The following is a 72,089-nucleotide window of genomic DNA, read 5'->3' as shown; positions in this document are numbered from 1 at the left end:
ACTTCGGCATATGCTGAGGTTACAAAATCCACAAGTGGTCTTCTTTATGGAGACGAAGTTAAATAGTAGACAGATGGAGAAAGTTCGACGTAGCTGCGGGTATCATTATGATGTGGAAGTAGATGCGGTTGGTTCGAAAGGAGGATTATATTTAGCATGGCGTGAGACGATTGATATAACGCTCCAAAGTTATTCAATTTGACATGTAGATGTGATAATTGAGAATTTAGATGATGGGAAAAAATAGAGATTTACAGGGTTTTATGGTTCTCCTTATACACATGAAAAGGATGAATCTTGGCACCTTTTGAGACGTTGAAGATATAATGGTGTTTATCCTTGGCTAGTAAGTGGGGATTTCAATGAGATTCTATATGGGTTTGAAAAGAAAGGTGGATTACCTAGAGATGAGAGAAGGATGGAAGCTTTTCAAAAAGTGCTAGAAGAATGTAACCTAATTGATGTAGGGTATTCAGGAAGATGGTTTACTTGGGAGAGGGTAATTTTCCAGAAACGAATATTCAGGAGAGATTAGATCGAGGTGTAGCTATTGAAGAATAGATGTCTTTGTTTCCTGAATCATTAATTCAACACCTTTCTCATTCTTTTTCAGATCATTGTCCTCTACTTATTGCTACCGATAGGGGAGACAGAATGATAAGAGCTTTAAGTTTGAAGCTTGGTGGATTTTAGAAGAAACATTTCTTGAGGAGGTTAGAAGTATTTGGGAAAATTCTACTGGGGACCTTTTATACAAACTGAAAAATATAGGAAAAAATCTAGAGGGATGGGTAAAGCAGATTGGAAGCAGAAGAAAATTTAAAAAGGAGTTGCTGTCCGATAAATTGTCAACCTTATTGGAAGCTGAAAGAAACGATGAAAATTTGGCAGAAATTATAGAAACTAGAGTTCAGTTGAATTTTGAAATTTAGAAGGATGAAAGATATTGGGAATAGAGGGCTCGGATTAATTGGTTGAAACTTGGGGACAGAAATACAACATTTTTTCATAAACAAGCAACTCAAAGGAAAAGGAAAAATCTGATTCAGAAAATGCAATTTGAGGATGGCAGAATAACAAAAGAAGATGAGGAGATTGAGTCAATTGCAAGAGCATTTTTCAGAATTTATTCTCATCAGATATGTCAGGAAATTTAAATCATATTATGTCTGACATCGATTGTTGTGTTTCTAAAGAAGACAATCGAAGGTTGTTATCAGGGTATACGAAGGAGGAGATTTGGGTAGCTGTATCAAAATTAGGGCCCACAAAAGCACCAGGGGAGGATGGATTTCCAACTTTATTTTATCAGAAGTGTTGGCCCATTATTGGCGAGGAGGTTTCAGAATATTGCCTACAGAAATTGAACGGTGATATGGAAGTAGGCATGATCAATAAAACAAACATTGTGCTTTTACCAAAAACTACCAATCCAACAAGTATTACTCAATTTAGACCCATAAGTCTATGCAATGTACTGTATAAAGTGATATCTAAGGTGATTGCTAATCGACTTCGGGGGGTGATTGGAAAATGTATTGATCTAGCTCAGAGTGCTTTTGTTCCAGGGAGGTTGATTTCTGACAATGTACTGCTTTCATACGAAATACTGCACACTCTAAAGAAAAAAAAGTTGGGAAGGGAGGGTCTAATAGCAGTTAAGTTAGATATGAGTAAGGCATATGACAGAGTGGAATGGAAGTTTATGGAAGAGATTATGAAGAAAATGGGATTTGAAGCAGGATGGGTCAAGTCTCTAATGAAATGTGTATCGACAGTTTCATATTCTGTTGTCATAAATGGAAATAAAGGAGAGATTTTTTGTCCCACCCGAGGATTACGACAAAGGGATCCCTTGAGTCCGTTTTTATTTCTATACTGTGGGGAAGGTCTCTCTAGTTTGATGAGGATAGTGAATAAAAGGAAAATTCTCAAAGGAGTGAAAGCTAGTCGAAGTGGGCCCTCTATTTTTCACTTACTATTTGCGGATGATTGTATTTTGTTTACAGAAGCTATAGAAGAAGGGGCGCAAACTCTCAAATTGATTCTAAAAGAATATGAAATAGGCTCAGGTCAATGCGTGAATTATAAAAAGTCAACAGTGTTTTTTAGTTTAAATACACAAGATGGGGTTATAGCATCAGTCATTGGCATACTAGGGGTACGAAGATCAACCGATCCAGAACGATACTTAGGGCTTCCTAATTTGGTGGGTAGGAAGAAAAGAGCGGCTTTTCAAGTGCTAAAAGATAGATTTAAATAGAGGATCGATAACTGGAGCATTAGACATCTTTCGCAAGGGGGTAAGGAAATCTTTATTAAAGCTGTCCTACAGTCTATCCCAACTTACACGATGGCTTGTTTTTTACTTCCAATATCTTTGTGTATCGAGCTAGAGGGAATTATAGCTAAATTCTGGTGGCAAAGAGGTCGAAATAAAAAAGGCATTCATTGGTGCGTATGGAAGGAATTATGTTCGCTTAAAGAAAATGGTGGACTTGGTTTTCGAGATCTTGAAAAGTTTAACATTGCGTTGTTAGCAAAACAAGGTTGGCGTCTTTTTAATTTTCCAGACTCATTATTAGCGCGTGTTCTAAAAGCAAAATATTATCCTCAGTCAGACTTTTTTAAAGCTTGGTTAGGGAATTTACCTTCGCTTACCTGGCGAAGCGTTTGGGCAGCACGAGGTCTTTTGGAGAAAGGTTTATGCTGGAAGGTTGGAACAGGAGATCAAATTTCAGCATTGGGAGATTTGTGGATTTTAGGAGACGAAACAGATCGTTTGCAACATCATGAAAATCAAGAAAATGTCAAGTTAGTAGTAGATTTAATTGAAACTAGTAATCGAAGTTGGAATACAGATGTTGTAATTAATACCTTTCGACCAGAAATTGCTAGGAAAATTTTACAGATTCCACTTGCAGAGTTAGCACATGAGGATTTCCAAGTCTGGAGGGGGGAGATGTCAGGGGAATTCTCGGTAAGGAGTGCCTACAAACTATTACAAGGAACTAACGAAGATCCTAGTGAAATTAATTTACAGACCGAGTCTAAAAATTTTTACAGAAAATTGTGGAAGCTACATATTCCTTCAAAAATCACATTAACAGTCCGGAGAATTTCTTGGAACTTCATTCCGTCATTAGTTAACCTCAAGCAGAAGAAAGTAGTAGTTAACGCCATTTGCACTCGATTCAGACAAAATGAGGAAGATAGCTATCATCTTTTTCAGCAGTGCCCTACGACAAGAGAAGTTTGGGATCATTTAAAGCTTTCATGGATACTAAATAGTCATCATCAGAATATATGGGAATGGCTTACCTGGATCTTTAGCCAAGGAACGACTGAGCAGATTCGGTATTTTTGTTGCGGCCTATGGCTAGTTTGGTTCAACAGAAATAGGTTAATATACAATAAAATACAGGTATCTGGAAAGGATGTTGCGACACAAACTTACAGCTATATTTCTGAGCTAAATGGGATTAAAGAGAAGAGACTTATCGTTCAACCCATTGGAAATGTTGTACAGGAAAGAAGGAAACCAGGAGTCACAATATACTTCGACGCGGCCTACGACCAACAAGCCTTCAGATCGGCATCAGGATTGTTTGTACGGGATGAGGAAGGACAAATTCTTGCATCAAAAACAATTATCCACTCCGAAATTGCAAATCCATTTATAGCAGAAGCGCATGCAGGGTTGCAAGCAGTCAAGTTAGGGTTAGAAATGGGTCTCAACAAACTGGAAATCGTGGATGACTCAAAGACAGTGATTAAAAAATGCCAGAAGATGGAGATAGACAAATCAAACATTAGTGCGATCATCAGAGATATTCAGCAAACGAAAGGCAGTTTTCAAGAGATCAAGTTCCATTTTATACCCAGCAGAGGAAATCTTTACGCTCATACTCTGGCAAAAGAAGCATTAAAGAAAGGAAGTAGCCATTACCTGGTAGGAGGGCTTCCAGATTTCGCTCGTCAAGAATCGGAGGAGAGGAGACCAAGAGAACCAGATTGAAAAATGAAGGAGAAGGTCCGTTTGAATAAGGTAGTAGAAAATCAATTACTTTTGTTGGAAACTGCTACCGAATTAATGCTGGAAAAGACGTGAAATGACAATCCACTGAAGAGCCAGCTGGCGATTTGACTGGAAATGGGACTATTAGGCTTCCTGTTTAGATTTATTTCTGTTATTGTTTTATTTCTGGTTTTGTTTTAATTTTTTAAGATTCATGGATAAGTTGCTTTAAGCAGGTCTTGCTATATACGCAGGCCTGGAATTTTTAATAGGGCTTCTTTTATAGTTTTAGCCCAGTTCTGTTTGATAGTTTTGTTCAGTAATAAAAATCCAGTCAGATATTTTAAGTAAAAAAAAAACTTATAAAAAGTATTCTTTTAGTTTTATCAATTTATTTATATTTTTAGTTATGATAAAGAAGAAATCGAAAGATCGAAGAGGAAGAAGAGAATAATAGAATAAAAGCGCAGTAGAGAGAAAATTGGAGAAGAAGAAAGTGAGAAAATTGTGTTGTAATTCCTTAATGGTCATGCCCTACCCTGATTGGGCAATAAAAAGAGTGGGTAATGACCTTGGGACAACCTGGCATATGAGACACACTACGCACCATTTTTATTTAAACGACTTTTAGCCAAAACGACCTGTTTTAAAGACCCTGACTCAACTCCTTATGATACACATCATTTTATTAAAATACTTAAACCCCAAAATACAACTATTTAAGTTGGACACTAATTACAAGGAAATAACAGAAATATAAAATATAGGTTGATGATCGTTGCTGCAGTTTATTATATGGTAAATTACACCAACAGTCACTCAACTTTGAGGTAGTTAACAAAACAGTCGCCTAAATTTCATTTCAGTCACTCAACTTTTGAAAAATAACAAAACAGTCACTAACATTATAAAAAAGTGACAAAACAGTCACTAATTAACAGTTTCTGTCAGTGTATTAACGGGACTGCTGATGTGGCAAGTTATGTAACGCCCCAATTTTCGGGAATTCTGTGAATGTTGACAAAATTTCATGCTTTGATTTTGTCATTTGTGAGTGAAATTATGAAATAGGACCTATGTGAAAATGTTTGAAAATGCTATAGGCTAAATTGAAGTGGCCAAATAAATAGGAGTGCAAAATAGGAGGATTTGCATGATAAACCTCCCATTTTACATGAAGTGGCCAACCATCATGTTGTTGTAGACAAAATGTACACTTGATATCCATAATTTATGGTACAAATTGATACAAATTGATAATAGGTTAGGTAAATGTTCCATGATAATGGGTTAGGTAAATGTTCCATGATAATGGGTTAGGTAAATGTTCCATGATAATGGGTTAGGTAAATGTTTCATGATAAGAATATCATGTATTTTGTATTAAAGAATTAAATGGATGAAATATGAAGTTTTATAAAAAGAAAATGGGGTGAAAAGAACAAAGTTTTGTCCATATTTGTTCATCATAGCTGAAAGTTAGAGAAGAGAAAGGAGAGGAGAAAGCTCTTGAGTATTCGGTCATTAGGAGGAGGAAAATTGAAGGTAAGTTCTTGGTACCTTGCTTCTATTTTGAGGTTCATGAGTTCTTCTTGATTCTACCTTAACTCTTGAAGTATATTTTGATTTTTAGTTGTGTTGTGAGCATTTAGTCATGAATTAAAATGAAGGAAATGGTTGTTGTTTCATGTTCTTTTGATGAAAAATGGAAGATAGGTGAAGTTGAGCCAAACAAATGAACATGCATGTGCCTTAGATGCTAAAGGAAAAATCGGCTAACATGTTGTGCTTTAAAATGATGAAATGGAGATTATACTTAAGTAAAATCATAGATATGTGATGATTGATTGGTGATATACATGTTTAAATAACATGCATGCAAGTTAGGTGTGAAAGAGTGATTTGGTAATAAATCGTGGGACAGCAGAAGAGTAACGTGACTTTGGAAAATCACCATAAATTGTGAGAGATGAATTAGAAGCTGAATAAATTATGTAATTAAAGCTTATTGAGTCTAGTTTCTAATGAAATAAACAAGAACATATTTTAAATTCTGTACAATGAGAAATTTGATTCGTAATGAAGAGTGGTCAGATTGGTCAAATAGTGAAACATGGGAAACTTTGAGAAAAATCTGGTATTGATTGGATAAACCAAAAATTCTGAAAATTTTATGGATATAAGATATATGAGTGTATTTTCAGGGAAAATTAACTGAACTTGATTTGGAGTTTCGTAGCTCAGTTATAAATGATTTAGTGACTATTGCTCGTGAAGACAGCTTGCAGTGAAATTATGATTATGTGGTAAACATTGACAAAATTTGTTAATGGGTTGCTTATTGATTTCTTATAAGCTTACTATGATCTGTAGGTGTGGTTGGCGAATATTATAAGGGATTAATCGTAGTTCGTATTTGAATAGTTAGAGTAACGTGTTAGTAATCCAATTGTAGGCGGTTCGTGTGTGGATCTCGTCAAGATATCGTCGCAAAGCAGTGTGTAACTAACACCCTCTTTCTTAGTCCGGATCGGCAAAAGTCGAAAAGTCGAAATGCCGAAAAATGTATTTTATAGATTTGCGAGTGTGCGAATGCTCGTGAGGTAAATCGATTAATGTTTTGGTAAACCGCAAAATTTGACCGCAAAGTGCATGATTTACGTGCCTCGATATTTTTGGGCTTAATGGGCCAAAATTGGAATGATGGGCCAACAGCCCAATTTGGTAAGAACCTCGACGTGATTACGTTAGTACGTGAAAAGTAGGAATATGTATGAAAAACCCTAAAATAGATAAATTGCTGAAATACCTTTAAAAGTGAAAAATTTACGCTTTACCCTACTAGATAAATTACCAAATACCCTGGGTTAAATGGACCTAAATGCATGTTTGATGTTGTTATTTATCGCAAGCCATGTTGTTATTATCGATGCATGGGATGGGATATTGACGGAGGAAATCTTGAAAGTGGCTTGTCCACGTCTTGGAGGCCTTGCCTCAATTTATCGTTAATCGAGTGAAAGGTCGCAATCGTGGAGTGTTAAATTTGGGTGGGTTGAGCTATTCCCACATGGAGTGTATGGTTGGTACGGTGGAGTGTAGTGGTTGGTGGGTTGAGTAGTCTCCCCAAATGGGCTTGCATATGTTTACTAATGTTGCATGTATTTTGAAATGGGCCTATGGGCCATACTATTATCTGAATAAGGGCTAAGGCCCGCTTTATTATAATCTGAAAAGGGCTCTTGCCCAATACCACTATACCCAAATGGGCTTGCATATGTTTACCTTGATGTTGCATGTATTTTGAAATGGGCCTATGGGCCATATTATTATCTGAATAAGGGCTAAGGCCCGGTTTATTGTAATCTGAAAAGGGCTCGCCCAAGACCACTATTACTGAATGGGCTTAGGCCCAATAGGCTTGAGTGACTTGGGCTTTGAATGGGTTTTCCTTACACATCGAGTTTCCCCAAACTCACCCTTTTATTTTCATCCACGCAGAAATCCCCAACCATAGTGGGCTTAGAGTCGTGAGGGAATTGAGTGGCCACCCGCTCGAAAGTTTGATTTTCTTCCGTGAACTGGACATCCTTTTAATTACGTTTGAGGTTTTGGGCTTTTAAATGTAATAAGGCCGCTTATTTATTTTTGATGGTTTTAATATGTATTACTAAGATAGGTATTACTTATTTTAACTGTTGAAACCGGATAGCTTTAGGGCAAGTTTTCAAAAACAACAGTTGATTTCAAAATAACACGACAATAAGCAAAGCTTCCGAATGAAAGTATTTTCCAAAATTAATTACTTTTCCTAAAATGACTTAATCAAATCGGTTTCCTAGAAATATCCATGATGTTAAAGTGTGGCAATGGCGGTATGCATGTCTAGGATTGGATCCGAAGGGAGCTTGGTACTTAAGTAGTCCGATAGACTCACCACCTCTTTTCTGGTTTCCTACCTGGTGCACAACTTCCATTCACTTTAACCCTTAATGAATTAATCTTTTGAACATTAAGTACGATTTTCTGGACTTAGAATGGATTTTTTTTTAACGTTTTTGATGTGGCATGCCGGATCCGGCCATAACTTCTGGGCAGGGTTTGGGGTGCTACATTTAGTGGTATCAGAGCCTAGTTACAACAACTCGGCTGTGGAATGGGTTTACAAAATTTAGATCTTCGAAAAAAAATTTATAAAGATTGTGAAAAATGTGATTTTTAAAATTTAGATCTTTAGAAGGTGGCATTCCGAATCTCCGGCTCAAGCCTGTAAGTATTACTCTGAACTCTTCTGAATATTTTTCTAAATTATCTGTCTGTACTGAAACCCTACTAGGACACTCTAGATAGGATGATACTGAAACCATAGGAAAATCGATAAGAGATTGAAATCGTAGCTAGACTTGATTTCGCAAAAACAAACTCTCAACTACTATCGATTCATAAAACATCTGTAATAAACATTGGAATATTAATTGATGCATAAAATTCGTAATCAAGATAATACGATATGAGTACAAGAGGTCGTGGACGTGGCCGAGTAAGTGCTCGAGTGAGATCTTCGTCTTGAGACATATGCTGCGGTGGATGCACCGGTACCACCGATAATAGAGGTAGAGTCTCATGATCGCAGATCGGGATGATGCTCTATCGCAGCAATGCTTCGTGTTCGGAAAGGGTTACGGACAAGTTCGGCAACGAAATTCGAGGATCGATTCGAATGACTCGGCTAACGGAGCGGAGATCATTAGGGCGTGTCGGTATAGCCCGAATGTGGCGGAATATTGGTTGGAGGCCACGAACGGATTATGGACGACTTGGACCGCTCGAGGAGATTCGAATGGGGTATCTGTACTAAGTCCTTTGGGTCACTTTCGGTTAGGGTAGACAAACGTATAGGGATGTACCCTTAGAAACTCAAGGTAAGATTTTCCTGGAGATCGATGGAGTTACCGTTCGGAGAGTTTGATATCATTTTGGGAATGGGTGGCTTGTTAAGCATAAAGCGACTCGGATTGTGCTACTAAACGAATGGTGTTAAGGACCACAAAGGATGAGGAGGTTATGGTGATAGGTGAGCGAAGGGATTATTTGTCCAATGTGGTGTCGGCTTTAAGAGCCGAAAAGTGGATTCAGAAAGGTTGTGAGGCCTATTTGGCATTTGTAAGTCAGTCAGAAGAGGAGGGACTGACAGTGGATAAGGTTAGGATCGTAAAGGAGTTCCAAGATGTTTTTTCTGGAGGAGCTTCTAGGATTGCCTCCGAACCGAGAAGTTGAGTTTGGAATAGATTTGTTGCTTGGAACGGCGCCCGTGTCCATCGCACCGTATAGGATGGCACCGAAGGAGTTAGTAGAGTTAAATGCTCAAATTCAAAAGTTGTTGGATAGGGGCTTTATTAGGCCAAGCGTGTCTCCATGGGGAGCACTAGTGCTATTCGTGAAAAAGAATGATGGTACGATGCAGATGTGCATTGATTATTGCCAGTTGAACAAACTGACGATTAAGAATAAGTATCCACTGCCAAGGATTGATGATCTGTTCAACTAGCTTAGAGGAGCTTCTGTATTTTTCAAGATCGACCTTCGATTTGGATATCATCAGTTAAGGGTCAAGGAGGCAAATATCCAGAAGACGACATTCAGGACTCAGTATGGTCATTACGAGTTTCTGGTTATGCCATTTGGACTGACGAACGCTCCTGCAGCGTTTATGGATCTGATGAATCGTGTGTTCCAACCATTTTTAGATCAGTTCGTAGTCGTCTTTATTGACGATATCCTGGTATATTCTAAAACTGAAACGAAACATGATGAGCATCTCCGTATAGTGCTGTAAGTATTAAGGGAGAAGGAACTCTTTGCGAAGTTCAGCAAGTGTGAATTTTGGTTGAGAGAGGTAACCTTCTTAGGACATGTGGTCTCTGTTGAAGAGATTAAGGTGGACCCTCGGAAAATTGAAGCAATTTTGGAATGAAAGCCGCCTAGGTCAGTGTCGGAAATATGGAGTTTCCTAGGACTGGCAGGATACTATAGAAGGTTTGTAGAAAGTTTTTCGTGATTGCAAAGACCTCGATAAAACTCATAAGGAAAGGAGTACCATTTGTATAAACTAAGAAGCACCAGGAAGCTTTTGAGAAGTTGAATAAAGTTCGATCAAGCACTGTGTTAATTCAAATGAGTCCAGGAAGGATTTTAGTGTACAAGTGATGCATCACACGTGGGTTTGGGCTGCGTGTTAATGCAAGAGGGTAAGGTGGTTGCATATGCATCACGATAGCTTAAGCCTCATGAGGGAAAACTATTTGGCTCATGATTTAGAGTTGGCAGCAGTGATATTTGCACTTAAGATTTGGAGACATTACTTGTACAGAGAAAGGTGTATTATATATACTAACCATAAGAGTCTTAAGTATTTGTTGACTTAGAAGGAGCTGAACCTTAGGCAAAGGAGATGGATTGAGTTGCTTAAGGATTATGACTGTTCGATCGAGTATCACCCAAGCAAGGCTAATGTGGTAGCCGATGCTCTAAGTCGTAGAACAGATTCGATCCGAGAGCAATGTTTGCTCGTATGAGTCTCAGATGATGATGGAAGTCTCATTGGTGAGTTACAAGTGAGGCCAACCTGGTGGATCAGATTAAGGAAAAGCAGTTGGAATATGAGTCTTTGGTCGCTCGTTTTCAATAAGTTAAGGAAGGAAACTTCGAGTTTGGGAGCCGAAGAGACGATGCAACAAAGAATACCCTCATCTGTTTGATTAGGTAAATTTCGAGGACGAAATTTCTTTAAGGAGGGTAGAGTTGTAACGCCCAATTTTCGGAATTCGTGAATGTTGACAAAATTTCATGCTTTGGTTTTGTCATTTGTGAGTGAAATTATGAAATAGGACCTATGTGAAAATGTTTGAAAATGCTATAGGCTAAATTGAAGTGGCTAAATAAATAGGAGTGCAAAATAGGAGGATTTGCATGATAAACCTCCCATTTTACATGAAGTGGCCAACCATCATGTTGTTGTAGACAAAATGTACACTTGATATCCATAATTTATGGTACAAATTGATACAAATTGATAATAGGTTAGGTAAATGTTCCATGATAATGGGTTAGGTAAATGTTTCATGATAATAGGTTAGGTAAATGTTCCATGATAATGGGTTAGGTAAATGTTTCATGATAATGGGTTAGGTAAATGTTTCATGATAAGAATATCATGTATTTTGTATTAAAGAATTAAATGGATGAAATATGAAGTTTTATTAAAAGAAAAGGGTGAAAAGAACAAAGTTTTGTCCATATTTGTTCATCATAGCTGAAAGTTAGAGAAGAGAAAGGAGAGGAGAAAGCTCTTGAGTATTCGGTCATTAGGAGGAGGAAAATTGAAGGTAAGTTCTTGGTACCTTGCTTCTATTTTGAGGTTCATGAGTTCTTCTTGATTCTACCTTAACTCTTGAAGTATATTTTGATTTTTAGTTGTGTTGTGAGCATTTAGTCATGAATTAAAATGAAGGAAATGGTTGTTGTTTCATGTTCTTTTGATGAAAAATGGAAGATAGGTGAAGTTGAGCCAAACAAATGAACATGCATGTGCCTTAGATGCTAAAGGGAAAAATCGGCTAACATGTTGTGCTTTAAAATGATGAAATGGAGATTATACTTAAGTAAAATCATAGATATGTGATGATTGATTGGTGATATACATGTTTAAATAACATGCATGCAAGTTAGGTGTGAAAGAGTGATTTGGTAATAAATCTGCTTGGGACAACAGCAGTAACGTGACTTTGGAAAATCACCATAAATTGTGGGAGATGAATTAGAAGCTGAATAAATTATGTAATTAAAGCTTATTGAGTCTAGTTTCTAATGAAATAAACAAGAACATATTTTAAATTCTGTACAATGAGAAATTTGATTCGTAATGAAGAGTGGTCAGATTAGTCAAATAGTGAAACATGGGAAACTTTGAGAAAAATCTGGTATTGATTGGATAAACCAAAAATTCTGAAAATTTTATGGATATAAGATATATGAGTGTATTTTCAGGGAAAATTAACGGAACTTGATTTGGAGTTTCGTAGCTCCAGTTATAAATGATTTAGTGACTATTGCTCAGGAAGACAACTTGCAGTGAAATTATGATTATGTGGTAAACATTGACGAAAATTTGTTAATGGGTTGCTTATTGATTTCTTATAAGCTTACTATGATCTGTAGGTGTGGTTGGCCGAATATTGTAAGGGATTAATACGTAGTTCGTATTTGAATAGTTAGATTAACGTGTTAGTAATCCAATTGTAGGCGGTTCGTGTGGATCTCATCAAGATATCGTCGCAAATGTGTGTAACTAACACCCTCTTTCTTAGTCGGATCGGCAAAAGTCGAAAAGTCGAAATGCCAAAAACAGATATTTTGTAGATTTTGAGTGTGCGAATGCTCGTGAGGTAAATCGATTAATGTTTTTGGTAAACTGCAAAATTTGGACTGCAAAGTGCATGATTTACGTGCCCTCGATATTTTTGGGCTTAATGGGCCAAAATTGGAATGATGGGCCAACAGCCCAATTTGGTAAGAACCCTCGATGACGTGATTCGTTAGTACGTGAAAAGTAGGAATATGTATGAAAACCCTAAAATAGATAAATTACTGAAATACCTTTAAAAGTGAAAAATTTACGCTTTTACCCCTACTAGATAAATTACCAAATACCCCTAGGTTAAATGGACCTAAATGCATGTTTGATCGTTGTTATTTATGCAAGCCATGTTGTTATTATCGATGCATGGATTTGGGATATTGACGGAGGAAGTCTTGAAAGTGGCTTGTCCACGTCTTCGGAGGCCTTGCCTCAATTTATCGTTAATCGAGCAAAGCAAGGTCGCAATCTGTGGAGTGTTAAATTTGAGTGGGTTGAGCTATTCCCACATGGAGTGTATGGCTGGTACGGTGGAGTGTAGTGGTTGGTGGGTTGAGTAGTCTCCCAAATGGGCTTGCATATGTTTCTTGATGTTGCATGTATTTTGAAATGGGCCTATGGGCCATACTATTATCTGAATAAGGGCTAAGGCCCGGTTATTGTAATCTGAAAAGGGCTCTTGCCCAAGACCACTGTTACCCAAATGGGCTTGCATATGTTTACTGATGTTGCATGTATTTTGAAATGGGCCTATGGGCCATATCATTATCTGAATAAGGGCTAAGGCCCGTTTATTGTAATCTGAAAGGGCTCGCCCAAGACCATCACTATTACTGAATGGGCTTAGCCCAATAGGCTTGAGTGACTTGGGCTTTGAATGGGTTTTCCTTACACACGAGTTTCCCCAAACTCACCCTTTTATTTTCATCCACGCAGAAATCCCCAACCATAGTGGGCTTGGAGTCGTGAGGGAATTTGAGTGGCCACCCGCTCGAAAGTTTGATTTTCTTTCGTGAACTGGACATCCTTTTAATTACGTTTGAGGTTTTCGCTTTTAAATGTAATAAGGCCGCTTATTTATTTTTGATGGTTTTAATATGTATTACTAAGATAGGTATTACTTATTTTAACTGTTGAAACTGGATAGCTTTAGGGCAAGTTTTCAAAAACAACAGTTGATTTCAAAATAACACGACAACAAGCAAAGCTTCCGCAATGAAAGTATTTTCCAAAATTAATTACTTTTCCTAAAAATGACTTAATCAAATCGGTTTCCTAGAAATATCCATGATGTTAAGGTGTGGCAATGGCGGTATGCATGTCTAGGATTGGATCCGAAGGGAGCTTGGTACTTAAGCAGTCCGATAGACTCACCACCTCTTTTCTGGTTTCCTACCTGGTGCACAACTTCCATTCACTTTAACCCTTAATGAATTAATCTTTTGAACATTAAGTACGATTTTCTGGACTTAGAATGGATTTTTTTTAACGTTTTTGATGTGGCATGCCGGATCCGGCCATAACTTCTGGGCCGGGTTTGGGGTGCTACAAGTTAACTGCTAATGTGGCCAGTTAACTTGCCACATTGGATGTCCATAGTGGAAACCCACCAAATTTAAGAAGAAATTGAAAAAAAACCCTAAAAAACCCCCTTAATAACAGAGAAGAAGAAGAAGAAGAAAATGTATCAAGAAATTTTATATTCTGGTGACCATTCCTAAGTTCCAACATGGAGAAAATTTGAAACAAAATGAAAAATACACAACACCATCCTAGAGACTCGATTTTTTCTTCATCACCATTTTTCTGTGAATGGAAATTTGTAGCAAAGGGGAAATTGTCGTTATTTGGAAAAAAAAGCAAAGAATATTGTAGCCAAGAGGATTGACTTTCGAGAAACTATTCTCATATACAACTTTGACTTGTCAAAAACTGTTAGTGATTATTTACATCATGCTGGAAGAATCAAAGAACCAAATATAAAAGAAAAAAAATGAACCCAAAATGAAAATTCAAAAATAAAAGAACCCATTTTCGTCATTGAAACACCACGTCTGTGTAGATGTAAAGTTTTTGTTGGAAAATAATGTCTCAAGAGTTACAGAGTAGGTAAGAAAATTTCATATCTATTTTTTCTCTTCCTCCTCCTTCTCATTCTTTTTCTTTTCTTCTTTTTCTCTTATTAAACCCTAAATTGGTGCTAATATTGCTATTAAATTGGTGGTAACCGGCCAGCTGGAGGGTTTTGGACACCAAGCATGCCTTCATCTGCCATGTCACTTTGCTGTGACGTCTGTGACTGAAAACAACAAAAATGATTGTTTTGTCACTTTTCCAAAGTTGAGTGACTGAAATGAAACCTAAGTGACTGAAATGAAACCTAGGTGACTGTTTTGTCAGTTACCCCAAAGTTGAGTGACTGTTGGTGTAATTTACCCTTTATTATATTATATTATATATGATCAATAGTGATTGAACAATTATACGAGTTGTTCATTAAAAATTTAACAATTCAATTTGTTGAGGCCCAATTTTGAATAAAATAAAATAAACCCAACTAACCTACCCTAACCCAAATTAAAATACCCAAATAATTAAAAACCCTAAGCCCGCTAAGCCAGCCCAAAACCTTAATACACAAAACAAATCAGAAAACCCTAGCCACTGCCTCTGCCATGCCGCCGCCCTATCCTTGTCAGCCACCTGTTCCACCTGCCACCACCAACTCTGCCACCGTTGACCTCATCCACCTGCAACAGAAGTGATAGAAAGATTAAAAAAAAAACAACTTGTAAAAGGATGGTTATAAAAAGACCATTAAAAAATCATGTAGAGGGGTTAGATTTTTTTGAGGAAGCAATAAAACAATAAATCTCATTTTTAGCACATAATAGTCTCAAAAGAACAAAGAAAATTCAACAAGCATTGAAGAGAAAAAAAAAAACAGATTCCAAAGGCCAAGGTCTCATCTCTTTTCTTTTTTTATTTTCGGTATTCGACTATACATACATATATTTTTCCTTTTTTTTCAAAAAAATAGTATATACATATTTATATATAAACATAATAAAAAAATTAAAAAAATTTACCTTTTTTAATTTCGCCATCGTCTTATGTGTGGTAACTGATGTAGTGATCGACCGAGTCTTCACTGGCGTGGGGGTTCTCTGCAGAGGAAAATGAGAGGAGGAGAAAATTTTTTTTTAGAACAGAGGAAGAATGAATTTTTTAAAAGAAATCGGATTTAAATAGCCCCCCAAAACGACGTCGTTTTGGGGTTGGCCATTAAACCCCAAAACGACGTCATTTTGCCTGACCCGACCCTATCCGACCCATTCCACCAAGGATCCGCGTGTTTTTCATTGGAGGGGCTAATTGCACTTTTAGCCCCTCCGCTTTTTTATGGTTTTGCAATTAGATTTATTGTGCTTTTAATTTGGCCCCAAAGTATATAGCGCTTTGCGATTTAGTCCCTCTTGCTGTGTTACGTTTTGAGGGGAGGGATAATTTTTTTTAGTCCTCCTTTGTTTTGCGCGCATCCAAATTAATCCCTTTCCCTTTATTTCTTTTTAAATTGGCCCCAAAACTTCATTTTTGTTTCGAATTTAGTCCTTTTCCGATTTAATTTGTTTATTTTATATTATTTTTACCATTTTTATTTTTAATATTATTTATTATTATATTTACTATTATCATTATTATCATTATTATTAGTATATTTTACTATTATTAGAATTATTTTTAGTTTCAATTAATACTTATATATATTTTATGTATATATTTATAGTTGTTTTTTATATTATTATTATTCCTAATATATATATTATCTATATATATTTAAATACTATATTACACACATATTTTTAATACCACGTTATATATATATATTATTATTGTATCTATTTTTACCCTATTATATTTGTTATTAATATTAGTATATGTTTTATTATATATGTATCTTTAATATATATATGTATATATTTATGTAGTATTATTGATAGTTGTTTTAACATTATTATTATTTCTAATATGTATATATTATGTAAATATTTTAATACTATATTATGTATACATTTTTTTATATTACGTATATATATCTTTTAATATTATATTTTATATATATCATGTATATTTTTAATACTATATTATTTATATATATATATATATTTACATATTATTTTATGTATATATTTTTAATAACTATATTATGTATATATTTTAATACTATGTATATACTTTTTCATACTATTATTATGTTTATAGTTTAATATATACGTATGTATATAGGTAACATTATTAGTGTTTTTAATATCAAGTTTCGTCACTTTACTAACTATTCTTATATGTATATATATATATATTCATTGTTTTTATTTCGGTTTAATCTTTGTTATTACGTTTAGTATCGCATGCATTGTTATTATTTTTAATATTATTGTCATATTTATTATTTGCTTGATGCATTTCTAACTCTTTTATTTTTGTTTCTCACCCATTCTTTATCGGTTTGCTTTTCTTATTATATTATTAGCATATCATTATTCTTATTATTATTTTCTTTGTAAATATTGTTTTTATTATTATCCTAATGCTCTTATATTATATGTTAATATTTTTCATACATTATATCATTGTTTGCACTGCTTATTTATTTATGAAATTTTATTTTAAAAATATTTTTATTCATGTTTTTTAATTTCAATAAATAAGGAAATGTACCAATTTAACATTAAGTCATTGATTTCATCGCTATGTTGAGTGAAATTCGTCGGCTCGTGTTAAAAACGGGACGCCCTTCTAAAAAAAAAAACCAAAAACTAAAAATTCTCATTTTTCAATCGGATCACGATTAAATGTCAAATTGAACTCGTATTTTTGAAAATTAAGACAACACATGTTTAACAATATACCAATTTTGGGCGTCGCGAGGGTGCTAATACCTTCCTCGTGTGTAACCGACTCCCAAACCCTATTTTTTCTCTGGCTTTTAACGTAGACATAAACTCGGCCTTCTTTTTGTTTAAAGAATAAATTTTCTTTTAAAAAAAAGAGGATTTTATTAGGTGTCCGATCACACCTAGGAAAAAGGATCGGTAGCAACTCCCCTTTTTAATAAAATCGCAAGTCGGTTTTCAAATTTTCAAATAATCGCCTCAACTAGCGACCAAAGCAAAATTTTTACGTCGCTACACAATTATTCAAATAAATTTTTTTAAATAATTCAATGAGCATTTTATAACTTTTTGAAGTTAATATCAATGTGTAAACTTATTAACAGTTCAATAATCTTAGGTATAACTTACCCTAAAAATATATCATATCAATTAGCATATCAAGTTGTAAACCATTTGTATTGATAAAAGAAAAGTTGTATACCATTTTTTATGTGTTGTCACCAATCTAAAAAAAAAAATATAATTTTTGCCTTACATTTTTAACTATCTAATTGGTTGTAATTAAATATAAAAGCGAGTCAAGTTGAATTCTTAAATAAAATGAATTGTGTGTTGAATTCTTATATTTTTCATTTAGAACATTTGAATTGAAAACTTTATTTAAAGAGTATTGAATTTTTTACTATCTAACTCATGAAAGATAATAATAATCATTATTGATAAAATAGAATGTCATAAAATTTAAGTAAATAAGGAAAAAGATCGGAGAGTTGTGTGTCCTTCAACTCACTTTAGGCTTAATTTTTTTTAGTATTATGCATGTATGTTATACGGTTCATATTTGAGGTTTATGGCTACTCCTTCCAACAATATTGTCTCCAAGGTTCGAACCTAAGTTGTCCTCATGGGAGTGCAATGTGACTTACCATTGCACCCAACCACTTGTTGATTTACAACTTATCACACAAAAAGGACAAAAAAATATAAATAAAACATTTATGCTCTTATTCAAAGAAAACTTCAATTAAACTTAATTATTGAGTGATCCAAATTTAACTGACTCGATTAGTTCTAATCTTAATCGATGACTTTTTGTCACATCCTAAAAATTGAGTTAGTAGAAATTGAGTTAATGAATCGAGAATGGTCACGTTAGAATTTTTTTAGATGACCTTAGCACATTTGTTAATAAATAAATATCAATTATAGTGATTAAGTAGTGGTGGAGCTGTCATTAATGACCTGTGCTCGAATCCCTTCCCTCTCATTAATTTCTATTTAGTGCAAAATTGTCTCAAACCCTTAATAAATATCATCCCATGTTTTAATTATTTTCTTGTTAAATTTAAATAAGGAAGAAAATGGCTAGGTGGTTAAGTGTTTAATATGTTTCTTAAAGGTCTGAGGTTCAAGTTTTTTTATCTCCACTTTTTTAATTTATTTTTTTTTGTGAATTTTTCTATGTGCTAAATGCCCTTGCCATCCAACCCATAGTTGCCATACTGGGAAGATTCTTCCCTTGTTTACATGGTCAACATTCTCTCAATAGCCCCCTTTTCACTCTCATGATCCCCTTTTTGCTCATTTGTCCCCTCAACATATTATTCCTTTCACTCTTACCTTGTGTAATGTTCATTGATTCTCTTCACTCTTACCTTGTGATGTTCATTGAACCTAGATAAGATGAAGAACACTATTTTCTTTTTCCATTTTTCATTCTTTTCATTTTCATTGCCATTCCCCTCATTGCTCCTCTTTTTTATCTCTATCTCACTCTTACCTCTTGCACCAACTTGAACTACCATTATTTTGATTTTGGCCTCCTTTCCTCCACCGTTAACCACCACCATTCGACCTAAACACCACCATTTCATCATCCATCATCCTCTTCTCATCTTCTTTTTATTTCACTACCGCCCTTAGTGCCACCCTCCACCACCACGACAACCACTGAAACTCTTATCTTTTTCATATTTTTCTCTCTTTTCCTTTCTCTTCTTTTAAGTGAGTGACCGAACCCATATTCTTTTCTTCTCCTCTATTGAACTACTGCCTCTGTTGCTAAACCGTCGCCGCCATAGCACCATCGCCAATGGTTGAGATTCTTCCTCTTTTCTTTTTCAATTTTCAACCTATCTTATTTTTTTAGTCATAATTTTTTTTTGCATTATTTATTTTTAATTAGTTCTTAATCGTAAACTTTTTCATTGGCCTATTTTCAAAAATAGTCCTCCTCTTTAGATCCTTCGTTCCTTTTTAATTCGTGTTCAAGATGATTCGTCAATCCTCCCGTTTCAACCAAGTTAGTGTAAGTGTAAGGGTTGAGTAGAAATCTCCTTACTTTTCTCTTGACTGAATATTTTTAAGGTCATAGTGAATTATTTCTCAAGTATTAACATCTCGTACGTCATGTTTATTGAAGGGCCGATCGACACCAATTTGATAGACCATTAACGTGGGAATCGAATCACTAATCCAAGTGATTATTTCTAAGGGTAAGTGTTACTAGAAATTAATAGTAACTCGTATCAACCTTAATAATGATCGTTATTGTAGGGCCCAATTTTAGCCCGGGGCCCAATAAACAATAGTCCAAATACAGAGTCCATTTACAACAGGCCAAAAAACCTAAACCCTAGCCCAAAATTACAAGCCCAAAAACTTAAATCTTTTTCAGCAAAAAAGAAGGGAAAACCCTAGGTGCCGCCGCTCGTGCTCACGCCCGCACCCCATGCCCCTCGCGCGCCGGACACTGCTACCCCACAATGTGCTCTGCTCCACCGCGCCACGTCAGTGCCCGGGTCCACCACGTACCTGCAAATAGGCAAGAATCGGTTGTAAAAAAAAGGCTATAAAGGCCTTCGAAAAACCATTGTAAGGGGGACTTTTTTTAGATACGAAATAATTCGAAAAAAACAGTAATCTCAGTCACAAATTGAGAATCTAATAGCAGAGCAGAGTGGAAAAGAAAAAACAACCGTGGGTTGCATTTTTAGTTTTTATTTTATTTATTTTTCCCCTTTTATTTTTTTCCTAAATTTATACACATATACAAATACATCAAAACATGGGAAAAATATTACCTTTTGAACGCCGATCGCCGTGCGCGATGGCGTGTACGGTGGTGCGTGCGGCGATGGCTCATCGGTCCAATGGCTAGATACTGGAACCCTTCAGAGAAAAATGGGGAGCCTTTTCTTTTTTTTGAAACTGGGGAGAAGAATGAAATTTTAAAAAAAAAATTCAGCTTTTATGGACTGTTAAAACGGCACCGTTTTGTTCCATAAGCCCAGGCATCAAAACGGCGCCGTTTAGGCACACGACCCGCGTGTGTGACCCGACTCGGAAAGGATCAGCGTGTTTTGTATTAATGGGCTATTTTCCACTTTAGTCCTTCCGCTTTTTATCCATTTGCAATAAAGTTTTTTTATTTGTTAATTTTGGCCCTGTGATTTATTTTTGCTTTCAATTGAGCCCACCTTGGAGCTGCACGTTTTGGAGGGGGGATTATTTCCCGTTTGGTCCCTCTTTGTTATTCGCGCACTCAATTTGGTCCTTTTCTTTTAGTTTATTTTCAGATTCGCCCTAAAATTTATATTTTAAATCCAATTTAGTCCTTTTTCAGTTATTTCACTATTTTATTATCAAAATTAACTAATTATTTATTTTCACTATTAATACTATTATTTTTATTATTTTATTACTATTATTGTTTTTATTATTATTATTTATATTGTTGTTATTATTATTCCCTTATTTTATTATCATTATTTATCCTTAGTATTATTCTTACTAATATTTTTTTTACTATTATCATATTCATTGTTATTATTACTATTTTATTATTATATTATTCGTGATTGTAAGTTATTTTATATTATTCATTCTTTTAATTTTTTTATATATCTTATTTGAATTATTTTATATACATTACTGATTTGGCGTGGCTTTACTTATTTATTAAACTCTTTTATATACTTTTATATATATATATATATATATATATATATATATATTGATCGTTTTATTATCACAAACTTTTATATACTGTTTATTTTTAAACTTTTGTGTACATTATGTTTTCTCTATTTATTTTAAACCTCTTTTATACCTTTTATTTGTTATTTGTGATTCATTATTATAACATTTTATTTATGCATTATTACTTTCGTTGTACATTATTATTTCATTATATTTTATTCGTCTAAAAAGTCGTGTTTTAATATCGTTTAAGTTTTAAAATCATTTTACTCAAAAGTTTCCAAAATAAGGCAATCTCGGTATTTAGCATCGAGAAGATTGTGCCCTAACTTATTGGGTTTCCATTTTCCTCGTTGAATCTAAGTAACCGAGTACCATTTTCAATCAAAACGTGCAAGTTTCAAATAAAAGCTTATTCTCAGGAATTCGAGGTGTTGTGTCCTAACTCACTGGATATGACATTTTGTATCTCGAGATAAGGATTTCTAAAAAATAAAGGCAATCTTCTATGTTTGGAAATCCAAGAAATCGTGCCCTAACGTGTTGGGTTTCGATTTTTTCGTTGGACCAAATAATCGAATATCCTTTTGTAATTTTCAAATGTATGAGTTTTTGGAAATCAAGAATTGATCGTGGTTTCGAAGGTTTAAAGAATCATGTCCTAACGTGCTGGATGTGATATTATATTCCTTCGAAACAAGAGGATTTTAATGTTCAATTTGAGTTATTCAAATGTTTTAAAAGAGATTGTATCTCAAAATATTTTTTTTTTAAATTTTAGACATAAGCACATTGTTTAATCAATTTGATACCAATTCTGGGCATAACGAAGGTGCTAATCCTTCCTCGTATGTAACCGACTCCCGAACCCATTTTCTCAAATTTCATAGGCCAAAATTGATATTTTAATAAAATAAAATGTTTTATTAGGTGACCCGATCACACCTAAACAAAAAGGATTGGTGGCGACTCCATACCTCGTTTTAAAGTCAATCCCCATTTTTCAAAATAAAAATGGTTTCGACAGTTATTAACGTAAGATCACTATTGTTGATTGAATAGGTAATCTAGTTGTTAGATCCACATGTGGGCGTTCTTAGAGAGTTGTTGCACATCAGATCTATGATCAGGTGTGATTTTAACATTAAACAAAAATAAACCTATGTTTTACATTGTTAAAATTATTATTATTTAAATTATGTTTGATGAGGATACTTTATGTATCCATTAAGAGAGATAAAACCCATCGTTATGGACTATGTCAAGTAAGTGATTTGAAACCATTGATTTTGGTGATATGTATGATGTGTGATTTGTTGATTATTAATGATATGAAAATTATGAAAATCTCATCTCATGTTATGTGATCTTATGTCATATGTGATTTTCGCATGATTTATAAAATATGAAATTTTGGTACCATGTGTACATATGTAATTTGCATGTTAAACATGCCTATATGATTTGGGTGATTTTGGCCATATCACATGCTTGGGGTGAGACATGTAAAATGTGAAAGTATGTGGCAGTTTATTTGTATTAATGTGACACTGTTCACGATTTTGATTATGTGGCAGTATATTTACGGTTTTGGTGGCTTGTCCACGATATTGATTTTTGGCAGTTTATCTACAATTTTGGTGACACTGTTCATAATTTGGTGTGTTTGTTCATAATTTGGTGTGTTGGATGGGCAAGTTCTGGGAAACTCGATTTTGGTGTGTAACGGAGATGAGTAGGACCATTTTCATAAAATTTGCATCGCTTTACGAAATATGCATTGACACTATCATGCATAGTATAAGTGAGAAATATAGAGTTATATGAAATTGATATGATTATTATGATTATATATGTATATGTTTATATGTATGTGATTGTGTTTATGTTAATCTCACACTGAGCTTTATAGCTCAGTCTTTTTAGTTTTCTGATTTTACAAATAATCCCGAGGTTAGGATTCGATGACGACAATTGGAGGAGTTTCTCGGAAGTCTTTTTAAATTAAAGTAATTAAGTTTTATTTTGATATTTTAGGTTTGTAATAAGTTTGAGTATGGGCTGTGGCATTGGACTTCATTTTTTGGGGATTTTTCATTCTGATTTGCATAAATTGTTTGCATGACATTAGGTTTTAAAAATTGCATAAATTAGTATTTGATAAGATTTTGCTTGAAACTCGGTTTTTAAAATAGAATCTGTCAATAACATATTTTTTCGCTGCACTTATGAAAATTAGTTTTAATAAAATTAAACTTTGTTTTCAAAATTATTAATGTTTACAAATGAGTTTTCTAAAGACATTTGATTTATGAAGTTAATATGTTTTTTTTGAAATAATGACGAATAACAAAATTATCCAATTTTAAATAAAAAGACAAATGATTTAGAAGTATGATTGAAAATTTGAAATAGTTTTGAATAAATGATTGAATGTTTATAATTGAGATATTATTTATTTCGATTCATGATATTTGCAAGGTTTTTATGAAATTAAAATAAACGTTTTATTTAATTTGTTTTGAATTGATAAACCAATAGTTTTAATTTTTTTTAATTTTTAAAGTTTATTTAAGCTATTTTCATGGGCAAATGATTTTTGAAATGAGATTTAAAATAAAGTTGAATATTCGATTTTACTAGTTTTGAACGAACTGTTCAAATGATTTTAAAAAAGTACGTTTCAAATCAAGAAAGTTTTTTTAAGCCATTCCAATGGCCAATGTAGCTTTCCAAATTCGACCATTATGACTAGGCCAGATTTGGAATGTTTCCACTTTTACTTTTAACTAGTAATGAAAATGAAGCTTATTTTACAAAAATAGACAGCCCAATATGGAGATCACAAGTAGTTTGATGTTTATCTTGAATCTAATTTGACTAATTGATTCACTGTCCACTACCTCTACTTATTGAAGAAACTGGCAAAGGAATGGTCAGGGTGAAGTCCCTTCATCGGCGGTCAAGGGCGTGTTGACTGCTGCATTTGCCATCTTTGATTGATTATTGTACCAGCTCATGAATCTAGCTATAAACTCTGTGTCCAACAATTTCAATAAAAAATTGTGTTAAATAAGAAAACCAAGTAGAGTAGTGCAAAACGTAGTTCATTGGATAAATTGATTATGAATCTAATCGGTCTAAATTAAATAAATTATTGAAAATAAAAAATATTATAAAATTATAAAATGATTAAAACAATTGCCTGTTCAACTAATTATTCAGTTCGATTTTTAATCTATCCGTATTAATTTACAAATCAATTGATTTTTTCTTATTTTCAACCGATATATCAATATGTTTTCAATTTAATCGGTTTGATCAATTGCTCTAATATGAAAATTTTGCTCCCCACTCAACTCTTAAAATACAGAACAAGGGAAAGAAAAATATTTTAACCAACCGGAAAATATATATAAGTACTAAATTGGGACAAAAAAAAATTTCAAGTATCAAATTGAAAAAATTTAAGTACTAAAGTGAACATCGAATTTAAATTTAGATACTAAATTAAACATTTAAGCTAAACTTAGGTACCAAATAATATATTAACCATTGTAGTAAATGCCATTTGTTTAATTAGGTACATACTTACCTTCGATTCTGGAGAAAATCCGACTGTTCTTTTTGACCGGATCAATAACTTTCGTCCCCATTTCATCTTCACTCTCAATCATGTTTTCATCATCCCTCTTAATTAATTTCATAGGACAAAATTAACAGTAATTAACAAAATTTTAAAATGGAAATAATTAAGACAAATTACAAGGAAATATCGATCATGGAGTTCTTACATTGTATTCATCATATAAAGCATCTACTTGAGGATGCAAGTTCTCATGCAAGTGCTTTTTCACTTCTCCAACCAATGACTGCAAATTATTAAGGTTGATTAAATTAAATTAAATTAAATTAATTGAATTACTATAATCAACAACACTAATTCAAAAATATTCAGGGTTATCCAATTAAATATTAGTTTAATTGATATGGGTATTATTATCAATGTAGGAGGATGTGAGTTCAAGTATCTTTGAAGCGTTGTCCTTCTATTTACAAGTTCGGAAGGGATTAAGGGTAGTTCTAAGCTTTATGTCAAAAAAATATATATAATTAGAACCTATAATGAATTTGTTTAAAAAATATTTAAGGCTAATAAAAATTTATTTTAGATAAAAAATTATATCTCTAAACAAATTAATCCAAATTTATATAGTTTAGATCGGTTTTGATAATTTATCGGATTTTGAATTTTTTTATTGAATTTTGTCTTCCATTTCTTTTAGTTTATCACACTAATTTAGAAATAAATAGTAAAATATATATTGAAGGAATAGTAAACTATTTTTTTTGTTATAGTAAACTATATATTTAAACATTTAAGAGTGTATTCGAATGAACAATTTTAAAGTTTTTAATATTTTTAAAATGCTAATATTTTAGAATTCATCAATTCAAAATATTAGGATTTATAATTTTTATTTGAATAAATAATTGATTTAGAAAAAAAATTAGGTTATTGGTATTTTACAAATTATAAAATATGAATAATAATTTCAAAAATAAACAATATAAAAACATTCAATATGGATATAATTATATTTGTAAAAAATATAAATGGTTTTAATAAAATAAAAATTAAAAGTATATATTATAATTAAATAAAAACGTTTTTTGAAGTTTAAGTTTTTTTAATCTAATAGTATGGCCATGTGTATTAAATCAAATAAAATTATAAGAAATTTTGAAAAGCATCTATTTAGATGAAATTTGACAAGGGAATTGAGCTATTGAAATTCCCACTTGAAATTACTCAAAATTTTAAAATTCTCCGATATATTTATCCAAATAAGTAAAATTATTTTAAGATTTTGAAAACCTTGATATAAATGAAATCCCTTCTACAAATTTCTCCTTCAAACACACATTAAAGATTTTGTAATTTTATTTTGATTACCATTTCAACAACTTACTTCTTTGGTACGAGGAATGTATCCTTAATGTTCATTTTACATTTTATGAAGACTAATTCTTTCAGGGCTACTCCTTCTTACAGTGTTATTACGAAGATTTATATGAGTTTTTTATTTAGAAGTGTAATCTGACTTACACATATTACAAATTGAGGGAGAAGATGACAACAATGTTTGAACCTTGATTTTTAGGGTGTCAACTAGGGGTCCTAACCATTGCCTACTTATGGTGGAAATTTTTGTATACAAATAATGGAAAATTTTAACTATACAAATGTGATTGAGATTTTGTCATATATCCTAAAGTTGTATTTAAAAAAATTAAAAAAAATAAATAGGACACGGGAAAAAATCTTAATCCCACATATGGAGTTAAAAATTTTCACCATTAGTATATAAAATAAAAAGTATTATTTTTATTTTAAAATGTCACATCAATGAATTGAATATAAGAATTTTAATTGTGTTAACAATTAGATTTAAATTTTGAAATTTGAGAAATGGAGGGGCCAAATTTCAAATTTATAAAGAGTACAAGAAGTGGGAGCACTTTTTTCAGAATCGAATTGGCCCAATCGAGGTACTAATTCGAAATAAGGAATTGGTCTTGTTCATTTGTGAATCGGGACAAATTGATCAAACCGATTTTCTCTATTTGTAGTATTTTTAAAATTTTTTAAATTATATATTTAATTGAACCAGACAAACCAGTCGAACCAAAGACCAATTGTATCACCGATTTATCCATCATTTCAATTCTGTTTTAACTTTAAATACTCTACATAATTACTTTTAGATCCATGGATACGAAGTAGTTAACTGGTTGGTGTTGGACAGATTATTATATATTATTATTTGGGCGGGGCCAGGGGAGGGGGGTGATCGTTACGTACCATGAATATGAAGTCAGGAGACACATCATGCTCAATGAAAATTTGAAGCTTTCCTCGAATGATATATAGCCTGTAAATTCCACATGAGTAAACCACAAACTACATTTCATTGCTACACCGTCAAAATTTATCCAAATTTAAGCAAACTCAAAGCACTCACTGTTTTGGACTTCGCTCCTCCACCATGTTCTTGGCTATATTTGCAATGTCTTCTTCCCATCCCGTTAATATTATCTGATCTTCCTTGAAAGGATAACTGAAGTTAACCAGCACAAACATTTACATTATTATTCCTTCATCATTATAAACAAACAGTCAAATGATTAAGCTTCCTCACCTTGATTGCCAACAGGCTTCGAATGAACGAATGGCTTGACGCAGATTATTCTTTGAACTATTAGCTATCCTTTCACCAAACTTAGGTGGCAAAACTATACCTTCTTGCTTTGCTATAAATTCCACTACTTCAACAATCTGAACTCACACATCAACAAAAAACAACTTCATCAAAAAAAATATATGTATCTTTTCGTTATTTATGGTCTTTCGAATATATATATTTGTTCACCACCCACCTCTTGTTTTGAAGGTGGAAGTAGCTTAATGACAGTGCAAAGTGATCTAATCGGCTGAAGCTTAGAGATATCGGAGCAGCAGAAGAAAACTTTATTTCCCGCTTTATACCTTAGTAACAGCCATCGAATGTACAGTAATGCATCTGTACTTAGCTTGTCTGCTTCACATAAAACAATTGCTGCAGGAGAAAAAGAATCAGAGAGGCATTAAAAAGTATAGGATTTTGCTGTATATGGAGTGGGGGTTATTGTATTACCTTTATAGTTTTGAGGGTCGTATGAGAAAGGTTTTTTAGGTTGTGTTTCCTTCATTAGTTCCACAATCACATGCTTCTCGTATCCTTTTAGATCCGAAAGATTCACTTCTACATGTTTGGATGATTCCCTTATATTTACATCCATTCTTCTTACTGATTCCCCCTGTTATTTTTGCATTCTTGTTATAAACAAAATTCTCAAAATCACAAATTTAGCCTTTTATATTTATATATTTTGTTAATTTGATTTTTTAAAAATTAAATTTGACTAAAAAAGAGTTGAATTTTTTCTTTTGATAGAAAAACTGAATAAAACATTAAATTTTTAAACATGATAGTCCGCATGGTAATTCATGTAGATCCGACTTTGAGGGTTGTTTGATAGTGCAATTGCCCAAAGTCTAGGACTGGAAAGAGCCCAAAAAATTATTTTTTCAGCTTTTAATGAGAAAAATTCAGAATAAAATGATAAATTAATTGAATGCCTAGTTTATTCAATTTTTACCATAAATGCTTCATCTTCTAGGGCTCCAATAATTTTTAATTTTATTGTATTACATTTTATAATTATTTATTGTTTCGCCTAGAGCCTCAAAAATGTCAAGAAGGAGCATGAATTCATGTATACTTTATGTTTTTTTTTAAAATTTAGATATTTTATAATTTTCAAATTATTTATTAATGAGACATAAAAAAATACAATGTCAACATAATATACACATGAATTACTATGCAAATTTTCACATATAACATTAATGTTTTAATCAATATTTTAGATTTAATTTTTCTTAAAAATTAATGTTGAAATTTAAACATTAACAATATTATACTTAACAATTACGTACCTTCAAATAATATGGCTTGCACTCGTCCGTGGTCTGAAAAAAAAACATGAAAACATTTAGCCAGTTGGCTAGATAATGAAGATAGCTTAGCAACGAATATGCCAACATCACACTGTAAAACTCAGTTCTATGGTATTTATGACTCTCTATTTGCTTGAAACGAAGTTTAAATCTACTTACAATAACAGAATCGTTCCCCAATATTGTTACTGGATTCGATATTATGATACCTGAACTCGATCAGATCCGAAAATTTCACGAATTACAGCTCTTATCATAGTTCTTTTCCCAACACCGGCAGGTCCTTCAAATATAATGTGACTAAATTCTCCGCTTTTCACCTGTGGTAGCGGTTATACAATCCGAATATGATATGAATATTGGAACAGCAAACAAAGACTATATAGGAGATGAACAAGTCTCACCAGATCCTGCACCCGAAGTGCTTCACTTCGATTGCAGATGAAATCTTTCAAAGCTTTGGGTCGGTACTTATCCGCCAATATGAACTTTTGATTCACCTCGGCTTCTTTTTTCTCGACAACGGTTTTGGTTACCGTCGGTGGTGCAGCCGATGGTTCCCGTACTCTCTCCCTCAATGGCTTCTCCTTAAAAACTAATTGAACATCAAGACGATTGTCCTCAGCCTCCTTTATCTCCGGTTTTATATCCTTCATTGAAGTTGTATTAGAACATGGTACTGGTAATGAAGGAATAGTTGCTTTAACGGGTTTGAGAACATCAGGATCCTTGTAATAATCACCAGTTCTTGTACAAGTAAAACAACTAGAACCGAGTTCTTGAACTTTACCGAACAAAATCGAAAGAGAGCTCGAACTCGTACTGAAAACGGTCGTCGTTTGGCTTTCTCGACCAGGACTATCGGCTCCGGACACGTTCTTTTCACGATTAATCCTAAGTGTCGAATCAGTGAGGCCTTTGTAATAAGGGCTGCACTTATTGTACTTTTCATCGACTTCTTCATCACCAATGAAATTATTAAGACGAAACTTATGAGAATATATTCCATGCAACTTGTTATGTTCGTGGAGACTCTCTTCGGTTAAATCGGACTCTTTTTTTCGTCGGTCGATGAAGTCGCCTAGTTTACTGATGTTGCTCCAACTAATCCAGTAAGATGATTTCTTACCACGGCTAACAGACGCCGAGGAACGACTAGACGGAGGTGTAACGATTAAGGTCTTGGGTTTGGACGTTGTGACGGTGAGATCCGGATCCGATGAGGAACGTCGGGGGATTGTAGCTGGACTCGGCATCGCATTTGCCGAGCTGCCTGCCTCGATTTCTTTTCCTTCCCACTTCTCTTGGTTTTTTTGGTAGCTTTTGTGGAGGACGAGAAAGTATGCTGGGGGGCATATCCAAAGAGCTTCGATGAAATCAAGGGAGGTTGAGATAAGCTAAAACGTTGTGAACAATGCTTCATTTTGGCGTATTCAAATTCATGGGTCAAAACACAGTTGGATTTTGTTATACATTGTTGTTGTTATCAACAATTTCATGCTACTTCTTCTTCTTCTTTATTATAAATACAATTAGACAACAAGTTTTGTTTATTTATTAGGAAAAAAAATTTGGTTGATCAACTTGCATTCAGCTTAGATTTCTGGGAATTCTGGTTTCTTCTTAGTTTTCAATTGGAGCTCGGCTTTCGTTTCAACCTTCAATCGTAGGAGTATTAATTCCAGCTAAATGATGTGATTGATTCTGGTTCATAAATAGGACAATGTTAGGATCCATTCGGTGCGGCCGAGTAGAGAGCTCCACCATGGGTACGGTGGGGGTTATTTTTTCACTGGACAAGTCCAGATAAATATGTCCATAAGTAGGGATTTTAATTTTCTTTTTTCAAAGCATCTTATCCAAACCGTCCTTATTTGTTTATTTTCTTTAGATAATCACAAACCATTCTTAGTTTATTTATATTTAAAATTTAATCTTTCGAAAGTTTAATTTTTACTTTTCAAAATTTAAAATATATTGTTAGTATTGTTAAAATTAAAAATTAAAACAAATAATTAAGATAGAAAAACAACAATGAGTCCAAGTCAAAGATTAGAAACAATTAAATAAGAACATAATGAAATAACAAAGAAACAAACAAATACATAGAAAAGATGAAAAATGGTGTGTAGAAGTCCTAAGCAGCCTTGGAAACCAGATGAATCTACAACCTCCTTCAAATAGCTCTAATTTCCCCTCTAAAAGGGAAAAGTTGGAAAGAAAAAGTTTAAAAATGATCCCCATAATCTGAAAATATTGTTAAAACTCTGGAGAAATTCTTAAAAATTAGAAAAACTTAGAGAGTTTTATTAACTCAAAGAGAGGAATTGTTGGATGAATTATGAACTGTGTACAACGAAGAGACCATTATATAGGCTAGTTAAGTAAATCTAAATAAAACTATTAAGTATTTTGAAACTCTAATTAACTTAAATAATATATAGTTTTAAACTAAACTTTATTGTTGACATAAACTTCTAAATAACTTAAAATATTTAAAAAATCTAAAATTTGGAATAAATAAATAATAAAATAATAAGACCTAATAAATATAAAATTGAGCTCAGATATAATAAAAATTAAGCCTAAAATCGGACCCAATATGATTTAAACTTGAATTAAAAGTCCAGAACTTGTAATTTCTGAATTAATCTCATCCAGAATTTTTGCTCGTGCAATCTTCACTAAAGCGGTCATAACTTGAGCTCTCGAATCCAAAATTGAGTGATTTAAAGTGCATTTCGAAGCTAAGAGATAGATATTTGAATACTATGAAAATATCTCAACCCAAGAATGCTTCGATCCATCCAAAGAGTTCTCGCAAGTCGACTCATTTTCTAAACTTGAAAATTGGCAGCTTCAGTGAATGGTATTTAATAAATTTCACCCCATTCGTGCATGTATCATTCCCCTTTCTTCGAAAAGATTCGTCCTCATATATTGTCTTTGGTCGAATAAGAAAGAATCTTTGTTGTAGGTGAAATGAGTTAATTGAGCTCTTATTAAAGGATCAACAAATTCCTGAAAAAATGAAACAAGTCCACTAGACAAATTCAAGTTAAGGTTAGTGAAAATATAATCATTCCTCTCTTTTTCATGGGTATTTTCTTGCTTTTCATTAATTTTCTCATTTGAGAACTCTCCAATTTAAGTCATATGTATTTTCACTAACCAAAAGTGGACCATCAAGTAGACTTTTATCACTCAATGTCTCTTTTCTCTTGGTCTTTTCACATAATTTTTTCTCACTTCCCATATCCCCCTTATAAGTATTATGAATATTTAATTTAGTGCAATACATCTAAGTAGGAGAAAATGACGTTTCTATCTCATCTAACTCTATAGATTCGAGGAAAAAATTCTCACTATTATCTTTTTCGGTTCACAAAGTTCGCCATCACAAATCTCATTTCCAGTAGAGTAAGAAGATTCAACAAAAGTCACAAACTCATACTTACTTTCTTCTCTGGTTTGATATTGAATTGGGCATCGGAAACCCTTATGACCTTTTGAACTACATCAATAAAATTTCACAATAGGTGAGAGAGCAATTGTACTCCACCTTTTGTTTGACCATCTCCTCTTGAATTAACATACTATTTTATACCCAATTTTCTCATCACAATTGTTTTTTTATATATTAGAACAATGAATAAATAAATAAAGTTAATTTCACATTTCACTATTATGTCTTTTGTGTTTTTCTCTTTCATGTTTTGCATGCATAGCAAAATTATGACAAGCAAATATTAGTTCATTGATTTGTTTAAGTTCAAATTGATGATAAGTGGCACTATAAGAACATTTACTGTAACACCCCTAACCCATATTCGTTGCCGAAACAGGGTTATGGAGCATTTCCAGACTTTACTGATTAATTACGAACATTTCATCATCTTTAATACATATATCATAACTCATTCTTAAAACATTCATATGGCCCTTTATATGGGACCTCGAAGCCCAAAATAGGTGTTAGAAGTAAATCGGGACTCAACCGGAGACTTCAAGAAATTTTCGCAAAATGTTAAAAATTTTCTTAAAAACAGAGGACACACGTCCGTGTGGCCAGACCGTGTGGCTCACACGGCCGTGTTCCAGCCTATGTTCTTACCCGTGTAACTCTTTGACTTGGGTCACATGGCCAACTATATGCCCTTGTGATAGGCCATTTGAAAAAAAAATTAGGATTCTATTCTGAAATTTCAAGGTGCAGGGGACACACGGCCAGATCACATACCCATGTGCCAGGCCGTGTATCACACACGGCTGATTCACACACTAGTGTCTCTACCCGTGTAGAAGAAAATAGGCCAACTTAAGGCTACTTTTCTCACCCTTTTTGTTATCCACCTGCACATAACACTCTTATAGACCAATATATCCCAACCAAGAAACCAATACAAACCAAAACATGTTCTCAATATGGCATAACATCATCAACACTTCATTTACTTATACTTTACTTACCCATTTAACTCATTACATAAATTTATCTAGTACTATTACTATCTACTTCATACAAACATTTAAGATTCATAACTATATTTCAATCTATATCATTGTTAGACCAACCTTATACATGCCATATAAACCAAAATTTACATTACAAAACTACCGAATTAATCTGGATAGTGTGGCTTGATGTGTTGATCTGATCCTCGAACCTCACACTAATCTACAAAGAACATTGAACAACACAAGTAAGCTTAATGAAACTTAGTAAGCTTAATGAAACTTAGTAAGTTCATAGGCTTTAAAAATAATGCTTACCAACATACTATGATAAATCATTAAACAAGCATGTCACTATCATTTCCTTCCATTCATAATTTCAAATGATGAATTCACTTGATTGAGCTCAATATCAAAAACTTCTTAAATTCTATCACATTAATTCCATATGAGACTTACCAATCTTTGTCAAATTAGAGAACGTCTTACGGATTTGAGTATATCGTTTTCTTGATGCCATAGTCCAACTATGGTCTTACACATATTGTAATATCCTAAATTAGGGCTTAATCGGAATAGTGGTTTCGTGACCACAAATCCGAGATAGAAATAATTATTTTACAATGATTTTGATGTTTATGATATGATTGCATGATTGTGTGAAAATTTCGTGATGAAATTCTATGCCTAAAGTGCTTAAATTGAAAGTAGGAACTAAATCGAATAAGTTGCAAAACTTGCATTCTAGAAGTTTTTAGTATGAAATTGTTTTGGAATATTAATGAGGAGGTCTTAAATAGCAATTTGACCAATTTTAAGTTCATGGACAAAATTAGGACATGGAAGGAATTTTGGAAAGTTTAGTAGTAAGGGTATTTTGGTCATTTAGTTATTAAAATGAATTAAAAACAAAATTAAAAGCCAATTTTGTCCATCTTCTTCATTAGGCCGAAATTTCAAGGGTTCTCCATAGCTAGGGTTTGTTTCAAGCTTCCAAGCTCCATAGTAAGTGATTCCAAGCCCGCTTTTAATGATTTTTACGTTTTGAGATCCCAAGAACTTGATAAAGCTTATGTTAGCAAAATTTAACCTAGGGTTTATATTTGGAAAAATACCCATAGGTGAAATTTGTGTATTTTGATGTTTTATGATAGAATATGAAGTTTTAAATTATGTTAGACAACTTGTACTACTCGATTTTAAGCAAAAACGAGTAAAAGGGCTTAATCGGTAAAAATACCTAATAGTCACAAGTACATGTTAGAGTGAGAATTTGATGTTGCCATAGAAGAGAAAAGTGATCAGAATGTTGTAAAACATAAGAATAAGGAATAAAGTTTAATCCGAGCCTAGGGGCAAAAATGTAAATATGCAAAAGTTTAGGGTAAAATTGTAATTTTGCCAAAATTTGAGTTAAGGATTAATTTGATAATGTGAGTATTAAATAAGCTAAATGTGTTATTTTAGATCAAGAAAGACGTGGAATCGACCTCAATCGAGGAAAAGAAAAGATTGTGGACTAAATTGCAAAATCTTTGTATTTTGGTACCAAGGTAAGTTCATGTGTAAATAATGTAGCATAATTGTTATTTTAAGTTATTGATATTAATTATGTGTTATGCTGAATTTTATTATGAAATGTATGCTTTGTGGTTAATTTCAAATAATATGTAAATTATGTGAACTACTTGTTAAATATAATTGTTACCGAGTATTGATTTGGCATTCTACGGAAGACGGCAAGGATAAGTGTTCGAGGAAAAGCCCGTTTGAACCTTAGGAATAGATTAGGATACAAGTGACATGTCACTAGGATGGTTGAGCATCCGAACTCGTTGAGTTGAGTCCGAGTTCACTTATGGATGCGAATGTCCGAACTCGTTGAGTTGAGTCCGAGTTCGTGAGATGTAACTAGGCATCCGAACTCGTTGAGTTGAGTCCGAGTTCACTTATGGATGCGAACGCCCGAGCTCGTTGAGTTGAGTCCGAGTTCGCTTATGGGCGGGTTACATGATTGCTTGATTGAATATGTGGCACTTATGTGCAAGTTATCCATGTATCCAATTATATTCGATGTGTTCAACGGGTAAAGTTCTACTCAAATGGAGGAAAATTTCGAGATGTAAAGAGACGTATTGGTAAGTGATATGAAATGGATATTTTGGACAGGTATGTATTTAACCCTCGGGTTGAGTATTGATACAACCACGATAAAGTAATAAGATGATGAAAATGATTAAAATGTGATATGTGTTTTAGTGATGTATGCTAATGTTGACTGGTATAACTGTTTGTTATGTTACTTATTATTTGCATATGAACTTACTAAGCATTTATGCTTACTCCTCCTTCTTACTCATTGTAGTTTTGGACAAGCCATTTCAGAGTCGGGATAGGTTGAAGGCTCACCACACTATCCGGAAGATTTTTGGTAAATGGCTTGTAAATTTAAGTATGGCATGTATAGCAATATACCCATTTTGTGTAAATGATCTTATGGTATGGTTGTGAAATGGTTGAGGAAATGCTTGATAATGATAAATTATGAAAATGGTTAGTTTAGATTATGTTTGATGTTAAGGAAAACTATTAAGATACTTAGTGCATAAAAACTCATAAAAAGGATGAAATTTACCATAAACAGAATACCGCAGCAACACTAACGCGAGTTTGAAAATTTACTAAAAATCATAGAAATTGAATTTGGTGGTGAAATACATATAAAATTGAAGCTTATTATGTCTAGTTTCACATGAAACAAATGAAACAAGTAAAGGAAGTATATGTTAGAAGATATTTGAATTTTAGTGAAACAGAGTCATAGCAGTTTCTGAATCCCCTGTTCCTACTTTAGAAATTCACCATAAATTGTAAAGATATAATTAGGTGGTTTATTTTATATCCTCAGAATCCTTATTGAGTCTAGTTTTAGTATAAACAAACCTAATAGTCATATGAATTTTTTACAGAGAGAAATGTGGTTCGTAGTAAACAGAGGTCAGACCAGTCGAGTCCTAAAATAGGGGTAACTTTAACTAATAAACTGTACTAATTGGCCCAACCAAAAATTCTAGAAAAAAATTAGTAGATAGTTTTATGAGTCTAGATTCAGGGAAAATTTACAGATCTTAATTTCAAGTTTCGTAACTCGAGATATGATTTTTCTTGTGACTGTGACGCAAGTAGCTTAAAAGCTGTGAATGTAGAAACAAATAATTCAAAGTTCTAAAAATGTTAAACTAAGCTTAGTAACACCTCATACTCGACTCCGGCGACGGTCTCGGGTGTGGGGGCGTTACACATATATTGCCATGGCCATGCCATGGTCTTAAACTCGTAGTGTCGTAACCCAGTTATGGCCTTATCTTCAGGATGTCATAGCCTAGCTATGGTCTTACACACTTTTATATATACTGCCATGGTCCAACCATGATCTTACGTTCACAGTGCCACAACCCAGTTATGGTATTTTCACTAAAATGTCATAGCCTAACTATGGTCTTACATTTAAATATTGCCATGGTCAAACCATAGTTTTATCCGTCAATTCATCTTGTATCACGAAACAGTCGTACTCAATCTTGCGCTCTACTTAATTTGAACTTTCAATTCATTTTCTATATTTATGCAATAATCACAATTCAATAACAAAAATATGAAATAATACATTATCACTCCTAAATTAACAATTAATCATGAAAATTCAACCATATGAACTTATCTGGGCCAATTTGTAGAATTTGTTGTAATTCAGGGACTATTCAGCTAATTTCTTTTTTTCACGATTTTCTTCGTGTTCTTGACCTATAATATAAAATTATTCATTCATCAGCATCTAATTCAATTCTAATTCAGTTCACAATTTTATACCCTTTAATTTTCAAAATTACACAATTACCTTAATTTTTACTATTTTTACAATTTAGTCCCTCACCAATAAACCCATCAAATGAGCTAATTTTTCTAAATTAACACTTTATCTAATTATTTTAGGCTATTATACAATCTTTGATATTCAGAATTTCAACACCAAACCCTAATTCTTAACATTTTCATAATTTGATCCTAAAATCAATATCTATCAAAATTACTTAATAAAATCATCATATAGCAAAATTAAAGCTTCAAATCCATGTTAATTCATCATAAATATCCAGCATCCATCAATGGTAACTTTAAAAATTACTCATATAATAAAAAACTAATGAATTAGATAGTTGGACATAGTTGTAAAAGTCTCAAAAACATAAAAATTTCAAGAAATAAAAAAATTAAACTTACATGCAGTAAAAATATGAAAAACAAGCTCTACGGGCTCTTCTATGGCTGTTTTTAGCTGAAGATATGTGAAGAAATTGCTAGAAAATCTTTTATTTGTTATTTTATTTGTTTAATTTACAAAATTTCCAATTTTGTCCTTAGTTCACGTTGTTTTCTTGTTTATTTCTATACCCATGCCGCCCAGCCTATATAATTTAGGCTAAATTGCTCTCTAAGTTCTCCTTATTTACTTTTTGGACTATTTAATCACTATTTTCTTAATTTGCAAGTTTTGCACCTTTTTTAATTTAGTTCTTTTTAATTAATTAACTATCAAAACGTTAAAATTTTCTAAAGAAACTTAAATACTAACTCAATGACACTCCATAAATATTTATAAAAATACTTACGACTCAGTTTATGAAATCGAGGTCTCAATACCTCGTTTTTGAGACTAATAACCTAATAATTCTTTTTAAATCACAAAATTCACTAATTCAAGAATATTTCTAAATTCACACTTGACTCATAATTATTAAATAATGATAAAATTTTCAAACTCACTCGTCGGATTTAGTGATCTCGAATCACTGTTTCCGACATCATTGAAAATTGGGCTGTTACATTTACATTGCGAGAAAGATAACTTACTTCAATAAAGAATCTAAATGAGTTTGTAATCCTGTAAAAGAATCAAAGTGAGCATTTGATTCAAATACTCAAAAGGATTATTATGTCATCTACAATTCCAATTGGGAAAATGACTAGTCTTGGCTATCTATCACATCCCATATTTTTATTTATTATTTTGTCAATTTATTGAACAAGTAAGTATGTGGTCAAGTGGCAAGGAACTTAATTAAATTCCTAGAGATTCTACGTTAAATTCCCATCATTTACATGTTTTTATTTAAATTTTTAACATGTAAAATGGATGGTCAACCCTCTTGCTGTCCACCCCATAGTTGCCTTGCGGGGAAGATTCTTTCCTCTTTTATTGAGTCAACTTTCCCCCAATACCTCCCTTTTTCACTCCATGATCTGCTTTTTGTGTTTATGTTCCCTCTATTGCCATTTCCTTCTCCCTTTCCATATGATGGCCGACCAATGTGCCTAGACACCCTAAAACATCCATTTTTATTTTTATTCACTTTCTCTCATCTTTTTCTTTCTTCTCCTCCTTCCACCACCACTTTTTCTACATTTTACCATCATATCACCATCATACCACAACACCACTAGAACTTCCCCTCTCTTCCACACCTCCTCCTCTCTCACCACAGTTGCATTGTCGTCGCGCCTCCACCGCCGTAAATCATCATTTTCGTCGACTTTTATCTTCTATTTATTTCTTCTGTTAAAATCAAACTTCTAATCCTTCTCCCTTATTTTTCATAGACCATATACGATTCTACTGTCTATTCATTTTATTTTTGAATGGTGATTTCATTAGATAATCTTCCATTATAAACGAAATACTGTGGGATCAAGGATTTATCTATTCCTTAGGATTTTTCATAAGTGATCCTTAAACTCTAATGATAATATTTTCTTTTCCACTTATTAAAGTCGAATCTAATAATGCTTTTACACACTTGTGAAATGTTCTTCTTCGTACGCTTGGATTTGTATTCTTGCCTTACAAAAACGTACTCTCGTTATTGTGTAAGTATTAAAGATCCTCCAATCACAATTAATTCTTTCACTTTTATTCTCGATTAGGACGATTCTAACATTAAGGTTTGTTGTGCATTCTTGAAATGATATTCGTGAATCCCGAATCCATACTCTATTTTTTGTAAGCATGTATTTTGGGCAGCCAATTAAGTAAGTATCTTACTTAATCACTAAAATGTGAGATATTAACCAAAATATCATTATTTTGATATGATACGAAATTTTGTCAAAAACTAAGGTTCAAGGATTGATTTCATCCCTAAGAGTTGGATTCAAAGTCGATATCATCGGATTTTGCAAAATTAGATATGGGGATTTATTCATCTTAAAATGTGTGAAATTATTGTTAATTCAAAAAATTTTATAATATTAAATATTTATTTAAGAAAAAAAGAAACGCGAAATGTGCGAATACATTATATATTCAAATGGAATTACAAATTCGTTAGAAAGGAGGATTTCAAGTAAGTGATTTTGAACTTTCAAATATGTGATAATATAAATGTGTTTGTGCGATTTTCTGTTAAATGTGATGTTATACGATTTCTTGACACTCATGTATTGTGACATATAACGATATTTGATATGCATGAAAAATAAACATGCCACTGTTTCTGTCGATATTCTGATTCACATGTTAAGCATGCCATTACACCGGTTGTGATCTACATGTTAAGTATGCCATTACACAGATTTTGATTTGCATGTAAAGTATGGCTATTGAAAATTTTGTTCTATATGACATATCATATGCATGGGGTTAAGATATGATTGAAAGGAGGAAGATTCTAGTAGTTTAATAATCTACACATTCTAGTGGTTTAACCACGTTATTTAGCAGCTTGACTGCAATATAGTGGCTTGACCACATATACCTGATTTGGCAGTTTAATTGTGTTTTAATAAGCCATCGTTGCCAGGCAACCCGGGGTGGCAAGTCATGGTTGCCAGGCAACCCGGGATGGCTTAATTGATGTGTTTTTGGATAGACGAGTTTTGGGGAACTCATTATGGAGTGTAGCGGAGATGGGTAGGAAATGTTTCCTGAAAATTTGCATTGTTTTTTTGAAAAAGTTTGCATCGACATCATCGATATGCATACTGATAAAAGTGACACTACGATTATATGATTCTGTATATGTGATTTGTTATTCTATTGAGATTCTGTCTTAATTCCTGTTATTATGAAAATTGACCCATACTGGGCTTTAAAAGCCCACCCCTTTTAGTTCTGATTTTTCAAATAATAATAGAGGTTAGGACATGGGCTCAACTTACGGAGGCGCACTTGGATATTTTCGAATAAATTCCACAACAAATGTTGGACCTCAGTAACATCTATAATCAATTCTGTACAAGAGCGCACAAGACCCTATTGGCATGTCAATCACATCTTAACCTTTACTAAGTTCACACGAGCATCTTTTACATACATAAACATAACTTTTCAATTTAGTCCAACTTTAGCCTTTAGAGCCAATTCACAATCAATTAATCCACAATCAAACACATATACACAAATAAAATACATAACAACTTAAATAAATAAATACCATATAAACTTACATGATAAAAACACCAAACAAATTAAATCTTCAGGGACTAATCGATAATTTTAGCTTTTCCTTGATTACCTTCGGTTTGATCCAATTATTGATCTATACAATTATTCCATTCAATCCATCAATACCAAACATTTATACATTATGCCATGACATGAATGAACCAATATAATCTCATTTTTTGATACCCTTAATGTTTTACATGTTATTCAATTTAGTTCCTGAATTCGAAATAACCATATTTTCAATTTTGAGCCTCGATTTAAAAATCGACTTCAGTTACATACATTAGGGACCCTCTATTTCCTATTTGTATTGAAATTTCATAACGATTCCACATTTTATCCACTCTAGTCCTTATGTACAAAACTAACAATTAAACTTTACAATCCAGTCCTTTTCCATGATCTAAGCTTAAACTCTATCACTTTAACATCAATTTCTTTAAGAAATCAACAATAGCAACTTTAAAAAACTTTAACAATTTTGCAAATTGGTACGTGGGCTAGCTAAATCAAACTCTCATGACTTTAAAAGCATAAAAATTACAAGAAAATGACTTAATTGAGCACCTAATATTGGCTGAAAGTTTGAAGCTTCAAAAGGGTTTTTTTTTTCTTTCAAATTTGGTAAGAGGAAGAAGAAGTGTGAAAATATGACAATTTTATGTCAACTAAAAACCTATAACGATAAGACTTTTACTATTTAGTCCCTATGCCTAAATTAACTCTTAATTCAACAAAATCAACGAACCAAACTTTAATATACTTTCATACCAATTCCGTAAATATTCATATTTAATATTTATGGACTCAAAATTTACGGAGATGAAGTTCCAAAACCTCCTTTTTTGGCACCATTAAAAATCAGGTTGTTACATGGCTATAGTCAAAGACAAAATGGTTCTAAAGTACCAAGTTTTTTTTTATCAAAATAATACAAAAAAGTTTAATTATAAAAATGAGATACATTGTAGATTAATTACAAAAATGGGGTGTTTTTTTACAGTAAAATTGGATGCCGCCAATGTGACAGGCGACACCAGCTATAAAAATAATATTTTAATAAAATAAAATAAATAATAATATTTTAATGTAAAAAGGGGTGAAGCCAAATTGTCAGGGAACCCCTTCTTTCCCTCACTTATAGTTCTTTTTTTAATTTAGGGTTGTTTAATTTTGAATTTCATACATATATTTTATGGAAATTAGAAGCTAGTCCTTTTATTATCATTTATCGTAATTTAATCTTTGTATGTTTTCAATTTAAGTTAGTCAAATTATTTAATACTATTAAAATTAATCATTAAATTACTTACTTCAATATCAACTATTAATCATATTCATAAGAGGTTAATAAAATAATCAATTCAATAATTTATATATGAAAAATTAGAAAATTTTGATAACTTTATGTTTTTTGTTTTCTATAATTATACAATGTCTAGTATTTGCTAAGTTTGTTTTAAAGGTTTAATTATGAATTTTTATCTCTTTACTTTATAAAAATTCAGAAATTAGTCCCTTTAATTTGTTAAAATTTAATCATTGCACTTTACTAAAACTAATTCAATTGTCGATAAAAACATATAAAATTGAATAATTGATTCTTTTCTAATTTATCACATATAAATTGTTGAATTGATGATTTTATTAATTATGATAATAAAAGGACTAACTTCTAATTTCCATAAAATAGAGGCATAAATTTCAAAATTATACCACAACCACCCCAAATTAAAAATATATATTATTTTTACATTAAATATTATTTTTAATTTTTATTAAAATATTATTTTTATAGCTAGTACCGCCTAACACATTGACTGTACCCAAATTTTCGTAATTAATCTACAATCTATCTATTTTTGTAATTATTTTTGTATTATTTTAATAATGCAAAAATAAAGGAGAGATCATCACCGTTCACTTTGGCATTAGCAACTAATGTGAAAACTTTAGTGCATATGATCTCTATTATCGAACAATCTCTATTTTCACTAGTAACCTTGCTTTGTAAGCAAGGGAGAAAAATAATGAAGAACGTCACATAAAGAAATCAAACATCACGAATTGCCAGCCAAGAGATGTCGGATTAAATCCGAAACCTGAAACCACTCGAACAGTCAGAGATCAGCCACCAACGACGGCAAGCCCAGATCAACAACTGGATCGGAAGGTTGAAACAAACCAAAACAAGTAGCATTTGTAGGCTTTGGCACCGCCCAACCATCCACCATCCGTAGCCGCAGCGAAACTCTCATCCTGAAGTAGGGTACATCACCAGCAACAAAGCACCACACCCAGCCCTCAGCAAAACCCAGCTCAGAAGAGAGAATAGCCCAAAACGTTCCAAATCGTTAGTTCCGATGCTATCAGCATTGAATCTATCCAAAAGAACCGCCGAAACCACAAATCATAGTGGGGATTATTATTCAAAGAGGAAGGGAGCATGGAAAAGAGAATATAGGACAAGGAGAGGTACAGCCAACCACCGGCGGCTGGTCGTTGGCCGGCAAAGGGAGTGCAAAGGAAGAAAAGGGCTCCAGCGGTGCTTACGGTTTTAGATAAAAGTCAAACGAATTGAAAAACAAGAGTTTTTTTTACCTCGTGTAAAGACAAACAGTTGTACCTACGCATCCGCGTCATCTAATCAAATCACGTCGATTTCTCTTTTTTTTTTTTTGGGGAAGCTGTGGAGGTAACATGCTTACTTGAAGCTTTGAGAATTTATTAAGTCTAGCTTTAAAGAGGAGAAGAATCAAAATTTTGACAAATATAAAAACCTCAGAAAGAGAAGATACTGCAGAAGCAGTTAACTCATATGTGCAACCAACTATACCCGATATATATCAGGTCCAAAATCTTCATATGTGCTGAAATTACACGAGCTGTGTACAAAAAGAAAGACAGCAGTAACCTCTCGGGTCGAGGATGGGCGTTCAGGTGCCTTCCTAAAAATGAGAAACGTAGAAAAGCAATATAGCACAAGACTAGGCATATATCAACAGTGGGAAAACAATACATCAAAGAAAATCTTCCCTCCCCCATCCACATGAAAACTATATATATATCCTATAAAACTAACAATCAAGTCCTACATAAATTCTCTCCAAGCAAGCTTCAACTGTTTCCTCCAATGTATTCTTCTCCAAGTATCTACAATGCCATCACTTGGAAGGATCTCCACATCGACTGATTTGCTACTGTATAACTAGCCTTCTACTAGTTGTATATTTTAACTGGTTTCTCAAATGTGTTACGGTTCTGCAATAGTTGTATGCAACTTACAATTAGACACATCCAATACGGAGAACATAAGTAAAAAAGTACAATACACATAACTCGTAGGGAACTAGAGTCAACAATATTGTAGTACCTGATTAACATAAGTCCTTCTAGGAGAGGTATCAGAATGCTCTAAACCAAGGTATTGCTCCCAAGCCCCATAAACATCTCTTCTCTGAAGTGTATGCACAAATAAATTAAAACACCAGTATCCAAATAAAAATAGAAATTCTATAATATAGGTGATCAACTGTGAAGACAGAAACACAGTGAAGAAACCAAGATATACCTGAAAACGTTTGAACACAATGTCAGAGTCTTGTAGATACTCTGGTTGGCCCAATGACATAAATGCAAACTTCCACTGAACAAAGAGATAGGAAAAACAACAGGAGAGGGGAGTCAAAACCTGATTTCAGGGTCCCATATATACATAATGGCTTGTAAGGGAATGAAAGGCATTGTGAAAATGAGAATAAAAATGGTAAATTTGTAGGTTCACTGGGGGGAAAGTGAAATGAAAGAAGGGAATGGCAAAGATGAGTAAGAAAAGTATGAAAACACCTTGGAGAACTCTTCATCAGAAACTTGCAATTTCTTTTGTATCCGCAATTTAACTTCCGCTAGAGTTTCACCTTCATGAATGACCAAGAAAAAGGGCTCACCAAAATTTTGCACTTGCTGTTAAAAGAAAAAAGAGTATAAATTCTTAGAACATGCAAATAATGTAGAATAGCTGGACATTCCAGCCAATATCTCAAAAGTCAAAACAGATCATGAATATTAATCAATTCATCCATCTTGTATACCATCTGGTTCTGGGCAGTCTCTTTATTAAAATGGTAGACATGAATCAATCGATTATTGGGACCAAGATTCTTTTCTTCTTCTGGGACCTGGGATTTTACATAAATGAAGTTAGATCTGTTAATAGATTATGCAGACATCTCTTAAGAAATGACCAGAGATACTTATTCTATCGTGAACAAACTCGTAAGAAATTTTGCTTAGCACCATAACTACATGAAAATACTCTAAAAACAACATAACCCAAATGTAAACATGAAAAGAAGTTATAATGACACGATACAGATTTTTAGAATACCCTACTCACTATATAATCTACCAGCTTTTGTAACCAGAACTTGTTCCAATATGAATGTTACTTTTCTTCAATAGCCATTCTTGAAAAAATAAGGTACAAACAATAGAATGTTACTTATACTTTCGATGAACCACTAGAAAAGCTATACCCACATAATTTTAAAAAAGAACAGTCCTCATCTATTTACTTCAACAGGATGGAAAAGGGAAAACTTGCCTCTTCTGCACGCAATGTCCAATACTGATCATTTATGTTCTCAATCTTTTCACTGGGTGGAAAGATCTGGAGAAAAGAAAAAACACGAGATGAAACAATGAGTCACATAAGAAACACACATACTTATCTGCCATCCCATTAGGATGCTTCAAATTCAACTGTCTAGAATAACTCTAGATTAAATTTATATACAATCTAAATTGTAACTAGCAATCAGATTTCAACCATTTCTACCTTGTAGATCTTGTGATAGAAGACTTCAAGCAATCTAAGCTCTGCATTAGGATGTGACAACTCCACCTGTTTCATAGTGCAAGAATAGAAAAGCAAAGCTGTAGTCAGTATGAACTTCAAGTTGCATGGGAAGTCTATAAAGATAATACACCTCGAATGGGAGATTATGCATTAACATATGATAGATAGAATCTTCCTTATGATATGAAAATATGCAAAGATTCTGGCCGGTTCTCATATTCAAACAATGGCCAATTTTCCTCTAATAAAAGGAGACTAGAAAATGATTTTCATTGCAAAAACAGAGCTAGAAGAGCCCATCATCTTTAATAACACTATCCATCTTTAGGCTTCAAGTATTTAGAATATAGAACAATAGTATCCAAAACATACCTTAGTCTTAAGTTCATCAATCACATCTCCAACAGTGCTCTGTTTGGGCAATCTAATATTATGAATTACCACCTAAAAATCATGATAAATGTTGTTACACAAAAGGCCCATAAACAATGTAAGATCATAAAAGAAAGAGGTAACCGGGAAGAGTAGATACAAATTCTGTACTTACTTCATCCTTAGTAGCATGATGGAAAGCAACTTTCAGGTTTTTCAGACCTTGCAATTCTGGCAAAGGGATATCCAGAACTTCATAATACAAAATGTCAGAAGTCTGAAAATTAAGAAACACAAGTGATCAGTCAATATAAATTTTGCATAGAAGGAAGAGACATAGCAAGGATTTCAAAACCCATATGTGCTACCTGATTATAGTGGATCAACATTTCTGACAGAGTCTCTACTCCTCGGTATTTAATAGGTTGAGGCTTAGGCTGTTGAGAGTAGCAGTTGTGAGATGTGAGCCTGATTTTGGATGGATCATCCAAGCCAATTTTGTGAGCCACTCTTTCCACAACATCATCATAAGTATGTATCTTTGACCTTGAATGTTAAAGAACAAACCAAGTATAAATATCTGACAACTACGTAATAATTCTTGTACTTTCTGAACAGTAATTTGCATTAGAAGTACTTACAACTCTAGACAGAAATCATCTTCCTTTGGTCTCTCCAGAAAACGAAAATGAACAATCTAAGCAGGCATCAAATCACAAAAACTTAATTGAGGTGCAAGAATCCAAACACAAATTGAAGAATAAAAGTTGTCAAAGGCAATTCTCAGAAACAATCTAAAACCTTTTGCCTATAGAAGCTATGTTGTTAGGTTCAATGCAGTTTCTTCAAAAAGTTAAATAGAAACAGCCATCAATATGTTATTCCTTTTTTTCCTTTTATGATCAACAATTAATTAACATCCTGAAAGAATGAAGGTACCATGTCAATGTAGAGAATATTACTAGAACTGAGTATAAAATATAGGCATCTCCTCTCCTCTCTGGTACTATATCTACATATTGCTTTATAAAACTAATACCAGGGTGCAAATGGTGGACCTCCAATGCCTCACAGGAAGGACAGAGGGTATAATATAAACATTTATCAGCCTCCCAGAACAAATCAGTAAACATAAACCTGAGAAATACCAATAAAATATTCAGCAAGTCTCCACATACTAATGGTACCTGACGATTGTGCACGTACTCCAGAAATGAAGGCACATCTGGATATTGGCATGCTTCTTCACTTGCAATTGGAAGAGACTTCTGAAAGCATATAATATCCCCATCTTCAATCTGCAAGCAAAGATAGTATCACTGGCAATTTACATTGAAAAAAGATATATGTCCCAAAGCAAAATATACCTGACTTAACCGGAATGAACATCTTTTATCAAGATGCTCACACATCACACAAGGCTCAAACTTTATTTCCTAAAAGATACGAAAATCAACAAGTAAGATAATTTGATCAAGAAATTTTAGTTAAGCGTCAATGCATTGCAGACATATTTAAGGAGTAACAAACCTCATAAAGTTCAATTTCTTCATCAGGAGCAAAGCCAGCCATTTGATTTAGCTTGGTTATATTTTCTATTGGCTTGCCAGAAAGTTTTACCAAGAGCCTACCAACATAACTGCAATGGAACAACGTGCAATGTCAGAAAGTATGAGAAACATGAAATAAAGAAGATAAATAGGAAAGTGTAAATACCGTAATTCTCCTTTCTCAGCGTCATAAAGCTTGAAGAAAAGCATAATATCTTCCCTAGTTTTGTCAGGTGGAGGAACAGGCCGTAAATCCTGAAGTTATCCACAAAATGAGACAAAAACAAGGTACCATCTGAAAACTTAAAACAATGATCAACAAAACAACATTACCGGTCCACGCCCAACTTCCAAGAACAGTTTTAGTTCTGCATTATGAGCCTTATTTGACATATCCCTCAACTGTCCAACCTAAAACAACCAAATAGAAGCTGCTTAAATAATAGGTATAATAATCCAAAAAAACTAGGACAAACAGTGCTCCTCATCAACTACTGCATCCATAAAATTGGTTCACCTTTGTTCAAATGAATGCATCTCGGAAAAATTCCTATCATAAACTTCTCCAAAGAATAAAAAATTGCTAACAGAACCGTTTAAATTAACATAATTCTATAAATTTAGCCAAAGCTTTTGAATCAACATCTATTATTCCCACTCCCATGTAAATCACCAGCACTGGTCCCCTTCTATTAGATACCTCAGCATTGAGAAGCAAAGTTAAGGAAATATAAACAGGAAGACAAGAAAGTATAACTACTTACAGGCTGAGCCTCCTCCTGAGGGGTTAAAGGTCGATTCGGACGATATGTATGGTTCTGCCTCTTAGCCCAAATCCAGTAACGTTGATATTGCACTGGTATGCCAAACTCTTTTGCAAGTTCCTCCTGGAAACCAGCCGAATTAAACATTTAAAGGAAAATGATAACATCATAAACCCATAACAACAAATTGCAAAGACAGAAAGAAAGTCGTTTGCTCATTAGGACAGTAGGAAAAAGTAAGAAGGATGCTAAGACATATGTATAGCACATAATATATAAATTTATGGAATGTCAACACAAATGCCATCTGCTCATCCACATGACAAATATTGAAACACCAAGCTCCCCAAAAATTACCCTCTAGCACCACTATCCCCAAAAGATCTATCAAAATAACTCAAGTCCATATTCTCAGATTTCAATAAATATTTCAGAAATGTGCTGTTTGACAATCAGAATTATGATGTTGAACTTTGAGTCCAAAGAATAGATAGCAAGGTCATCACTCAACAACCACAATAATCAGATGAGATATTTTGTTTCAATTGCATATTATAAGTTATAAGTGGTACCTTAAATTCATTGAAAGGTGTCTGCTTCTGAATACGGAAACTCCTAACTTTGTCATGATCCACAAGATCAAAATATATGTCCTTTCCAATCTGTTCTAGAAGATCTTCGTCTCTTGCAACCTAAATGCATTAATGGTATTCACTAATGCGAAGATGAAAAGCAAAAATAGCTAAAGATGCCAAAACCTTAATTGCAATATATAACCTTTATAATAGTATAAAGGTGAGCCTGTGCTTTATATCTCCTTTTATCGTCCTCCTCTTCCTGTTCTTTCTTTAACCTTATCTGAGAAATTAGAAATTAAATCATTACTCCAGATCTACAACATCTATGTTAGTAGAAGCATAAAGACAAAAGTTAGAGCTTTCATATCAGTTGCAAGTAAATGGAGATATTACCTTCAAATGTTCAGCAATGTCCTTCTCATCAACATCGCAAACTATTTTGTCCTTATCACTTTCACGTATATAAACAAGCATGTATGCATTTGAGTATTTTGTAAATTTGAAAGGTGTGTTATTGAAGCCAGGATTTGTCTGTGGCAACTGTTGAATCAACAGATAAAGGCAAAAATTCAAATAAATTGACATACTGTACACAAATAGACAGGGTTTTTAAAGTGGAATATAGAAACATTACCTCTTCCTCACCACCATACTGCTCTTCCAATGCCCTCTTCATATCTTCTTTCGTTACCCGTTCGTCATCAAATTTATACCTGACAAAACAGAGGTCGATTAAAGGGTTCCCCCATCTTAAAGTAAAAAATTAATTAAAACCAATATTAAATGGAAAAGTACTTGAAAGGCCAAAATATTTTTGGATGTGATGACATATAATACACTGAGATCAACGATGAAAACCAAAACTAAACTCCAAACAAAGCATTGCTAGAAGACAGTACTAATTTGAACAACTGAGAAATGCCTGAGCTAAACACAAGTCATTCATATATTAAGTGCAAGTCTCAAAACCACACCAACTTCTGGAATAACTATAGAGTATGATAATGTTAATATTTCAATGTAGAAAAAGGAGCATTGAAATTTCATGCTAAACAGTATCATTAAATACTAAAACTAATCACAGATAACATATTTTAAGCCAATCACACCATTCTCTAAGAATCGTTTTTCAATTCAAGAAAAATAGGAACCCATAGAAGCACGTGAGATTGTGATCATATTAGTCAACTATCAATGCAAAAATGCTGCTCACCATTGGTCAGAAAGGGTCGGCCTGATAAAAGCATAATAATGTCCACCATGTACTCCTCCACTATGAACTAAGACACTGTAAAACAAAACAGTACATTGAAAAGATTTGCAGGGAAGCAAGGTAGTAAAGCAGGGAAACAACTTGTACAAAGTATTACCAACTTGCCTCAGTTAGGAACAGATTAGAAGTACTAGTGGAGTGAATTATATAAAAAATCCCTAGACAATAATACCTGTGGAGAGTGTAAAGGTTGCGAACACTCGTATCAGCATCAGGTGATAGATACTTCCGATCTTCTCTATCAAGGTCAAGCTGAAGAGGAAATTCATAGCGGTCGTTTATCTAGAAAATGGCAGCAACTGTTAATCCAAATAGCCCATGCTATCATGCATAGTATCTAAATTCACATGAAAAACACAACACCCACTTAAAGAAACAGTTCCATTCCCACAGTTAAAAGGACATGATCACTGGGAATCAGTTTCCAAACAGTGATTGGCAAATTTTTAAACAAGATCAGACAGTAATAGTAATTCCAGTCATGAAAAGCAAAACATACTAAGTAAAGATAAAGCAACAACATAAAAGTTTTAAGAAAATATATCTATTTATATACTTTCACTCATGAACAGGAGCAATATGATCGCGGCATGTTATGATTTCAAATATAAAGAAGATTTTATCAATGTTTTCCAAAATACCTCACAACATGATTAATCAATATTGAAGAAAGGGGATCTGAAGACTTAACAGGGGGAAAAAAAGAAAAGTTCTATTAAACATAGAGATTAGAATTTGAGTACATAGATTGGATTTGGCGCAGCAGGGCAAGGAACCAGTAGAATTATTTTTCTAGCATATCACATTACATAGACCAAAGCCTTGAAATATTTTATAAATAAATACTAAAATATGAGTAACAAAAGCACCCCAACTATCTAACATCTTCAGAAGTAAACTGATTTCCAACACTGACCTTTACCATTGTATCCCGCATAAAATCATACTCAAAACGCTTTAGCTGAAGCTGAAGAACAGGGGGAAAGTCAATAAATAAGACACCTTTCTTCGCATCCTGAAATGAGCAACAGATTTTGGCACACAATTACAATATGTCATTTGAACTTAAATTAATCTGATTACCCAAGTTTGTGCCAGTAGAATATGGCCTGGCTTAAAGTAACTTGATGAGTTAAACCTTCAATCCATATTTCAAACCCCCAGGAAAGAAATTTCATCACAGATAAAGTTCAACCATAGAACAAATTGCCAAAACTTTCTTTATGCAATATTCTGACAATAAATGGGTCATTTATAAAAAAAATTCTAGCCCAGTTCTCACCACCTCAAGTGGAAAAAAATGTAACTGACCTGTAAGCCATGTTCTTCAGCATGATATTTATTGTCACCCTCAAGGCGCTCAACTTCCACATACTTATCAAAAGAAGCATAAACATCCCGACATCCTTTGACGTCAAGCTGAAGGTCTGGAACAAATATACACACTCACTATTTGCTTTTATGGGATACATTCAGCATTCCAAATTAATATTGTTATAAACATCAGTAACAAATAAATACCATAAAATGATTCCTTTCTTGTAGACTTGTAATCCACATTGATGCATTCAATATAATTCATATGGTGACCCTCAAACAACTTCTGTATTGTCCCCTCTACAACAGTTCCCTGAAAAAATAAAAGGGGAACAATCAATAACATGATTTTATATGCGTATAACGGGGAATATTAAAAAAAAGAATTCAAAGTGAGTACCTTCATTTTATCTTCAAGCTTTTCACACAAGACTCTGTTGAGTTCTTGTACATCATGTTGCATGAAGGAATCATATGTATCCCATCCAAAAGATTTGGTCAACTCCTTTGTTGCAACACTAGTGTCATTATATTGAAGCTTGTAAAATAAACTCTGCAGAGCCAAAGGAATGCTTCCTATAGGCATGTCATTTTCAGTTGTTGGCATGTGGTACACAGCCTGAATTAAAACATTGAAAATACATGTTTCACTCCAATTAAAGTAAGAACACAAGAACAATCCAAATTGAATGGAAAAACAAGAGACACACCTTTCTGAAGTATGGTATATGGTATAGGGTCTGCAGAAGCGAGTTCATGTAACAAGTTGCTCCTTGGTTCTTAAGTCCAACAAAACCAGTCTCTTTCTTTGAGTCATATGACCAATAATCCAATATCTTACGGACAACAACCTCAGCTTCAACAACAACAGTATCATTCACAATATACCCTTTACTAGGGTCATAAAGATCACTGAGAGGCATAAATGGTGTGAAACCCCAATCACTCTCTCTTGCATTGAACTGGTGTTGAGTGTCTGCAAATGAAAGCCAAAAGCAAGACACTAGATAAGTTTAGATGAACTTCACTATTGAATTAGGAATGACAAGAGGAATCTTCAATATCACAGAGGTTTCTTCCTTCCAGCAATATATCAAATACATACACTAAACACCCAACTGCTTGCAATAAACATAACAAAAATGATCTGACAAATAAAGGGCATCATCTAATCACCCTATCGTGAAAAAAAAATCAATTTCAGATAACATTGGAAATTAATCCTTTCATACTGATTCTGCTCATCAAAATTATCCATGGACATATTTCTTTTTCAATTCTACAATATTACTTGATTTCAATAAAATAGGAATGACAAAAATCTGTTGGCCGTTCAAGAAACAGATGGAGCATAAGATGAATCATGTCAACATTTAATAAAGCATAATGATGTGGACCATGTTGATCTAAAATAAAACAAAAAAGGAAGTGGATCATGTCAACGTAAAATAAAACAAAAAAGATGTGGCCAAAACTAGAATATGAGCAAAAACAAGCAAAACATATATTAGAATTGTCACTAAAAACACAACTCCCAGTTAAATCACCTTGAAAATAGAATGCATAAAAATATAGAATAAGGAAATATTACAAAAAAATCCTGTTCACTCTATTTGGACCAGAGTGCTTGTGGGAGAAATTAATATTGAAAAAGGGTATAAATAAATAATGTTATATCCTGTTCGTAACTAACTAGCTGTCTGAAAATCTAAAATTAAATCAATATAAGGTTGTAATATATAGACAGAATATCAAAAAATAATATATTGAGAAAAAAATGTTTTGAGAACCGCTAAAATAGTCATTATCATCAAAAAGAATATCCTAACATCCAGAGCACTAAATCAGTTTTGATTACCACAAACTTCTAATTTTGATCAAAACCTCCCTAATTTTGAAATTTTATATATGTTACAACAGATTCTCGTAAACATCATATTTCCTTTCAAACCAAGTCTTCCCAAAATCCAAGTGCGATAGATAATTGGATGAACCAAATCATGAATCTCCTATTTTCATTCCTTAGCCCAGCTACAAAAAAGCATGGTTGTAACTATGTCCACAATCTGAACCATCACCTACCGTGAAAAAGCTAATGAATGAACACTACATAAGAAACACAATTGAGCATTGACTACCGGCACAAGAAACAATTTCTTTCCAGGCAATGCAAGATTGCATTAAAGTGAAACCTCCATGTATAGGAATGAAAAGTGTAGGAAATGCAATAAAGGCTGCTGTTATAAATTACTAACGAAAAACACCAAACCTAATAACAGTAAGAATATACCCTTTCTTATTGAATACTTGTGATGGACTTGATTAACCACCGCCAAGCTAAATTGAGCATATCTACTCCAACCATATGGCAATGCAGAAGAATCCGCAACATCTAGGTACATTGACAAGTGGTCCACATTGTTTCCCTTTGGAAAAATTAGTATCCGCCTGCAGAGAAGAATCAGCACAACATCCAAAAAATCAATAACATGAGAGATTGCACCTGACCAACCAAACATATTCCAATAACAACAAAGAAATTCCCACTTTACCATTTATAACCACCAACAACAAATATATCTGAATAGTGCTTCTTGGTGTTCAGCCTAGAAAAATTCTCAATTGTCCAAGTGAATTTCATTGATTGAGGTTCCTCCACTTGCTGATTCTCATTTGTGTTAGCAGGCTCGACTTGAGAAACTAAAATTAAGCAAAATCATGAAATCAACAAAAAAAGAAATAAACTTAAAACCCTAACAACCTAACTAATCAATTTATTATTCCATAATCACACCATAATTACAAACAAAACCGAACTCTGGATCAACTTAAGATTGTCAGAAAAATAATTCGAATTACAGTATACTAAAAGAATTCTAGAAGGAATAAAAACACAAACCTTCCATTGGCTGAGGTCCTTCAACAATATCCGTATGCGGCACGAGCATCTCCTCGTCTTCTTGCTGTTACAAAATCCAAATTTCCAAAATATCAAAGCACTGATCAACCTAAAACTAACCCTAACGCTCTCAACTAAAACCCTAATTATTACACCCTGAATACATTAAGAAAAACACTATCAATCCCACGAAATCCACGTCCAAATTAATCACTTATCAATTGAAAAACATAACAGAAAAAGAGAATTTCAGGAAAAAAATTCTTTAAGCATTTCCACGAAGACAAAAAAATCAAAGAAAAATATCGAAGTGTTTAATCAAAGTGAAGAGAGGGAAGAATGGTGCGTACATCTACCGGCGGAGTAGTCATCAAAGTCATGAGTGCGGACGTGGGCCGTCGATCATAAAACGAAGAAATCAGAAAAAAGAAAAAAAAAAAAAGAAAAATATGAATTAAAGAGCAAGATCAAATTGAAAAAAAAGAAAGAAAGAAAAGGAATTTTTTATGAAAGAAAGAAGGAAGAGAGAAGCAGAGTAAAAGGCATAGAGAACTGAGGTTTCAGTAAACAAAAATTAAAGGAGTCTTTACAGTTTTACTTCAATGGGAGGGTTAATATTGACATTTCATATTCATAGAAAAAGGTGATTTTGGAAAATGCAAAAATGAAGTGGGGTGCAAGGGATGACAACAAACAAATTGGAAAAAGACACGTGGAAAACTAGTTGGAAGTTGCGCGGATTACTGACGTGGCCGAAAAGTTGATGTAAAAGAAAAAGAAAAGTTTGTATATAATTTCAGGTTATAATTATTACTTTTCAAGAAGAGAATAGGAAAATTAGATTTTTGCTATTGATTTTAATTTTCTTTTCTGAAAAATTTTATAATTAATTAAAAATATTAAGAATGACGTGAAATTATAATTATATATAATTTTTCTCATGTAAAATGTATCTAATAATAAAACTCTCTATTATCTAACTGTTTGTATAAAATAAAATACAATAAATAATAATATATATGCTTTCAATCTAATAATAGTATAAATCTAATATATGAAATTAAAATAAAATAAAATAATTTGGATTCTAGCATTATTTGTTTGTATTAATATTTTATAATTTTTATAATTTTATTTTTGTTTAAATTCTTTGAAAAAAATTAATGTTATTTGAAAAAACAAAATTAATTTAAATTAATGTTATTAAATGTGATTTTACTTAAAATATATATTTTAAGTTTAACAATTTATTGTAAAATAATTTTAATATTTTCCGCATTAAAAATTAAATTTTAAAATTTAATATATATTTGTGTTAATTTTATTTATAGTTTTTATTTTCTATAATTTATTTAACTTAATTTATAGATAGAATTATAATTAATTATATTTTTATATTTTTAATGTATATTATATTCATGCATATTTCAATAGATCAACATTTAGAATGAATATTGTTTAAGCTACATATCGCACGAAAAGAGCGATATAAAACAAGTATTTATATATGCATAATCTTCTATTTATATAAAATTTGTTGAATAAATATAAATTCATGATTCGGAAATATAATTATTTATCAAATTATTTATAATTAACTATTGACTATCAATTATGTTTTGATATACATCTAAAAAAAATACGTCAATTGAATCTTAATTCGATTGGCATAGATGTGGGTCCGAGTGAGCTGAAATGCATTATCCTCCTATTTATGGGTTAGGAGCTACTATGGATAATTTTAGACATTGTGTCAAAATGATGTCAGAATCTATAATAAGATTGTTTAAAAAATTATAAAATATTAATTGTAAAATAATTATACTAGTTTATTTAGTTAATTATTATAAATATAAGTTTCCAACCAATAGTTGAGTCCTAACATTAAAAAAGGGTAAACTACAAAATTAGTCACTTTTGTTTGCCTTATATTACATTTTAATCATTTATGTTTAAAATGTTATATTTTAGTTACATACGTTATTGTTTTGTTACGAAGTGGTCATTTTGCCATTAAGCTCCATTACCTCCCTAACGGCAATCCTACGTGGCAGTCCAAATGGGTTTTAAATGCCAACTTGGATGTCCAATTAGGACAAGAATAGATTTTTAATTAAATAAATTTAATTAATTAAAAATTTTAAATTAATTACACCTTAAATTGGAAAAGAAAAATCATTTGTCTCCTTTTTCTTTTAATTTTCTTTTCCATTTTGACTAAAAAAAACTATTCTTATCCCAGTTAAACATTCAAGTTGGAATTTAAAACTCATTAGGATTACCACATAGGATTGCCGTTAGGAAGGTAACGGAACTTAACGGAAGAGTGGCTATTTCGTAACAAAACGATAATGTAAGTGACGAAAACATAACATTTCAAATATAAGTGACTAAAATGTAATCTGAGACAAACAAAAGTGATTATTTTGTAGTTTAACCTTAAAAATGACATGACTTAATTATAATAATAAATTAATAATTTATTATAATTAATCAATATATATAATGTAGAAAAACCAATTTTTTTAATTATGAAGGTATTAAAATTGAATGTTCTTTGAGGAAAAATTGAATTTGATTTATTGCCCCAACAAATCTTATTATTACTATACCAAGTGTGAGGCTCAAAATAGAATTGATTTAACTAAATATTAAACTCTTAAAAAACTAAATATTAAATAGATAAAATAATTAAAAGTTTATGAAAATATTTAAAATAAAATTTACTAAATCTCTCTTTTTAACCTTATAATAACAAAACCAAAACATGTCTTATTAAAAAATAAAAAAATTAGACCCCAATTTTTTTTTTAAAGTTTCCATTAAATTTATGAATTTTTTGAAAGTTTTACTAGGACCCTAAAATTTAGTCCAAATATCTGCCACTACTTCTTAGTTTCAAAGCAAAAACAAAACGAACAAAATTTACGAAGACCTTGATTTACCACCTGTTGGATGATCCCTTTGCTACATTAATAAGCTCATCGGCCAAACATTCGGCAATGGTTTTAATATTCCTGAATGCAGATTCACAAGCACCAGTGGTTATTAGATAGATGGCTTGATTCACACGGCGGAGAGGTGAAATATCAACAGCTTGACACCTAACGACACCAGCTGAGCCGATACGGGTAGCATATTCACGAGGTCCACTATTATAACATGAAAGGTTATAGTGTTAAGTGGTGAAATGAACCATAGTTGAGAAAAGTTTTTAACGTCATTGAGAGTTGACACTTACCTGTTTACAATGGTATCGACAATGACTTGATTTGGGTTCTGATCAGTGAGGAGATAAATGATCTCCATTGCATGTTTTATGATCCTAACTGCTGTGAGTTTTTTCCCATTGTTTTGACCGTGCATCATTAATGAGTTTGCAAGCCTCTCGACAATTGGACATTGAGCTTTTCCGAACCGTTTAACCGAGTACCTACCAGCTGTGTGTGGCACATAGGTTGCATGCGTTGATGCATGAACGCCAATGTAGTCACTCAAAGAGATATCACCTATCTAAAAATCCATAAATCATACATGTTAATTACCAGTGTTTTTAATAGGCAAAATGGCCAAGACTTGTTTGGGACTAAAGCTTTCATCGAGCACTTAGATGACATGGGGTTCAAAACCTATCATTTCCCATTAGCCTCCTCAATATTATAATCATTGAGGAAGCCAAAAAAATTGTTTTAAGAGATAAAAGATTAATCATAAATTTTTGGAGGGGTCAAACTGAAAATTTACCATTATACTAACTTATAATTAAAAAAAAAAATCAAAGAGGCTACAAAGCAAATCAGGGGCAAAGCAAATTGCTTTAAAGGACCAGAGATGAATCATAAATTTTTTGAAGGGTCAACTTGAAATTTTATCATTATACTAACTTATAATTTTTTTTATTAAAGAGGCTACAAAGCAAATCAGTTGCAAAGCAAATTGATTTAAGAGGGTCAAAGATGAATCATAGATTTTTGGAGGGGTTAAATTGCAAATATACCATTATACTAACTTGTATTTTTTAAAAAAATTTAAAGGGCTACAAAGTAAATCAAAGGTGAAGCCAGAAAATTGCTTAAAGGGGTCAAAGATAAATCATAATTTTTTGGAAGGATTAAAAATACAAATTTACCATTATACTAACTTATAATTTTAAAATTTGAAAGAGCTACAAAGGAATTTTACCATTTTTAAAGGCCCCTAATTGTAATGATATAAAAAGGGAAGGGAAAAAAATAGAAGGAAATACCTCGAGGTCTTGAAAGCTCCAACGATTAAAAAGCTTAACTTCAGTGTAAGGTTCAATCTGAGCTTTCTCATTTTCATTTTTAGTGGAGTTCACAATGACTCCCGTTGTTGTGATAGCTGCGAATATATTTTTATATGAATTTTTAATAAATATATTTATCTCATAAATTTCAATTAAGTGAAAAATAAGGAAAAAAAGAAAGCAATTTTCTTACCTTTTGGCAAAGTAACTTCAAATTTTGTATCTTTCAAAATCATCGACATGGTGAAATTTTTCAAGAGTTGAAATCATTCAATCAAAAATACTGTAAAATATCACTAGTTATTATGTTATTAAATATCTATTTATTTCACTTATTTTAAAATTAAATTTTGAGAAAAAATGTTGATATTGCACAAGCAATTATATTTAAATCTTTAATAGAAATCAAGATTTGTGAAAAAGGAAAATAATTTACAAAGATGTGATCCAAAAGTAAATAAATTAAAATTGTTTGATTTTTATTTTTTGAAATTTGTATTTATTAAGTTGATAAAGTAAAATACATCTAGCGTGTGATCAGGCGAAGATGTCCTATATTACTTGGTCAATATTCACTCTATTATATAATATTTATTTTTGAAATTAATGAAATTTTTAAAAAGGTAGTCTTTTTTCAAGGTATTTCTTTTAAAATTTTATATAAATTATTAAAAACATAAATATTTTCCTAATAGTATTTATTAAAAAATAATTGGGTTTTTTGAATGGTTAGTTAGAGGCTTTATTTATAGTATAAAAATATTAATATATTTCTTATACAATGTCTAAAATTAAGAATATTTCTTTCTCCACCATTAAATAAAAAGATAAACGCGTTTCAATACATTCCAACTTACGTTTTCTTATATCGACAATAATGCTAATGATAACCAACCAAAAATTCAATTGACTCTAATTGTTTTCTCTCAAATAATGATGATGAAATATGATAGTAAATTTTCTGTTAAAATAACTCATAACAATATATATATAAATATATATATGAAATTTGTTAAGCATTATTTTTTCCTTCTCTTTGTTTATTCTTCTATTATTTAAAGTATTTTCTTTAGATGATTTATAATTTAAATAATTTCACAACTAAAATCAAATAAAAGAATTATCAATTTTTTATAAGATATTTTTAGTTGTGCTTTGCATGGTTACCTTTTATCCTCAAAAAGTAATTGAATAGTTGATATCCATATTATATCTTTGGAGTTAAGTTAGAGTTTTATCTTAAAAATAATTATTATTTAACTAAATAGAAAAATGTTTTATATTTTAATGTTCAAATTTTGAAAATGATATTGTTGAGAGAAATAATTACGAATCTTGAATATAAATTATAAAATGAACATAGAAAATATAAAAAAAAAATTGTATATTCCAACCTCGCATTCAAAGGTTTAAATTAAACAACTCGTTTATGTAAAACTAGGGGTGCTCATGGGCCGAGTCAGGTCGGGTTCAAGCCGGACTCAACTAAAAATTCAAGCCCATTTACTAAGTTCGGGCTAGGCCTGGCTTGAAAAATGGGCCTCAAATTTTGCCGAAGCTCGACCCAGATAAAAATGCTAAAATCCAAACCCGACCAGGCTTGCCCGTATTAATTTTTATATTATTTTTATATAATTTTTAAATATATATACTACATCAAAAATACTAAAAATATCAAAATAACAAAATTAAAAATAAAATAAGATTTATACAATACTCAAACAATAACAATAAAATAGTAGCAACATAATAGTAAAATGACAGCAAAATAAGGAGAAAATAATAAAAAAATAATATTAAAAAAAATTAAATTTTTTTTGCAAATTTTTTTTGTCTTTTACTGAATTCGGGCCAGACCTGGGCCAAAAATACTTTACCCGAGGCCCGGCCTATTTTTTAAACGGGGATTATTCTTTTATCCAAGCCCATTTTTCGGACCTTTATTTTTACTCAAACCCCCCACATTTCAGGTAAGCCTTCGGGCTGGGCCAAATAACCCGACTAAAACCATCCTCCCTTGAATCCGACAACAAATCTTGCATTGATGCATTGCTTGGTAAAAATGATACACTTTGAGAAGTTGCTGCAATATTCCCTCATTCCTTCTAATTATAGTTGCTCCTTTTCCTTTTCTCTTAGGAAAGGTAATATGAATTGCGATCGGATTACTAAGTAATTGTTGTACTGGACTTATTCAAAGGATTGAATTTTTAACCACTTGTCGGAATTACAAGACTTCTTGTAACTTTTTTTTTTTTTTAATGAAAGTTGATGGGAGAAAAATCTTAGCCTTTGATATGGGAAATTTTAGCATAAATAGACATGGAGTGTTAGATTTATAAGAGAAAAAAGTTAGCTTGTCTCTATAGTTTGATTAATTTTGAAATTTTGTCATTATATTTAAAAAGTTAAAATTAAATTCTTCTATTTTTTATTTAAAATATCAATTTAATCATTAAAATCGTAAGTATTTTTATCAAAATTAATCAATTTAGAATTTTGATTAGAATTTTCTCATATTATTTGCAAAAATAAACATGGTAAATTAATAAGTTTTAACAAAACTATGAACAACGGTAATGATTAAACTAGAATTTTTACATTAAAAAATACGAGAATTGAATATTTAACTTTTAAAGTACAAAGATCAAATCTTAAATTTTATATAAGTACAAGGATTAACAACAAATTTTAATTTTTTAATATAATTTGATGATAAAGAGAAAATGATATTCAAAAATAAAAGTTGTGAATAGCTAAAACTTCAAAAAAATATTAATTTCCTTCTAAATTGCCAAGAGTAATCAAATCTCATTCATGATTTACAAATCCAAATCTCATCTAAGTAGGATTTACAAATCTGTTGATTACAGCTCAAAAAGGAACTTAATTAATTATGTTTTCTAAACTCAATGGTATACACCGAATCTAATACCCCTTTCAATTTATCTTTTCATTTTTCACCACACTAGTGGTGCATGTGAAAAACAACATATAAAAAGAAAGGCTCAAAATTATGTTTTATGCAACTATATATGCATTAGGGTTAATTCTAATTCGGTTTTAATATTTAATTTAGTATTTAAGTTTTTTTTTGTCTCAATTTGATATCTAAGTTTGGTTTCAATATTCATTTTGATATTCAAAGATTTTTTGGTACCAAATTAAATTTTAACGTCGAACTTAAGTACCAAATTGAATCTTAAAAGTTAAATTCAGGAGCTAAATGGTGTGCGGAATTCACAGTTGTGTTTCAAAACTGCCTACGCTTTTGCTTTTCTCTTTTATACCACTTGCTGTAGGGAAAGGTGCAATTGGGCTTCTAAGTGAACTTGTTTTTGTACCCAGTGATGTTGGCGTCAACACAAAACGTGATAGTGTTCGAGGTAATGCATTGGCACTTCTTGGGGACAAGTGTGCTTGCTGTAAAACTCGGGACTGAAGCTCCGATGGGTAATCCCTCATGCAGCTAATCCGCGGCCCGGCCCCTGTAGACCACTTGGTGGATAATTGATGTCCTAATTGATATGACTTCGGTTCTTTATGTGAGGCTATCCTTCTCATTATTTTGTCCTTTGGAATAGGCTTCTTATCTTCCTCATTATCATCATCATCTTCACCAAATAAATTGATTTTAGTGAAGAGAAAATCTTCATCGGATAGATATTCTTCCTCCGTTTCATAGCCACCTTCTGTGGTGGGTTTTGGACGCTCATTGCGGCAACTCAGTGGCAACGTTTCGTTCTTAAAGATATCGAACACATCGTCTTTTGCTGGTATTTTGAGTTTACTTATTTTTGACCATACTGATGATCTTGATGTGGATTTATTGGCATTTTGGACAGCCTTAGAATCTTGGTCATTTGAATCAGTGTTCCCTTGAATTGAGTTTTCATTGTTATTAGTTGTCTCCATTGGCTGCAAGCCTTCATCTTTTGGTTCATTGCTTTCAAGGATACTACTGTTCTTCCAGCTAATGGCTTCATCTTCAGAAGTGCTTTGCTGTTAAAATTTCCATCACAAGAATTGGATTAGTGCCCAAATTTGCATCCTAAGGGTAAAAGTTCCATGGGCTGAATCAAATAGCATTTTATTCTCTTTACTTTAAATTAATCTTTATACGTTAGATTAAAGAGTAAACTGATTTTTTTTATTAAAAATTCCATCCAATTCTACTATTAAAAATTAGTTTCTATATGTCAGAATGAAGTAGACGTGACAGGTCACGTTTGTCAGTCACACTAATTTTTTACAATAAAAATAGATAAAAGTTTTAACAAAAACGAGCATTTACTCTTTAATCCAATCTAGAATGATTGATTTACTTAATTTCCGAATAAAAAAAGTAAAATACAATCTAACTCCTAACATAAGGACGTTGATCTTACTTTTACTTATATTAAGTTAAACAATTAAAAAGAATTTGGTGTTCATTACCTCTACGTTTGTGAGATCAACTTCATGTTCGTGAAGAAATGAAACAAACTCCTGGAAATTCTCTTCAGTTGGGAGATAGTGTCCGCTATGAGGCCAAATCGCCTATCAAGTTAACAATCATTTTAATACTTACTGAATTTTATTAAGATGAACGAAAATATAATAGATTTATAAACTTATTTTAATAAATAATTATTGATAAAGTACTGAAAATTTTCTATATAAATTTATTAGTATTGTGTTAAATTCTCATTTTTAATTTTTGTATTTGAAGATTATATATATAAAAATTTAAAAATAAAATACTTTTATAATAATATTAATTATCCTCTAAAGTGAGGATAATTTAATAATTTCAACTGAATAGGTGTTCAGTTGACTCGTAATATAAACTCGATCAAAATTTAAATAATAGTAACTATAAATAGATACTGAATAATCTGAGTGAAAAATATGTATAATAATACTAAATTGTGCAAGAAAATTTTAAAAAAATGGTTGTAGTGATGATATAATATTTTAAGCATGGTGATGGCATGATAATATAATATAACTTACTTCAATTATGTATGGGTAATTTAATAATTTTAACAGTCGAATTGTTGTACGGTTAACTTGTAACATCAATCAATTAAAGGTTTAAATAAGAGTATAGATATATTTCGTTCTTTACCTTCAAAACACCATCTTCCACTACCAATCTACCGGCCGCCAACGTGGCTCCGCCGGCGAGAAAACTGGAATGCTGAAAAGTTCCTTTGTTCTTCATTCCAACATACAAAGTCTTAAAAGCACTAAGAACAAAAATCCACTTGGCATCAGTTGGTCCTCCTGTGGTATCAAGAACTTCCCCACTCTGCTTGTAATAAAACTTCCCATCCCTTATCTCTACTTCAAATGCATCCCTTTCGGCCTGCAAATCCAACATCATATTACCAAACCTGCTTCAACTTGCTCAAATAAAAAGGGGGAAATTGAACTCACAGGACCCAGATATTTGATGCATTGCTGTTGAAGCTTTGATCGAGGGCATTTTTCAAGATTCACTTCTCTCCCATCTCCAATATCAAGCCTTTATGTTACGAAACACATGTATTGGTCAAGTACCTTCTTTTTAATTTACTTTTAAGGGTTAAATTTTTTTGAGCTTCAGCTTTGTAACTGTTCCTACGTTGAGGTCTAAATTTGACAATTATTGTCACAATAGAATCTGAACTAGGCAATTATTTCTGTATTAGGTCCTAAATGTTTTTTGGTCTAAGTTAATCTCTAAACTTAATAATCGTTCTTATATCAGAGCTTGGACTTTTTAAAAAGGAAATATCAAGTGCTAACTTGGATAATAAAAAAATTTAAATCCCAATGTGAGAACAATAGCCAAATTTAGGGATTAACTTGGTAAAAAAAGTCAAGCCTTAATATAAAATAATTATTAAATTTAGAGACTAACTTGAATAAAATAAAAATTTTAGACCCCAATATAAAAACACTAACCAAATTTAAACCCAAATAATACATTTACCCTTTTCCTCAAAACTGTTTCATAGAAATCTTACCAATAGAAAAAAGGTTGTCTACTGTCACAGTGAAGCCATTGGGCATAATAAAATTGGAGATTATGTCCATAACGATGCCTAGGATCAATCTGTTAGTATCAACAATATAAAACATGATGAAGATGGATAATAAATATGAAAACTGAAAACCTAGTATTTTTTTTTATAATTTAAAATATGCCCGTAACCTTTACAAAATTAGAATTTAGTCTTTATACTTTTATTTATAAATTTAGTTTTTTTAAATTTTAAAATTTAAGTTTAATTATTAACAATATTAATTTTTATTAAATTAAATAGTATGATATTTTGAAATTAAAAAATACTACTTAATAGTAATATAACTAAAAATGATATTATAATAATTTAACAAAATATTTTTAAAAGTGTAAATAGTTGTAAGGTTAAATTAGCGATATGCCGAAACAAATTAATTGGCAAAATAGGCCAACTTTTTCGAAATTTTGAAAAATAGACCGTTTTTAGAGAGAGTGTGTGAAAGCGCGTTCAATTGGACAAGCTTTCCTGCTGACATATTAGGGAAATCGTGCTCAGCTGATGCATTTTCCAATAACTACAAAGAAAGAACGTCCAGCTGGACACACTTTCTCTGACATGTCAGTAAGAAAGCTCGTCCAATCGAACGCACTTTCACACCAACTATGTAAAAAGTACTCTTAATTGGACGTGCTTTCACACTCTTCTAAAAACGACCTATTTTTTTTAAATTTAAAAAGAAAAATTTATTTGGGCAATTAAATTTTGTTTTTTTAATTTAGAAAAAAAAAAAGTTAAAATTTTAAAAAATAGAAGATTAAATTCCTAAAAATAACTTATATAAATGGTAATTACCGCCTCAAGCCAATGCTGCAAAGCAAGCTTTCGAGCTTTTTCATCTTGAGACAATCCTTTTCCTACCTGCAAAAAACACAAGACCAACATTTCATTACTCAACTTTTAACTCAATTAACATCACCTCCTTCTTCATCAACACAAACTTACTTTGGCAGCTCTGGTTCTTGCTCTAGACCATCGTGAAACCGCCGTCTCCGGTTTTTCTATCTCAAAGAACGATATCGAGCTTCGTTTAAGTTCAGCAAAGTCCAACAATTTCCACCATCTTTGCTCAGCAACAACCGCACAATCAGCTAACTGTCTCCTTGTTCGAAAACTCTTGTACACCTTTTGTAACTTCAATGCAGCTTGATATCGTCGGCCACCGTGCTCGGCAAAGCCGGGACCGGACTTTTCTTCAGTGTTTGATCTTTGTGAGATATTGTTACAGCTTTCTGGTTTAACAAACACTGTATTATTTTCCTTAATATGTGAGAGTATTTCCTTTTTGTCAAAGCTTGAAGGTTCTTCAAGTTGCATGCTCCCAGTCCCACAACCATTTGGTTCTAATCCTTTTGGATTTGAAACAAGCCTGTTGAAACTGAATGATTGCATCACTGTCTTCACATTCACATCTTTGAAACTTATTGATTTCGTAAAGAGAGCTTGAACTTGGTTTTCCAAGTTATGGAGACTATTAATAGGACTTGAAAATTTTGCTCCCATGGTATTCAAACTATATCTTCTTCACACAATAAATGGTTTATGAGGTCTCAGTACCTATTAATATAAACAAAAGAGAGTAAAATTATTAGATATAGACTATTTATAAGATTCTGTTTAGTACAAACTCAAAACCCTAATTATAATATTGTTAACTATATTTTATTTCTTTATTAAATGCAATTAGAGCTGTAATTGCGGATTTAATATAAAATTAATGCAAACTGTTTGCAGTAAAAGAGATCAGTTCGAATGTTTCATGCTCTTTGATTATTTGCAGCAATAAATATATATGATAAATGGGAAACCATATCATTTTATCTCTTTATAATAAGAATATGTAACTTTAATATTTTCATCCTAAATTTTAACTATATCGGAAAAGAATACAAATAACATGATATTAAAGTTCCATACAATCTTTTCTCTTTCTATATGAAAAAAACAAACATCTGAAATAGAATAAAAAAAAAAAAATATTTACATTGTTCATAAAAAAATTCCAAAATATAGGGAAAAATCTATCTCACCGTAGCATTTAACTCCAGGGTAAAAATGATGAAAATTGTGGGATGTAACATTTGATGAATCAATGAAAACAACAAAGAAGCAAAAGCTTAAAAATGAAAGAAAACAAGAAAGGAGGCTAAAAAAAAATGGCTACTTTGGGTTAGGTAAGAAAATGTGAGAAAGAGCGAAAAATGTGAGAAGACTGGTGATTGACAAAAGATTGGCCTATTGGCTTTGCTTTGAAAGATCTCTTTTTTGTGCTATTCTTGGAGGAGCTATATTTATAAGAGAAATTGAGAGGCGAATTTTTACAAAACTACTAAGAATGAGAGACACTATCTATTATCCAACCACGTATTATTTTGAGTGAAAAAAAAAACACAAATAATTAATCTTAAATTTGGGAAAATTTTCAATTACCACCACATGTCTAATATCTAATCATTAATCTTAATTTTGACATTCATAGATGTTGAGTTTAGATGATGTCTAATTATTATAAGAGTTAGTACCATGTATGTCAGAGGGTTGTACCGTGAAGTATATGCTTAGTACCTCGAAATCTATGGAAGTCTAGTTCAAGGTTGTGAGGTTTAATCCAGAATTTTTTTTGGTCTTTGGCTAAACCAACCCAATTAGATACAGTAAAAATTGACTCTCATGATTGTTGATATTTACTTTATAAATATTCACACGTCCTGTGAACGAATGGGAAAAATGGCCAAGCACATTACTAACTATGTTGTCAATATGATGAAAACTCCAACTCCAATCTTTTTACTTTTTTGTGAATTTTTTTATTTTCTTTTTGAAATTAATATTATCATTTTCTATTTTTTAATAGTCGAAAGGTCAAGTTCTTTGAATCCAACATAAATTTAAAATTCTCAAAACTTGATCATTGTATCAAAGAATGCTTGAAGAATGTTGGTTTATACGTGCATCTATGATGACAAAGTTCAACATCATTCTAGGGTTGGTTGTTGCCTTGTTGGAAAGATGAAGACCAAATACATTTACAATCCATTTTCTAAGTGAAAAATAACCATTACACTCAAAGATGTCGCTTCAATAATAAACCTTCTAATCAATGAGAGGTAGTAATTGCAACTAGTGACATTGACCCAGAGTTAAAGTGTCATTAATTGATGGGTGTCGTGAAGAGAAATTGAAGAAGGATTTAGATAAGTGTTGGGTGAAGTGCACATGGTTGTACAAGCTTGTTGAACTGATCCTTCCACTACATGCAACTGTGGAAAAGAAGGATCAATATACTAAAGCATGGATACTTTGGAAAAAAAGGATCAATACGTTAAGTAAATTTCATATGAACTTGCTAAGCATTCGTTATATTTACCAGTTATTTTTCATTTTCCTTGTAGATTGTTAATTTGTGGAACCTGTTGATTGGATCAGCTTGAAGACCAGACTATCCTACCATTGACTCGGTAGATTTTTTATCGTTTTAGCTCGGTATGTAGCATGTACATAGGTGTTAGTATGTGTGTTAACTTTGAGTTGGTAGTTGATTAAACTTGGTAAATGCTTGAATTATTGAATGTTAATGTTTAATTGTGTAGTTGTGTGTTTGGTAACTTGTATGATATTATGTATGGTATTTAAGCAGCATAATTGAGCTCAGTATATCATGGTTGTTTTGAATGGTTTAAAAGCATGATGAAATAGGTGAGACGTGAAATGGTTTAATTGGAATGTTTTGATTTGATTTAGTGCCAATTAAGACTTAATAGATGAGTTGATATTGGGATTGGATATATGAAATGTTTTGTATGTATTTTAATTTGTTTTGTGCAGGTATAAGGTGTAAATATGCACCAAATAGGTTAATGATATAATTGGCTTGAAATGGGTACTAATTAAAAAGCCTATTTTGTGCCTAAAATAGAGCCCACGTCGCAATGAGACTTGGATTCCGCGCCACAGCGTGACGAGGAACCCTGGTCATCACAATGAGGAAAGTCAGTATGTTACGTTGCGACAAGGAAACCCCTCAAGTTACAACGTTGTTTCAAAATTTTGGAATTGCTGCAAATTAGTCCTTATTCGATTCTATGTCAATTCTAGAGCATATGTATGCTTGTATAAAACCCGGGAAAGGTTGTATATGGTGATTATGAACTTAAATGGTTATGATTTATGATTTATGTTTAATTTGAATGTTAACTGTCCGTAGTTACTCAAGCAATGAATGTAGTATCTCGTAACTTGGACCTGATGATCGAATTAGGCGAGGGGTGTTGCATGTTTTCTCTCAATTTTTACTTTCATTACAGTTGAAGGAATGATGTTGCCTAGCAACAAGTCCATTGCATGTATTTTTTTTATCTTTTGGAGGATTTTAAGGTGGTCGGTAAATTTAGCTAATGTTATATCATATTAAAACAAATTTGATTTTGTTATTTTTATTATATATGCATACATATTTTAATTTAATGTCCTTAAAAGGATCATTTTTTATCTTTATTTCGTTACCCCAATCACATTTAAATTGAATTATATATCTCATAATTAATTTTAATCTCGTTATTACAATACATAATTTCACAACCGTCATTATTTTTAGTCTCACCGCTGATAAAAGCACAGTAAGTGTTGAAGTTAGTTCCCATGCAACACATGCAGCTCATGCAGATTCATGCACATAAGAATTTATGCACATATGTTGTCCGGGTAAAGTACGTGCAACTGAAGATGTTAATGCTACTATTTCATCTCAGTTTCATTTTGTTACTTTTTTAACAATGTTTTTGTAATTTAGTTCATTTTAAATGACAAATTGATGTAACTTGATGGTCAAAGAGCTGGTTACCAGCTTTGTTTAAGTGTGCAAGCAAAATCACCTAGTCCCTATGTACCTAGTGGAGTTAGGTAGTATTTAAGTGATGAATTGTTGATTTTTTTTACCAGCTAATGTCTGGTATATGTAATGGCTTTAAGCCAAAGTTTCTTTTGAATGAAATCATCATATTTTTACTTCCATATGCTCTACTTTTCTTTGTCTTCTAAATTCTGTTCTCTATTCCTGAAAGAAGCTCAGAGCTTGAATCTCAAGCATTTTTTCTTTCATTCTTTATCCGGGTATAATACATTGCTGTTAAAGTCCAGATTGAAGTTCTTACTTCATCCGGTTAAAGAGTGCCAAATCCCCAACAATTGGTATCAAGAGTTCATTTCTTAGTGGACTTGTTCGAGCATACTTTCAAAGCGATGGCTTTATCAGGCTTCTCACTAGCTGCACCACCAGTCTTTAATAGTGAAGGGTTCCACATATGGCAGGTTAAGATGAGGACTTACCTGCAGGCCTTTGATCTGTTGTCAACACAGATGCTGAGCGAACTCTACTCAGAGCCAACCCTACAGTGGCTCAAATCAGACAGCACGCAGATGAGAGGACTAAAAGACACAAGGCCATGTCATGCATTTAGAACTATGTTTCTAATGTTATTTTCACCAGAACCATAGCTTGTAAGACTCCCAAGCAAGCCTGGGACAAGCTCAATGAGGAGTTCCAAGTACTGAGAGGACAAGGTAGCAGTAGTTGTTGAATCTGAGAAGGGAGTTCGAGAACTTGAAGATGAAGGAAGAAGAAACTGTCAAGAAGTATTCTGATAGAACCATGACTGTAGTTAATAACATAAGGCTCCTTGGTGAGCAATTTGATGAGGCAAGGATTGTGGAGAAAGTACTCTCTACCTTACCAAAAAGGTATGAAGCAAAAATATCCTCTTTAGAGGATTCTAAAGACCTGGCAACCATCTCCCTAACTGATCTCATTAATGCTCTTTATGCTCAAGAGAAAAGAAGAGCCAGTAGAATGGAGGAGCATCAGGAGGGAGCTTTTCAAGCCAATGCCAAAGCAACCTCGAGCACTTCAACCTTTAAAGGAAAGAAGAACTGGAAAAACAGGCCTAAGCCTGATGTTGCAAGAAGAGGAGATCGACTTTGCAGATTTTGCAAAAGACCTAGTCATCCAGAGGCCAGATGTTGGTTCAGGCAAGATGCTGTGTGTCAACACTGCAAGAAGAAGGGCCATGTTGAAAGGGTCTGCAAAGAAAAAGGTAGACCTGGCCAAAACCAACCACAGCACAAAAATGAAGAAGCTCGAGTGGCTGAAGACAGTAGTGACCATGAAGAGTAAGTCTTTGCTATTTCTTGCTCAGCTAGCTAGAAGAAAAGTACAAAAGGCTGGTTGTTGGATAGTGGCTACACTAACCACATGTCACCAGATGCAACTATTTTTAAAACCTTGGACAGATCCTGCAAAACCAAGGTAAAAATTGGGAATGGTCAGCTAATCAAGGCTCAAGGCAAAGGAGATGTGCAAATATGCACTGCCACATCTGACAAAATCATCAAAAATGTGCTGCTGGTACCTGAGATTGACAAGAACCTACTTAGCATTTCTCAACTGCTAGAAAAGGGGTATTATGTTGTGTTCAAAGGCCAGGAGTGCCAAATCACTGATCCAAATGGATCAAGTCTCATGACAGTCACCATGAGTGACAAATGCTTTGAAGTCAACTGGTCTGGTGACTCACACTCAGCCCATGTTGCTTCAACAGAAGACACCAAGCTTTTGCATCAAAGACTTGGTCATGCCAACTTCAAATCTATAGCTCGGATGGTCAGCAAGGAAATGGTTGAAAACTTCACCAAGATAGTTTAGATTGAAGATGTTTGTGAGGTTTGTCAAATGGGAAAGCAAGTCAGGGTTTCATTACCACCTGGAGAGTATCAAACAAGTTGAAATTGGTGCATACTGATGTTTGTGGCCCCATGAGGACTGAATCACTAAGTGGCAACAGGTACTTTATTCTCTTCATTGATGACTGTACCAGATATTGCTGGATTTATTTCTTGAAGCATAATTCTGAGGTTATTCAAGTGTTTATGAAGTTTAAAGCTACAGTGAAAATAGAAACAGACTGCAAGATAAAGACCACTAGGTCTGATAATGGAACAGAGTATACTTCATCTGGGTTTAATACCTTCTGTGATGATGCTGCCATCAAACACCAGCTAACCAATGTTTACACACCCCAGCAAAATGGGGTTAGTGAAAGGAAGAACAGGAGCTTGATGGATATGGCCAGATGCTTATTGTTTGAGAAAAATCTACCCAAGACCATGTGGGCTGAAGCTGTCAATACTACTGTCTACATTCATAATAGGCTTCCAACCAAAGCACTTGTTCACAAGACACCTTTTGAGGCTTGGTTCGGGTTCAAGCCATCATTGGCTCATATAAAAGTCTTTGGTTGCCTATGTTACAGCCAAGTACCAGCTGTAAAGAGGGA

The 72,089-nt window shown here is 32.5% G+C and overlaps 4 protein-coding genes and 1 pseudogene across 4 annotated transcripts; 1 reads left to right on the top strand and 4 right to left on the bottom strand.

The window, feature by feature from the left end:
• Positions 1 to 24,246: 24,246 nt before the first annotated feature.
• LOC108463488 (replication factor C subunit 3-like) lies at positions 24,247 to 30,130 on the bottom strand. The gene is made up of 11 exons (XM_017763420.2): positions 29,279 to 30,130; positions 29,084 to 29,194; positions 28,854 to 28,886; positions 28,009 to 28,171; positions 27,752 to 27,930; positions 27,514 to 27,650; positions 27,337 to 27,432; positions 27,177 to 27,246; positions 25,105 to 25,182; positions 24,906 to 25,002; positions 24,247 to 24,347 (listed from the first exon to the last, which is right to left on the bottom strand). Exons 1-11 carry the CDS (start codon positions 30,128 to 30,130, stop codon positions 24,247 to 24,249), a joined length of 1,917 nt encoding a protein of 638 aa, XP_017618909.1.
• Positions 30,131 to 43,654: 13,524 nt separating this feature from the next.
• LOC108463940 (ubiquitin C-terminal hydrolase 12) lies at positions 43,655 to 55,053 on the bottom strand. The gene is made up of 32 exons (XM_017763958.2): positions 54,795 to 55,053; positions 54,445 to 54,508; positions 54,098 to 54,245; positions 53,836 to 53,993; positions 52,256 to 52,521; positions 51,946 to 52,164; positions 51,750 to 51,858; positions 51,540 to 51,655; positions 51,145 to 51,243; positions 50,401 to 50,510; positions 50,169 to 50,243; positions 49,590 to 49,668; positions 49,349 to 49,495; positions 49,155 to 49,235; positions 48,950 to 49,069; positions 48,378 to 48,500; positions 47,947 to 48,024; positions 47,780 to 47,868; positions 47,594 to 47,702; positions 47,431 to 47,499; positions 47,251 to 47,361; positions 46,705 to 46,760; positions 46,432 to 46,609; positions 46,239 to 46,340; positions 46,064 to 46,135; positions 45,671 to 45,736; positions 45,437 to 45,502; positions 44,925 to 45,011; positions 44,680 to 44,796; positions 44,405 to 44,479; positions 44,207 to 44,290; positions 43,655 to 44,094 (listed from the first exon to the last, which is right to left on the bottom strand). Exons 1-32 carry the CDS (start codon positions 54,822 to 54,824, stop codon positions 44,053 to 44,055), a joined length of 3,345 nt encoding a protein of 1,114 aa, XP_017619447.2. The 5' UTR covers positions 54,825 to 55,053; the 3' UTR covers positions 43,655 to 44,052.
• Positions 55,054 to 57,310: 2,257 nt separating this feature from the next.
• Positions 57,311 to 58,953, bottom strand: LOC108462755 (40S ribosomal protein S5-like; annotated as a pseudogene).
• Positions 58,954 to 61,490: 2,537 nt separating this feature from the next.
• Positions 61,491 to 66,880, bottom strand: LOC108462754 (IQ domain-containing protein IQM6-like). Its single transcript, XM_017762666.2, has 8 exons — positions 66,792 to 66,880; positions 65,707 to 66,318; positions 65,557 to 65,622; positions 64,705 to 64,793; positions 64,133 to 64,220; positions 63,822 to 64,061; positions 63,149 to 63,250; positions 61,491 to 62,713 (listed from the first exon to the last, which is right to left on the bottom strand). The coding sequence occupies exons 2-8, from the start codon at positions 66,262 to 66,264 to the stop codon at positions 61,952 to 61,954; spliced, it is 1,905 nt and encodes a 634-aa protein (XP_017618155.2). The 5' UTR covers positions 66,265 to 66,318; positions 66,792 to 66,880; the 3' UTR covers positions 61,491 to 61,951.
• Positions 66,881 to 70,366: 3,486 nt separating this feature from the next.
• LOC108462752 (uncharacterized) lies at positions 70,367 to 71,458 on the top strand. Its single transcript, XM_017762665.1, has 2 exons — positions 70,367 to 70,926; positions 71,047 to 71,458. The coding sequence occupies exons 1-2, from the start codon at positions 70,367 to 70,369 to the stop codon at positions 71,456 to 71,458; spliced, it is 972 nt and encodes a 323-aa protein (XP_017618154.1).
• Positions 71,459 to 72,089: the final 631 nt, after the last annotated feature.

Source organism: Gossypium arboreum, chromosome 2, assembly GCF_025698485.1.
Source record: "Gossypium arboreum isolate Shixiya-1 chromosome 2, ASM2569848v2, whole genome shotgun sequence".
NCBI classification, from domain to species: Eukaryota; Viridiplantae; Streptophyta; class Magnoliopsida; order Malvales; family Malvaceae; genus Gossypium; species Gossypium arboreum.
This window is presented reverse-complemented; position numbering and strand designations above follow the sequence as displayed.

Excerpts from the sequence above, each read along its gene's own strand:
- LOC108463488 (XM_017763420.2), bottom strand. The coding sequence starts at position 30,130 with ATGCCGAGTCCAGCTACAATCCCCCGACGTTCCTCATCGGATCCGGAT. Across the intron at positions 29,195-29,278 it reads CACTTCGGGTGCAGGATCTG|GTGAAAAGCGGAGAATTTAG; the intron begins GTGAGACTTGTT and ends CCGCTACCACAG. Across the intron at positions 28,887-29,083 it reads TCGGATCTGATCGAGTTCAG|ACCACGGACGAGTGCAAGCC; the intron begins GTATCATAATAT and ends TTTTTTTTTCAG.
- LOC108463940 (XM_017763958.2), bottom strand. The coding sequence starts at position 54,824 with ATGACTTTGATGACTACTCCGCCGGTAGAT. Across the intron at positions 48,501-48,949 it reads CACCTTTCAATGAATTTAAG|GAGGAACTTGCAAAAGAGTT; the intron begins GTACCACTTATA and ends GCTGGTTTCCAG. Across the intron at positions 47,362-47,430 it reads GTTCATTCCGGTTAAGTCAG|ATTGAAGATGGGGATATTAT; the intron begins GTATATTTTGCT and ends CTTTGCTTGCAG.
- LOC108462754 (XM_017762666.2), bottom strand. The coding sequence starts at position 66,264 with ATGGGAGCAAAATTTTCAAGTCCTATTAATAGTCTCCATAACTTGGAA. Across the intron at positions 65,623-65,706 it reads CAAGAACCAGAGCTGCCAAA|GTAGGAAAAGGATTGTCTCA; the intron begins GTAAGTTTGTGT and ends TGTTTTTTGCAG. Across the intron at positions 64,221-64,704 it reads AGACAACCTTTTTTCTATTG|GCTTGATATTGGAGATGGGA; the intron begins GTAAGATTTCTA and ends CGTAACATAAAG.
- LOC108462752 (XM_017762665.1), top strand. The coding sequence starts at position 70,367 with ATGAAGGAAGAAGAAACTGTCAAGAAGTATTCTGATAGAACCATGACT. Across the intron at positions 70,927-71,046 it reads GACAGTAGTGACCATGAAGA|ATCCTGCAAAACCAAGGTAA; the intron begins GTAAGTCTTTGC and ends AACCTTGGACAG.